At 54.0% G+C, this 69,542-nt stretch overlaps 1 protein-coding gene, 3 long non-coding RNA genes and 1 pseudogene across 7 annotated transcripts; 3 read left to right on the forward strand and 2 right to left on the reverse strand.

Annotated features, from left to right (window-relative positions):
• Positions 1-10,710: 10,710 nt before the first annotated feature.
• On the reverse strand, positions 10,711-11,558 carry LOC140697268 (uncharacterized). Its single transcript, XR_012074120.1, has 2 exons — positions 11,324-11,558; positions 10,711-10,915 (listed from the first exon to the last, which is right to left on the reverse strand). It is a non-coding gene; the product is annotated as an uncharacterized lncRNA (long non-coding RNA).
• Positions 11,559-11,689: 131 nt separating this feature from the next.
• LOC140697267 (uncharacterized) lies at positions 11,690-37,201 on the forward strand. The gene is made up of 2 exons (XR_012074119.1): positions 11,690-11,830; positions 33,491-37,201. It is a non-coding gene; the product is annotated as an uncharacterized lncRNA (long non-coding RNA).
• On the forward strand, positions 14,458-17,362 carry LOC140697506 (uncharacterized). The gene is made up of 2 exons (XR_012074643.1): positions 14,458-16,045; positions 16,168-17,362. It is a non-coding gene; the product is annotated as an uncharacterized lncRNA (long non-coding RNA).
• INSIG1 (insulin induced gene 1) lies at positions 33,247-47,341 on the reverse strand. Of its 4 annotated transcripts, none has more exons than XM_072964098.1 (6): positions 47,185-47,341; positions 46,140-46,551; positions 43,339-43,463; positions 42,086-42,252; positions 41,660-41,759; positions 33,247-33,639 (listed from the first exon to the last, which is right to left on the reverse strand). In XM_072964098.1, exons 2-6 carry the CDS (start codon positions 46,525-46,527, stop codon positions 33,568-33,570), a joined length of 852 nt encoding a protein of 283 aa, XP_072820199.1. In that variant the 5' UTR covers positions 46,528-46,551; positions 47,185-47,341; the 3' UTR covers positions 33,247-33,567. The 4 variants fall into 4 exon arrangements, with proteins under 4 accessions (XP_072820199.1, XP_072820197.1, XP_072820200.1 ...); XM_072964096.1 differs by having other exon boundaries at positions 43,339-43,565; XM_072964099.1 differs by lacking the exon at positions 33,247-33,639 and adding an exon at positions 36,106-37,969.
• Positions 47,342-52,634: 5,293 nt separating this feature from the next.
• On the forward strand, positions 52,635-52,732 carry LOC116278585 (U6 spliceosomal RNA; annotated as a pseudogene).
• Positions 52,733-69,542: the final 16,810 nt, after the last annotated feature.

Below are 69,542 nucleotides of genomic sequence, written 5' to 3' on the forward strand. Positions count from 1 at the left end.
AATGTTCTCGAATAAATCCCATACTAGTCTGATTCCACCCAAGCCCGGGTCTCCACGGTTAACGCCGGAGTAAGGAAGGCCGGGAAGAGGGCGAGAGGCGGGGTGGACACTTGGGGGTGCCCAGTGGGTCCTGCGTGGCGCCGGCACCGCTGTCCCACCAGATCTGACCTTTCTCGCCCTCCTGAACCTGCTCAAAGGTTGGGCAGGCCCCACAGAGAGGGCATTTCCAGCTTAGGGAGGCTGGGACGCAGGGGCCCAGACTTTTCCAGAAGCTCTGCGGTGCCATGAGGCGGCTGGTGTTGTGGCGGACGAGGCCTTGGGGCCTTTGATGGCTCCCCGGAAAGGGTGCGCTAGGCACCCGGGCTTCGCCCCCACCACCTGGCGGAGCGACGCGCCCCGGCCCACAGCCATACCTTCTGGCCGGCCTCGGTGACCCAGAGGAGAGGAGCGCGCGCAGCCCGAACCCCGCGCGGCACCTTTCCTGGACAAAGGAGTGCGGGGCGGAGCGGGAGTTGTTTTCTGTTCCGGCTCGCTCCGTCATCCTCGAACCCGGAGCCAGAAGGCGGAAATGGGAGTTTGTTTAGCTCTCCGCCAACAACCGCTCATCTTTCTTCCCTCCGACTCAGCGCGCCGCGACCCAGTTCCCGGGTGCAGGGAGCGGGAGAAGCCTTTGTCCGGCTGACGAAGACCGGAAAGCTCCCTGGCCGGCTGGGATGGGCCAGGCTGCAGGGGGTCCCCGCGCCCCTCTGCAGGTTCGGGGTTGCTGGGCTGAACCCTTGAGCATGGGTTAGGGCACCTCCTCAGATCCTGACCGTGTTCTTTTGTGGCCCCAAACTGTTCCCTTGCGCCCGCTGGAATCCTTGCAGAATCCTGGCAAAGATACCTAGTCCGTGCAAAACAGGGCCTTCAGCAGGGCTTGAGGCTGAGAATCCTTCCTGTGACCGCGGGAGGAGCCTGCTTCCCAGCGGCCGGGAGCAGGAGGGCAGTGGCTGGGGAATGTGGAACCACCCCGCGTTTACAGCGATCGCCAGGGTTCACCCAGTGCTGGCGCAGGCCGGGTGGCTCTTCTCTCCAGATGATTTATTTTTTTAAATCCTTCCAACCACTCACTGACAGGTACATTACTATTTCCATCGTACCGCTGGGGAACCAGGGCTGCACAGCTAGAAAGTGGCTGAATTTGACCAAGAATTGCCTCTAGAGCTGCTACTCTGGGATCCCCTCTGGGACCCCGCCTGGAGCCTGCTCTGGGCCGTTGGTCTCAGGTTGCTGGCCTGTAAAGTGAGGGTGATCAGCCCAACCTACTGACGTCGTCGTGGAGTGAAGCTCACTCTGGAAAGTAGAACTACCTCAGCACGTGAGGTTTGCGTGCAGTGGGGTGGAACAGACTGCGGTTGCCTCCTTGCTCGGGCAGCCTGGTTGCGGGGTGTGGGCACACTCCTGACCGCAGTTGCTCCCCCTTGGACCAGTGGGGCCCCAGCAGGCAGCACCTGGCACTTTGATGATTTAAACTGTGGAAATGGTCAGAGATCCACAGTCAGCTGGTGAGTCTCGGAGCTGGGACAGCTAGAGGGGGGAGTCCTATGGGAGCAGCAGGCTGGACCCACAGGTTTCTGGTGCCAGCAATCAACCAACTTTATTAAACGTCTGCCATGGGCCCAATATTGCGTTTGGTGCACTGGGGGCCCCGCAGGGTGTTGGCGCCTCAGCCCCCAGCTTGCTTCGGCCTCTGCATCCTCCACCCAGAAGAGGTGCCCTTGAGCGCAGCCACCTAGTCACAGCTGGAACACACAGAGCTTCCGCCGGCCCGTCTGTGCCAGCAGGCTTGCCCGTTGCTCGCTAACCCTGTCAGCTTCACACTGGCAGTTTTTCTCACCTTCACATCTGGTCCAGTGCCTGGCCCGTGAGGAGAGCTCAGTCCTCATGGGCTCGGCTGCGCGGCTTCTCTCAGGCTGCAGTGTTTCAGGGACACACGCGTGAGTGAGGGACAAGTGAGGGGACAGCAGCTCTGGGAGATGTTTATGAAGGATGCGCACAGAACAATCACGCATGGCAGCGGACAGCCCCTTTATACCTCCCTGGGGTCTGAGCACAGCGCTACCTGGTGAAGTCTCCCTGGTTCCGGATGCTGATTTACCTCCACCCCTCCCCCACCCGCCCTGCCTGAGGCCTGGCCTCATCCACATCCGCTGACTGCAGAGGCCTTCTCCGGTCTAGGAGATGGGAACGTCCGTCCTCCCACCACTCCAAGTATGCAGGCGCGTCATCCATGGACGCGCGGAGCTGGCAGGGCAGGTGCCAGGGAGAAGGCGGGAGGGGGCGGTGGAGAAACGGACACCGTGCTCTCCCAGGGCCTGGCTTTGGGCAGAAGCGGCCTGTTCCCCCATCTCCAGGTTATGGATGGGAAATTAGATCCTGCAAGGGCTAAATGATCAACTACTAGGACCCCAGCCAAGGGCCTGGAATTGTGGAGCCCTGTCCACTAATACCAGCAACTCGTGCTTGGACAGCACTCCCTACCTGCCTCACCCTCGTCCTACTTGTGAATGCAGCCCCACAACCAAGCTGGAAGACGGGTCCTATTCTCAGTCTTCCCATTTCGCAGGTGAGGAAACCGAGGCAGCACAGGTTTGGTGACTTGCCTGAGGTCACCCTGCCCGGTAAGTGGTAGAGCCTTGGTGTGTCACCAGTCTGGCCCTGCACAGCATCACCTCACAAAGAGATGCCTGTCCCCAGGAGAAGCCCCACCACCCAGCGTGGACAGATGAGGAGAGACAAGCAAATTCCAGCCACCCACCTGGCTGCTGGGACCCAGCCTTTCACCCTGAGTCTCCAGGCTCCGTCCCGGAGGGCGGGCCTGCTGCAGGATACCTCGAATCTTCTCAGATAAAAGGGCACAGCTGTCCCCACACGCCAGTACCCCCGACCCCTGCTGGGAGAGGTTCCAGATGCTGACTCCGGCTCTAGTGTCCCCCCTCATCCTTTGCTTTGATCTAATGAGTCTTAATCCCTGCTGACGACCTGGCCTCCATCCATCTGTTTCCGTCCACTATCCAGGCAGCAACGCCAGCCTCTTTGGGATTCGTTGGCCTGAACACCTGTTCCCAGCAGCGACTCTTTTTCCCTGAAACCTCCTGCCTTCCCACAGAGTGTCACAGACACAGCTGGAGTGATGCTGTCACTCTCCCCTCCCCCAAGTAAATGTCCCTTCAACCACCAAGAGAAAGTCAAGCATATTTGATACACAGCAGAGAAAAGGCAGAAGGTGTGTTTAACAAGAGATTAGATGATTTCCTCCAAAGTGAGTAAAACGTGCTCAAAGTTGAGAAGCTGTCTTACGAGACATCTAGAAAACTCCCCAAGAAAACAAAGGGTTTTGCTCTAGTTCATTCCAGAGCTTTTCAACCCTTGCGACACCAGTGAAGACTTAGGAGCCTGCCTGGATGGGGGCTTGCAGCGTGGCTCTGGCGCCCAGAAGATCTGGTCTGGAGCCCTGCCTTTGACCTCACTAGCTGTGTGACCTCGCATGAGTCTGCCACCCTCTCTGAGCCTTGTCTCCCACCTTCAAGTGGGGAAGGAACAGTAATGAGGAGGGTGCCTGATACACCAGAGAATATAAGTGACGTGCTTGGGACTCAATATCTGCCACCACTGCTTTCCTCTTTCCAGCAAGACCTGGTTCCTGCGGTGTCCGTGCACCACAGGTCTGGATGCCGGGGCAGGTGCAGGTAGGGGAGGAGAGGAAGGAACAGGAGGCGTGCCTGGCAGAGGACAAGCAAAGACCTCGGTTTGGGAGGAGCCCTGTGCTGCTGGCTTTCCCTGCGCTCCTTCTCAGGTAGACACTCGGGCCTCAGGGTGTGCACTGCTGCCCCCTCCAGGTGTGACAGAATCCATGTGACAATTCACCTGCCCCTGCTTCATTTTCCTTGTGTAGCTGTCCTCTCCCGTGGAGCCGGGGAACTCAGGGTGCGCCACCTCATCCCCGCTAAGAATGCCATCTCATCCATGCAGTTACGTTGCCTGCGTAGAGCAAAGGTCCACACCTTCCCCCAGCGACCCAGCCCCGAGGGGACCCCCCCTTATCTGCTAGTTGGAAACTGCACCTTAGTTGCCTGTAAAACAAAACTGCACTTCAATTCGGGTTCCAGGTTTCAAAGCTTCAGAGACCGGGGATAGGAACAACCTTGATGGGATTTGGGGAGACTGCCTGCTTCAAACGAGATCTCCTTCAGCCAGAACCACGTAGATGGACAAGTACTTCACTCAAAACTGTGTAAATGGATGAGTTCCCCTTTATCCAAAACCAAGTAGATGGACAAGTCCTCCTTTATCCAAAACCACATACATGGATGCAGCTGGTTTTGAATATGGACCATGCGACTGGAGGCGAATCGGGCAGGTTTGGTTTCCCCTTCGTGACCTTCTCTGCAGACCCCCTCAAGGAGGCGCTGGTGAGTGGTGCAGCATCCTGGGATGCAGCCCAGGCGGGGGACTTCTAGTCCCCAGGACCACAACGCCCCCAAGGAATAGCTCCTACTCCCCACTCCCTGCCTTTGGACCCTGTGTCTTCTCACTTACAACAAAAACAAATGAAAATCTGTCGGCGTCTCCCCTGGCCTTCCTGCTTCCAGGGTCACCTTCACCCAGCCTCCCACGACCTTTCCTGGGAAAACACTCTTGATAGTGACTTCATCCAGAGTTGGGAAATTACAGTTTAAATTAAAAAGGGCCGAGCTCTTGCTGTGAAGGGGAAGGCTGTGTGGGGATGGGGAGAGGGGAGCCTTTGAAGTTGGGAGCTGAATGCCTTCTCACCTTGCCGGTGGCAAATGGATTTTCATTCAGAGAAAATCAAATCCCTTGAGAGGGTGGCTGATGTGAGAAGACGGGGCAGAGCACAGAGGGCTGGTGACCACAGGTGAACTAGCTTCCCAGGGCGTGCTGGTCCACGGGGACCCAGTCAGAACAGTGTGGTCAGACCCCCCCCAGCCCGAGTGCCGAGGGGCCCCTCCTTCTGTCCCTCTCCTCCGGGGAGTGTCCCCACCTCCCCTCCATCCCTCTCCTCCAGGGACTCCCCACAGTAGAAGGCCAGGTGGACCACTCTGTGGCAGGAACTTGAAAACCCCACCTTCCCGTCAGCATCCCAGGAGGGTGTTTACATCCAAATGTGCTCTATAAATGCAGAGCGCTTCCTGAGGTCCTGGAGGCGCCCCTCGAGGTCTCTGTGGCACCAGGGGGCCATGTGCCCGCAGGTCTCCCACACACGCCTGCACACATCCAGTGATTCTGAGGAGTGTGTGCTTCCTGAGGGCGGGGCCCCTCTCATCCCGGCGGATGACCAGCCAATGAAGCAAGGAGGCTTCCACAACCTGGAGGAAGCACACCTGACGTCTGTTATCACCTGTGCCACGCGTGAGCTGCTTTGTTTTAATGCCTGTGACAACACAGGTGGACTCAGTCTCGCCTGGAGCCTGGCACCTCCTCCTCACCTGGGCACCTGGAGCTTCGTGGGAGGCCGTCTGCGCAGGGCTGACCGGCATCTGGTTTACACAAGTGTGCCCGGTGCAAACTTTGATGACTGACACTCAGCCCTCGCGAATTTAAGGACTGGATCCATTCCGAGGCGTTTGGAGAAAACAGACGATCAGAACTAACTGGCAAAGACCGGAGGAGGGAGGGTGGGGGACAAACGGGGCGCTAGCTGGCTTCCTCCTTCCTGAAGCTGGGGTCCTCGTTCTTCTGCGATGAAGCTGTGGTGGGGGGTGCAGGCCGTTCCGGATTCCGTGCTGTCGGGTAGTCTCGTGAGTGGACGCCAAGCAGCGTCACCATGGTGTCCATGGACAGTTCTAGTTCAGCAGGGCCCTGACAGCTGGAGCTTGGGAGGGGCTGGGGGAGGACCACCCACCTCCCTGCAATTGCCAGTTACCTGTTTGTGTCTTCATTCGAGGAACACTTGCTGGCAGGAACTGAACTGCCGCCCATGCCCCGAGCCTAGAAATACATCAGAGGTGGATGGTCGGAATGAGAGCTGAGAGCTTGGAGCTGGGGACAGGGCTCTGGGATGGAAGTGCTCCTTCCCTCCACGCTGGCCAACGCCGGCCCAGGACCCTGTGTGCCAGTTTTATCCCTGCCCTGTTGCAGTCGACCGTGTGACTTCAGGCTGGCCAGTAACTTCTTTTGCAACACGGCCCCCTGCCTCCCTTGGGTGATGCAGTGAGAATGTGGGGTCTGGGGAGAAACGGGGAGGTTATGACTTACTGCAGCATTTCATTTTCCAGGGACCAGAGAAGGGAGCCAGCCACGCATGGACCCAGGTTCCTGGGTTTGGGGGACTCCTCTCCCACCCCACCGCCAGCTCTGGTTCAAGAGGACACAGCTTTGCACACGCCCCACTTTGTGGTTTCTAACTGTCCCTCCCACAGATGAGGCAGAGAGGCAGGGTGGGGGTCCTGAACAGAAGATGCCTGTACTGGGGTGAATGTGTCTCCTCCCCCAAATCATGTCCTTCTCAGAGCCTCAGAATGTGACTCATTTGGAAGCAGGGTCGTTGCAGATGCTGTCAGTTAGGTTAAGATGAGGTCATGCTGGAGTGGGGTGAGCCCTCAATACATTGACTGGTGTCCTTATAAGAGGAAAAGAGGACCCGGGGAGACCCTCAGAGGACACCCAGAGGACACGGTCTCCGGACGATGGAGGCAGAGATTGGGGTGACGTCTATAAGCCAAGGGAGCTGAGAGTGGCGGCACCACAGAAGCCGCAAGAGGACTGACAGGCGTCAGAGGGCACGAGGGCCTCCCACTCTTTTGACCTTGGACTCCAGCCTCCAACCATGGGAGGATATATCTCTGCTGTTTCAGGCGCCCAGTCCGTGGGGCTTTGTTACAGCAAACCCCGTGTGGCGCTGAAATGCGCTGCAGGGGAGGGTGCAGTGGGTGAGGCCAGGGGCTCAGAATCCTTCCTGGTGGCTGTGACTTCACTGTGGTCCTGGTGATGCCATCTGTCCCCATGAAGGGTAAGTGCAAGGCCCTTGGGGCACAAGGGTGTGATCTGAGGATGCTGGGAGCTCCCTCTGCCTTTTCCTTCCACCCACCCCGGCCCCCAGCCCCCGCCCCCACCTAACAACTCCTGCCTGGCGGGCCTGTGTCCCAGGAGCATCCGAGGTGGGTGCGGTGTGGCATCGGAGGAGACCAGGATGAGGCCTGGAAGGAAAATGTTTCTCACACTTAGGGGCTATAGAGTACCACGTGGGGCCGCGGGGAGGCAGAGGGGCCGGCCTGAGGGAGAGCGTAGGTGCCCAGGGGAAGGCGGGCAGGGTGAGCGGCCTGGGACTGGCTAGCTCCAACCACCCTGGTGGGCTCCAGGCCAAGGGGAGGTCTTCAGCTGCCTGTCACTTGGGCCTGGGGTGATGAAAGTGGAGGCCTGCTGCCTCCTGGGTACCCCGGGCAGAGAGGGGAAGTGTGGCCCCAGATGGTCCATCTGCAGGTCTGCATGTCAAAGGCGTGATCCCACTGGGCCCTTAGCTGTCTCCCCGGGAGGGGCAGTCTCCCCAGCCAGGAAAGTTTTTAAGATGTCAAATATAATACACAGACAAAATCATATATATATATATATATATATATATACATACATACATATATATATATATATACATCTATTTAGAGAGAGAGAGAGAGAGAGACGGAATGAGAGAGAGAGAGAGGGAATCAGAACAGGCAGGTGTTGAGCGTCCGCCACTGCGCTCACCAGGACCTGTGTTTGACCCGGGCTGCGGTCAGGACACCCAGCCCAGGCAGTGGTGGTGCCCGTGGGCTCGCAGAACTGCCTCCCGCTGGAGGGAGGGTGTGTGGGGCCCGGCAGCACTGGCTCTGAGGGGTATCCAAGGGCAGGGTGAGGGCTCACAGGAAAGAGCCTGGGTGTGTTGGTGGCTTTGGCTTTATCTGCAGAGTTCTGCTGGCTTTGCAGGCAAGTGTCACTGTTTCCCCAGAGCACTCGGTGCCCTCGGTTCAGAGACCACAGGGGTGTGTCAGCCTGGTGCCCGAGGACATGACATTGCTGCCCATCTGCTGTTGCCTGCCGCCCGCCCACTCCCCTGGTGTTCTGTGGGCATTTGGTTAGAGCAGGGAGGAGCGGGGGCCGCATGACCTTGAAAGGGGGGTCGCAGCTCTGGGACGAGGCGGGCTCCCCTCTAGTGGGCAGGCAGGGTCTGGGTGCACTTCTGTTTGGAGGTGTGCGGATAAAGGGAGGTGCTGTCCTGCAGTGCCAGCACAGCAGCAGGCTGGGGGAGAGGGCCTGGGCCCCCCACCTCCTGACGGTTGGGCTGCAGGGGGCAGGAGCCGAGGGCTGCGGGGAGGAGATGGGTCAGTACAGAGAAGCAGGAGAGTGTAGGCCGCCCTGCGCCCTAGCCTTGCCCCTCAGCCTCCTCCCTCCCCTGCCTTCTCCACACTTGCTCTCTGCTCCCTTCCTGTCGGAGTGTGCGCATCTTTGCCGTGTGTCTTGCACCTCCAGCATCTTCATCAAAATGGCTGAAAATGTCACTTGGAGCCACCATCCACTTAGCTCTGCCTGTGCCCAGTCACCCCTGAAGTGAGGCAGCTCCTTGGGATCCCAGGGAGCTTTCTGCTTAATACGATTCTCGGTGTTTCCCAAACGGTGTTCCCTGGGAATAGTCCTTTCTCCTGGTGTTAATGTTGTATGTTCTGCAGAAAAAAAGGGGTGTTTCCATGGAAGAAGTAGTCAGTGCGTACTACCATCTGTGGCCTCCTCCTGTATGCATAGTAAGGGCTCTGAGAAGTCCTGAGGTAAAGAACCTGTGTGGTTTTATTAAGCCAGCATCTTCTCTGGAAACTCTCCCTGGGTAGTATCTCCAGGTGCCTCAGCATCTGGGGTTCTGGAGCACTTTGAGAGAATCCTGTTTTACCAAATTGAAGGCAGATGGTCTGGGAGCAAATCAACAGCGCGTTTTGTTTCCATTTTTATGACCTAATAAACTAGCAGCTTTGCCCACTGAAAGGTTTGAAAAGCTGTTATCCGGGCTAACCCTGAGGGAAATGATAAAGTAGAGACAGTTTGCTCCACTGCCAGTGGGCTTCCCTTTTCATGCACTTCTTCCCTGTCCACATTCCCTCTGTCCGACCGGCTAGGATTCCCCAGTGTTGTGATTCTGCCCATCTTACCTCTCCCTGAAATTATCTTTCATGACCGGAATGGAAGCTTGTTTATACTAATGTGTAAATGACTAGCCTGCTGACATCACTTAAATTCGGTACAGGAAGGAGGCTTTGTGCACACCGCCCCCAGGCCCTGCGTGTTCTTCTCTGCCTTTTGACGATCCTTTAGAGATGGAAGGACCATGCTTGCTTGGCCTGGGTCACTGCCGGCCCAGACCTCTGACTCGATGATGGAGGTTTGCCCATCAGAGGACACTGTTTTTAGAGAATGTTTATGGTTTCCTTCAAAACAACAACAAAAAAGTTAAAAGTATTGGTGTCTATAATGAAAAAGAATATGAAAAAATTATATGTATATACATGTATGACTGAAATATTCTGCTGTACACCAGAAATTGACACATTGTAACTGACTATACTTCAATTTAAAAAAAAGTATTGGTGAACATCTAGGGGACAGAGGAGGGAAGTTCCTGATGGCAGTTGTGATGGTGGGTGTTGTGTGTCCACAAGGCTGGGCTGCCGAGGCTCAGCTATTTGGGCAAACATCAGTCTGGATGTTGCTGTGAAGGTATTTCACAGACATGATTAATATTGACATCTGTGGGATTTGAATGAAGCGGATTACCCTCCACAGTGTGGTGGGCCTCATCCAATCAGTTGAAGGCCTTAAGAGCAAAGACTGAGGCTTCCCAAAGAAGGGATTCGGCCTCAAGATGGTAACACAGAAGCCCTGCCTGAGTTCCTAGCCTGCTGCCCTTCAGAACTTGGGCTCAAGATTGTAACACCAGAGTTTCCAGCTTGCCCTGCAACTTTTAGACTTGCCGGCCCCCACAATCAAGTGAATCAATTACTGACATAAATCTGCCTCTTCCTCCCTGCCCCCACACACACACCCTATTGCTTCTGTTTCTATGGAGAACCCTGACTTGTACAGCAATTTAGAAAACAGTTATTATTCCAAACAACCTATTTGTAAATCACCCTGGGCCACTGAAACTTCCCTAGGATTGCTGTGAACAGTGTGAGCATCTCCCTGGCACCATTCTTCCCAGGAGAGAGGAAAGAGAAGACGCTTCTCTGGAAGGGGAACGGGGCGAGACAGCTGCAGCATCCTGGGTGAGGGTTTCTCCCATGATTCCTGGATCTTTGTTGAAAAATTAGCATCCACATCCTTTCCCCTCTGTCTTCTCTGCCTGCCCCAGTCCCCTGGGCTCACCAAAGGTTGTCCAGCCCAGACCAGCAGCACAGCCTGTGTCTCAGGACCACAAGCCTCAGCTGTCGGAGGAGGGGCAAGGAGGTGGGGCTCCCAGGTGTCCACCTACAAGACCCCCCTCCTTTCCCTGGCTGTCCTTAAGGTCTATGAGGCAGCTCCCTGACCCCACCATCTGGTGTTTGGGAACAGGAAGGGTTTTACTTTCTAAGTCTCAAGTTCAAGTGCATTTGGGCCTTAGTATTCCTTTTCTCAACTGTGTCCCATGGTGTGGTGATCAGCCCAGAAAGCTGGCATAAGGTCTTGTTCAGTGTCGGAGGCAGGAACTGTCACTCTGGACACAGCCTCTCTCCTTTTAATCACAGATGAGCTCTCGTGTGTGTTGGGAGCTTGGCTCCCTACAGGAGCTGCATCTCATCTGCTCTCAGCTGGGGAAGTCAGGAGCAGCTTGGGTCGGTGGGCAGCAAATGCAAAGGGTCCCTCCCTCTTTTCTCGTTCTGTGGCTGGTGGTGTGCCACTTGCACTGGCAACAACAACCCTAGGACACAGCAGAGGGGCACGCTGGAGGCATCTGGGCACCTTGGGGAGCAGAGCCACCAGCCTGGATCATCACCAGCCTGGAGTTTTACTTGGGAGACAAATACATCTTCAGTTCAACCCTCTGCCCTGAATCAGCACCAGTTGACGTCCTAGGTATCCGTCCACACCTCCGTGGGGGCTCAGTGTTGGCCCAGCTGGGGGCAGAATGGGATCTGGAGCAGCAGCATTTGCAGGGGAAGCCCGTCAAGAAAGGTGGGGCAGACAAGGTGCCCACCCCAGGTGTCCCCGCATTGGCCGTGGGTGGTAGGTAAAGGGGCGTCGGAGGCCCCGACTTCCCAGTGGGAGAGGAAGCTCCGCGCCGTCCTGGGTCCCTGCCAGGGCACCTGGCTGGGAGCAAAGGACCCACCTTGGTGACTCTTGTCCTATGTCCTGCTCTTGTTACTGACCCTCTTGAGTTGGACTAATGAGAGTCCTCCTGCCTGGGGTCGCTTGAGTCTACAGAACGGGAAAGAGCTGAGTTCAGAAACAAAGAAAAGCGTCATTCTTCAATGAAAGCGCCTAGCGGGAGCCGGAGCTCTTCCCGACAGGCCCTGGGCGGGCTCCTTTATAAGCAGGGGGAGGGGCGGGGCCTCGCAGGCGCAGGCGCAGGCGCAGGGCAGGGCAGGCGCAGGCGTAGGCGTGCTCCCGCGCCAGTGCGCGGTGCCGGGCGCAGCCTCTCTGCACACGGCCCGCCGCCGCCGCCGCCATCTTGGGTTGAGTGCGGAGCGCAGCGTCCGCAGGCCGCCCGCAGGCTGAGGTGTCGGGAGGCGTTTTCCCGCCGGGAACTCTGGTTTGACGTGACAGGTGTGAGGCCTCTGCCCACGGCGCTCTGTGAGCAAGTGGAACTGGACTCAAGCCCAAAGGAAAAGAAAAGGTTAGACTGATTTTATTGCCCAGATTCTGTGTCTGTTCCCCGGGAGTTAGCAGGCTTTGCTGGTGACGCTCAGTGTCGCAGGCGGTGCGTGGGTGCGGGAGGCCTGTGAGCAGGGCGTGCGCACGCGTGTGTGTGCGTGTGTGTGCGCGTGCTCTGGCCGCGCCTCCCTGCGCCGACAGAGGACCCGTGTTTCAGCAGGAGGACCAGCGGGGCTCGGTGAGGGGCACAGTCAGGCCCGTTTCGCTCTCCGGGCCGGTCGGTGTAAGCGGAGCGGGGACCGGCGTCTGGGCGGGTGGCCCTGGGCCAGGGGGCGGGAGGCCCTGGGCCAGGGGGCGGGAGGGACTGGCGGCAGGAAAGGGGCTGTGACGGGCCCTCCTTGTCGGCGAGCACACAGGCCCGTGGGTTACTCTGGGGGGGGATGAGTTTTAACGTGTGCTTCCCGTTTCTCTTTATCACACGGTCCTTTAAAAGTATCGTCCTCAATAGGCAATCTGAAATATGAACAGGATCATGCTTGATTAAAATGGAGTGAAAGGTGGGGGTCCCCGTGCACAAACCATGCAGGCCTGTAACCCAAGGTGTGGGGAATGCCAGGTGGGTCCGCCTGCTCACCTCCTCCGAGCAGCCCACCCCTGCTTCCATCCCACGGGTCCGGGACGCCTGTGGCAGCTCGCCTCACTTGGGAGGGAAGTCTGTACCTGTTCCCGGGATGGACATCCGGTTTCCTGGGGTTCCAGCCCGTCTGCCCTGTGAGCACTGGTGATTTGGTCATGGTGAGGGGTGCAGCCAGTGGTCCCCGGGGCCCCCTGTGCCCAGCCTGGCTGCAGGTCTGCTGCCTAGACCCTACGCGGAAGCACAGCAGGAGTGCCCCTGGGGGTCCTTCCCAAAGGTGAGCACTCAGTTTTGCACCTGGACATCTGAGCATCTCTGGGCAAAACTGGATGTGCTCTGGAGGAAACCATCTTTGTAGCATCCTTTTGAGACAGAATTTGCATTTGAGCCTCAATAAAGCACTAAGTAATATTCTATGATGTCTTGTCCAGGGAGTTAACTGCGTTGGTGTTTTGGTGGTGGGAGTTTCTGTTATTTCATTGCTTTGAAGTTGTTAAGAGCATTGACATGACTGGTACCTCCCAGGGTCCAGGAGAGCCCTTGCTGCCTGAAAAATGGAATAGAGACTAATTAAGTAATATTGCACCTGCTCTGGTCTGTAATTTGGACTCTCTTAATGGAAAAACAATGACTGGCTTCACCTTTCTGCTGTGCTGGAAGCTCCTCTCATCACGGTTGTTCAGATTAAAGAGAAAAACCCCTGAACCGCCCCCTCTCCACCCCCAGCAGAGCATGTGCCCCCAGGGCTGTGGTGAGCATCACAAGTTTCCGGTGCCCTGACCTCCCGGGCTTTGGCAATATAGCCTCCCTTGGAAGGATCCCCCCGGGTTCAGGGCGCTGACACCCACACCCGCCGGGTCTGCTGTCTCGTGTGTGTCCCCACAGAGGGCAGAGCACACGGGAAGCCGCTTCCTATAAACACTGGCCCAGGAGTTCTGAGTCACCTGCTGGCCCACGGGAGCTCACAGTGTCCACTTGGCTGTGAGGGAGTGAGGCCTTCTGCAGTGTGCACCAGGTGCAACTTGTGTTCTAGAAGGCTCTGAGAGGAAGAGACACCTCTGGGGGCAAGGAGTGGTCTCTGCCACAGCCACCGAGGGGCAGGCAGTTACAATCAACCGAACCACTGCTGTCCCCCAGCCTCCCCTGAGGGGACGTCCCTGTCTCTCGGTCACACCCCAACACCGAGCTTCCCTTGGACCATGGTACCGCATCAGAAAGGGCTGGAGAGAGCCCTTCCTGCCCCGTGGGCAGCAGGATCTTTGCTGGGTGGGACGCTCAGGACCCAGGCCCTCCTGGGAAGGGCTCTGCCTGAGGAGCTCCCGGGCCAGGGGTGGGTGCCCAGCTCAGGGAGGCGTCGGTGGCCCTGGGGCTGCGGAAACCAAGCTCCACAATTGGGCAGCTTGAACAACAGGAATTCAGTGTCTCCCAGTCTGGAGGCCAGAAGTCTGGGGTCAAGGCACACAAGAAAACACGTCATCATGATACACTGAGGGGCTTAGCCGTGAACAGCATTCTCCCGATTACAACACTGTCAACATTCAGTGTCAGTTTAAGAAGTTGCAGGAATGGACCTAGAGATTGTCATTCTGAATGAAGGCAGGCAGAAAGAGAAAGAAAAATGCCATATGATACCACTCATATGTGGAATTTAAAAATAAAAATAAGAACAGGACACTGAACTCATCTACAAAACAGAAACAGACTCGCAGACATAGTAAACAATCTTACGGTTACCGGGGAAAGAGGGGTGGGAGGGGCTAAATTTGGGAGTTTGAGACTTGTAAATGTTAGCCACTATATATAAAAATAGATTTAAAAAAAGTCTCAAAAGTTTCTTTTGTATAGCACAGGGAGCTATGTTCAGTATCTTGTAATAACCTTTAATGGAAAAAAATATGAAAACGAATGTATGTATGTATATGCATGACTGGGACGTTGTGCTGTACACCAGAGATTGACACATTGTAATTGACTGTACTTCAATAAAAAAAAAGTTGCGACGTAACATGGAAGGAAGCAGTAGAGAAACCGAGGAGGAGAGGAGGAGGAGAGACCGTGAGAGAGCCTGCCGTTGGTTCCGGGGCAGAGGGACCAGGTTGGGGAGCAGCTCGGGGCTGCTCGTTTGCATTATAAGTCTGACAAACTGTGACTTTGAAAACGTTTAGTATTTTGATAAAATGAAACAGATAAAATCCTTGGCTCCTTTGACATGATTTAAAAGGAGGATGTATCAACGTGGCACCTGTGGGTGCAGCTGGCGGGGAGCCCCAAGGACTTAGACTCTGAGAGCTGGTACCCCTGGCTACACAGGAGCACTGACCGTGGCTGACTCATCCTTGGGAAAGAGGTGCCAGCAGTGTGTCCCTGGTCGGGACAGTTAAGAATGGCTGCAGACGGAGCCCAAGGTCGCCCAGGCCTCTTGCCTGTGCCGGAGACCTGGCTGGGCCCTGGCTGTGCTAGGGAGGCCCTGCTTGGGGACCCACGTGGGTCCGGAAGGGTGGTGTTTAGGGTGGTAAGAGACCCTGAAGTCACACCTCAGGGTGTCTTCCCTCTTTTGCATCCTTGCTCTGGTCTTGATTTGGCCACAAACCACAGGACACTGGGCCTCTTGGGGCTGTCCCCACGGCCGTGCCTCCGGTCAGAAGCCCACTGTGGACCCCTCGGGATCTATATCTGAAGCGGCAGCCTCTCTGGTACCCAGTTATGCCTGCGGCGAGGACGCAGGGGAAAGTCAGGGCTGCCTGAGGCGACGTGGCTGGCAGGGGTTGGTGTGCAGCATTCAGGGGCTCTGCGCCTTTCCTTGGAGCTCCCTTCCTGTTCTCAGCGCCTCTGTGGGTCCCGGACAGCTCAGAGCCACCCTTTTGTGTTGGGCGCTCCAGGCTCTGTCACTCCTCCAGCCCACAGGTCTGTCCTTGGCTGCAAAGGGCAGAGCTGTGCAGGGACACGGCAGTGATGGGAGAGGAAGGCCAGCCTGGGGTCTGCAGGGATGAGTGGGCACCATCATCTCCCTCCAGCGCTGCGGGGCCCCTCCAGGGGTTGTGCGGGAAAAATTCCAGCCTTTTCTCTGTGTTTTTCCCCTTTCTGTTACGATTTCTGTCTGTTTGCCCTCATGAATGAAAACAAGGTGTCTTTTTCTTCGTTAACGTGCCCTGCTACCTGAGTGACTCATTTAAAATTCATTCTGGCAGAGGCTGCAGCATCTGTCATCACTGTCACCTGGGCCTCAAGGGCGGAGGCTCTTACCTTGTTGGCTTCAGATGATCGCGCATAAGCATCTTCTTTCCCTTCCTGGTCTGGACAGCAGGTGGGAGCAGCTAGGGGTTAGTGGAGGAGGCCCAGTTTCCCTCCCAGGTCAAACAGATGGGTTTGGCAGCCAAAGACACCTGAAGGCAGGTGTGTACACCGGGCTGGAGCCCTGGCACCCCTTCCCTCGGATCTAAATCCTGACAGTGCCTCCCGCGTTGACTCCTCTGGGTCGAGCCCTCACCTGGGGGCTTAGGCGAGAATCCACATTCCTCCTGGAGCACCAGGACCCCTCCAAGGCCCCTGCAGTCCCTGGAGACTCACGAAAGGAAGTCAGTTTACAATGTGGTGTAGCAGCTGGTAAGCAGACCGTCAGGTGGCTGGGGACGGGGTCTGGGGGGCTCTTTCTACTGCATTAGTAACTCAACCTTCCTGTGGTTTATGTCTTTGTCATCCTGTTCTCAAACCTTCATTTTCAGCAGTCTGGAAAACAAACCTCAGCTCCAGTCTCCCATAGCCTCAGTGAATAAATTGCCAGGAACTCCATCCAGCTTACGTGCAGCTTAAGAAATGGAATAGAGCACCTGCAGCAGTTTTTCAGCATCAAATTCCCATGGAGATTTGCCCTTTCAGAAATAATCTGCAGCCCCCAGTGAATCTCCGAGGAGGGGCTGGGCTGGGGGAGGACGCAGGGCCTGAAGCGGCCACCAGGGGGCGTGGGCGCAGCTCAGTGGGAATCTCCAAGCACACCCAGGGATGAAGTCCCTCCCCCTTTTTTAAATTTATTTTTTAGTGAAGTGCAGTCGGTCACAATGTGTCAGTTTCTGGTGCACAGCACAGTGTCCCAGTCATGCATATACACACACATGTTCGTTTCCATATTCTTTTTCATTAAAGGTTATCACAAGGTAGTGAACACAGCTCCCTGTGCTGCACAGAAGAAACCTTGGGGGGCCTTCTTGCCTGCATCCCAGCCCCAGCCGGGACCAGGGGGCCCTGTGTCTGTGGGTGTTGGCCTGATTCTAGATGGGGTGCAGGGGGTGAAGTGATGGGGGTGGTTCTTGGACATTTAACAGTTAACATTTGAACAACTGTTTCTATTATACAGGTAGTTCATGTGTGCTTATGCTGATAAGCATTTGAGTTGTAGAAGGTTCTCTATCAAGTTTAAGAAACTAGCTCAAGTATTTGAACTCGTTTTACAGATTTAAAACACTAGCAAAAAAGTGCTGTAAACACTGATGTGTAACATTAATTTGGATTGAGTGATCATTACTTTTATTAATGATCTTTCTCATGTACTCTCTATTTTAATGGATCTGTTGAAATTAGCACTTTGTGTATTACAAAATTATCTTTTAAAACATTAAACCTTTTGCTGGCCTTTCTTGGCTAATGTGCTAATTAAATATGGTCACTGGAAATTAAGAGCATTTGGCTCAAAAGAGTAGGTCCTTGGGTATTTCCAAAAATTTTTGGTTAAAGGCTTGTCTTGTTCTCTTAGCTCTATCCAGATCTTTGTCTTTTGTTTTAATTTATTAAATGTATTTTCTGTACTGATATCTCTTACTGTCTTTTATTTACTAATCTATATCTTCATCCTTTCACAGTATTGATGTAAAAATAATAGTACTCTAATAGGATGATATAGAATAAACGACAGTTTAGTTACCAGGAGATGTATTATCTTATTTTGTGCTTCATTGATTTAAGTGTTGTCATTAAACTTAGTGAATGTGAAAAAAAAAAAAAAGGCCCCTTCCCCTTGAGCACAGCCACCCGGTGTTACAGGAAACCTTGGCTGCACAGAACACACTGACCAAAAACAACTCAGGGACAACTTCTGAGTTGTCAGTGGGCATGACTGAGAGGCAGAGGCAGGCCGCTCTCTGACGGCCCACAGTGGGGAGAAGGGGTTTTCAGGGAGATGGTGCTGAGGGGGGTCCTGGACGGGTCTCGAGTCACCAAAGATCCATGGATGCGCATTAGGAGGCAAGAGACAGGTTCAGATGCCAGTGGGCAGATCTTTCGGAAACTGGATCTGAGGGACCCCTGGTCAAGCAGGCCCCCCTTCGCTCCCCCAGGTGTCTGATGTGGGGGCAGGTAAGTTAGGGTCAGGACACTGGCTGTGGGGCTGGCTGTGCTGGGCAGAAAGGTGCTTCAGTCCCTGAGACTTTACCCCAGGGGACACTGGGCCCATCTGGGGACACTTCTCATTGGGACAGAGGAGGCAGGGAAAGGCCACAGGTGCTGCCAGGCATCCCGCATGGCCCAGCACCGCCCCACAGCTCATGGTTCTCCTGTCCAAATGTCCAGCACTGAGCCGGGGCCCTGGGTCTGAAGGGAATGCTTTGATAGTGGGTCCCCAGGGCTGGGCAAACACAGGGGTCGCATTCCAGATGCACCCTTGGGCAGCAGGGGAGCATGGCTCCCTCGCCCCTGGACTCTGGGACACTTGATTTGTCCCTTCCCTCATGACACCTGGACTCCACACACTGTCACTCCACGCGCACCTGCGGGGCACCTGTTCTGTGCCAAGCTGCGGCCAAGGGAGTGAGACTGGGTGTTGCCCTCGGCAGTGGAGTCGCAGGGGAGGGACCCTAAAGCTGCCCGCAGCTGTGCTGAGGTTGTGGCCAGTACGGGGCCTGGACAGTTTCCTTGTCCGGAGGCAAGTGAGCGGAAGACATCAGAGTGGCTGTGCTGATGCAGAGGTAGTGACCTGGACTGGGGAACACTTATGCACTGAATGCAGACATTAAAAAGCATCCTGAAGGAGAAGATGTGCGACTTAATTATGAAATCTCTAACATACCAGGAAATTGGGAGTGGGAGTGAGGAAGAAGTAGGGAAGTGAAGATACCAGAAACGTCTTGGTGGGGCCTCAACGAAGACGTCGTTCTTACTGTTGACAGTTAGAGTCCGTGTTGGTCTCGGGGGCTGTAACTAACACCGCAGACGGGCTTCCTCCCCGCCAGGTCCGGAGGCTAGAAGTCCGGCTTCGGGTGCCCACTGAGTCAGGTTCTGGGGAGGGCCTCTCCTGTGATCTTCTAGTGTCAGAGCCCACTCTCATGACCTCATCTAACCCTGAGTACTTCCTGAGAGGCCCTGTCTCCAGATGCATCCACGTCAGGGGGCAGGGCTTTGACGTATGAATTTGGGGACACAGACGTTTGCCCATAACAAACCCTCGGGGCAACCGGCCGGACGCAGAGGAACCTGCGTGAAGCAAGGCAGAGGCAAAGTGGGCAAGGTGGTGGGAAAGCGATGTCCATGCGAACCGTGTGCTCATAGCTCCGTTAGCTCTTGCCCCTCGGAGACAAAGATGTTTAAGAATACGTTACAAATAGACATTAAAAACAAAATTGAACTTCCAGGGAAGGAAGAGAGCTGATTGAGTTGGTGTGGGGGGGTGGTTATGACATGTTAGGGTTGATCTGGTCCCGCCAGATTCACGACAGAGTCCTGACCCCAGCACCTTGGGATGGGACCTGGTTGAGGGGCAGAGTGTGAACAGTGGTGACAAGGATAAAATGGGGTCCCTGGGGTGGGCCTCACCCATGACTGCTGGTGTCCCTCTGTAAAGGGGAGGTCAGACACAGACACGCACATGGGGAGATCCCATGTGAGACCAACACGGTGTGTGAGAGCCACAGAGAGAGCCCTCAGGAGGAACCCCGCCCACACCCGGACCCCAGTTTTCTGGCCCCCAGAACCATGGGAGTGTCCGTTCCTGTTGCTTCAGCTGCCAGGACTGCTGCTGTGTTGCAGCAGCCCTGCTGCATGATTCCCGTGGCAGAGGGGGTCGTCTTGGGCTTTTGTCCTGTTGTTTTGTGGTTTGCGTGTGTGTATGTGTGTATGAATGCAAGCAACCTGAGCACATTCATAGGCTGCAAACAGATAGGGAGAGCCTGGCAATACGGGTGAGAGAAGTGGGATCCATCCGTGCATGGGAGTATCATGCAGCCCTGAAAAGGGCATCCTGACGCCTGCCACAGCACGGGTGACCCTTGAGGACGACACTCAGTGAAATAAGCCAGACATAGGAGGACAAACACTGTGTGCTTATACGTGTATGAGGTTCCTAGTCAAACTCATGACACAGAAGTGAAGTGGTAGGTGCCTGGGGCTGGGGGAGGGTGTTTCATGGGGGCAGAGTCTCAGTTTGGGAAGATGAGAAAGTTCTGGAGACAGGTGGTGGTGATGGCTGCACAAGAGTATGTAAGTACTGAATGCCATGAAATCGTGCACTTAAAGATGGTTAAGATGGTGTATTTTGTGATTCATGTATGTGTGTATATATATATGTATGTATATATTCTACTACATTTAAAAAAAAGAGCAGTCAAAAAGTGCTGGTGAGACAATGCTATTGGCCAGTCTGAAGAAAGACAGGCAGCAAGAAGGGCAGTGGGTCCCCATCCCTGTCTGGAAACTTGGGGGACTCTGTGCAGTTGGGGTGTTGGACACAGACCTCCGAAGTTTCCTCTGTCTCTGAGGCTTGCCGGGCCTGCGCTCCTGGTTCCTGGGACTTCACTCAGGACCTCACGCAAGCCAGTCAAACAAATCAGCCACAGGCCTGATTCTGTCTGTGTGGCCATCGGGCTGGAGGGTGGTGGAGTGTGGTCTGAGGCCCAGGACTGGCATCTTTGCCTCAGAGTCTCCAGGATCCCTGAAAGTGACCAGGGTTCCAAGCTGGACCCCAAGGTGTGGGTTTGGGACAGGATCTGGCTGGGCCTCTGTCCCTATGACCTGGAATCAGGGTCAGAACCTCTTGATCACGGTGCCTGCTCCCCCCTCATTCCATTTTTGTTCCCCCACCCCTCCCACCAGGCGCCATCCTGCCCTCACCCCCAACTGAAAGGGTTGTGGGCAGTCCCCTCTCTGGGGACAAGGACTCCCGGCAGACACATTTTGGGATGACCCTTCTCCTGCCCCCTTGTTTTCCCTAAACTGGCAGGAGCCGTTGGCCTTCCATCGAGAGCTGGCTGGTGCAGCGGCCAGGACTGAGGGCCCACGCGTCAGCTCTGGCGCAGCTGGAGACCCAGGCTTGTGGGTCTCAGCTGTGGGTCTTGAAGGGCAGGCTGGGGGCTCTCTCGAGCTTGGGCAGCCTGGCCCCGAATGTCTGGCCACCTGTGGCACAGGCCAGCCGGCCACACTCCGAGTGAGTTAGAGACTGGCGGCTTCCACCAGAAGTGCGGGCTGAAGAGGGCCTCCCTGGGTCGGTGGGGTGGGGAGGGGTCTCATTCTAGGTCCCCGCCATGGGAAGACCCCGTTTTCTCACATCGCACCTGCTGTGGGAGGGGGCGCTCCTCACCTCCTCTCTACACACGGGGCTCCTCTGCCCCCTGCACGTGGCAGGCTGGGGGTGATGCCAGAGTTCTTGTGCCCTTTGCACGTGGAAATCTCCATAAAGTACGGTCCACCGAGGAGAGGAGAACGACCTGCTTCCAGCTCTGCATCTGAACTTTAAATTTTAAAAACTTAGATGCATGAAACAGCTGTGTGTATCTGACAGAGCACTAGGATTTCCAAAGCGTCATCTCAGAAGGTTCCATTTTAAAGTGAGCCTTTTCTCGACAGCCTCCCAGAAGGTTGGAGGCCGCGTTGATCGCGTGACACCCATCGCATGACTGAGCCAACAAAGCCACAGCTGGCGGTGCTGCACGGCGGGACCACGTGACCCTGCGTGGGGGCCACTGGGCCCAACCTGGACTTTCCCCGGGTGCTGTGATTCAGCACAAATATTATACTTCCTGGAGACAGGATGGGAGAGGGAGGGAGAAGAAAGGAGAGAAGATGTTAAGAAGGAGCAGAAAGAAGGAAGAGTTGGAGGGAGTGGCAGTTTCCCAGGACCGCCCTCACTCATTACCAGCGCCCGTGGGTGGCTTAAAGCAACAGACGTGTATTTTTTCACAGTTCTGGAGGCCAGAAGTCAAAATCCAGCCATCAGCAGGACTGGCTCCTTCGCAGGGGCTCAGAGGGAGGACCTGTCTGCCCCCTCCCCCAGCTCCTGGGGTGGCCCGTGGTGCTTGGTGTCCCACCACCACCGTCGGGGGCCCGCCTTGCTCTGGGCGCCTACGTCGTCCTTTCTGTGCGTCTCTCCTCTCCCTGTGGGTCACTGGCATAATGCGTCAAGGACCCACCAGACTGCATCTTAGCTAAGTACGCCTGCAGCAACCCTGCTTCCATAGTAGGCTTCCTTTCTCAGGACTTCAGCATGTCTTCAGAGGATAATTCAGCCCGTGACGGAAGGAGAAAAGCAAAGAAGGAATGTGAACAAAGGAAAGGAGGACGAGGGGGTGGAGGGTGAAGTCTCAGTGAAGGTCCTCCTGGGGTGAGTTGGGGAGACGTGGTCCAGCTCCAGCTTCCGCCCTCGGGCGCCCAACAGGGTGCTGCGTGAGCAGGACCGACAGCGGGCACGGCCCCCTCACCTCCTCCCCCGGGGATTGGGAGCCATGCACATGTCTGCACACAGCCCAGCACCCTGATTGTCACCTTTGCCACCACAGACAGGAGCCGGATGGGCCCATGGCCACAGCAGTGACCGTCTTGTCCACACATGTCATCGTCTGGCACCCGAGGAGCACCCAGCAGCAGCACCCTCCGCCTCTCCTCCCGAGATGCCCCTCAGGCACAGGACACACTCTGAGGCCCTTGCTGGTCAGATGTCCAGCTCAGTCTAAACCGAGTTGTGCTAGTTTCTAGCAGTGTGACTTTGATCTGGGACAAGACCAAGCCCTCAGGCTGTGCGGAGACCTGGATGGGATGGTGTGACTTGCGCAGGCTCCCCAAAGCCCGGGTGCCCCGTCACTGCCCTCGCCAGGGAGACACCCACCGGTAGCCTTCCTGTTGCTGGTGCCGGGAGCGCAGCAGCCGGGGGCTCGGGGAGGGCGTGACTCTCCCACCAAAGCAGGCTGCTGCCTCTGACGACTCCGGCTCTGGAGATTGACAGGGATGGGGAGGCAGCCCAGGACGGCATCCATCTGTAGGAACCCTGAGACCCCAGCTCCTTTAACTGCACTGTAATTCTTGTTTGCATTACATTCTGTTTTGTTCTTTTGATTCTATAAATGTGTCCAGAACTGTGAAGGGTCTAGATTTTAGTCTGTTTACAAGCTAGCAAGTCACCTGCCCCAGCTTCAGGGCCGCAGACAAAAGACAGGAGACTCATGCTCAGAGACAAAGGACAGTGGATTCCTCGCAGCAGTAGTGGGAACCAGAGTGTCATCCTCTCCTCATCAAAGATCACCAGGTGCGGATTCCCACAGGACAGCACCTGCACTCACACGGGGCTGTGAGCTCACACAGGACGGCACCTGCACGAACACCAGGCTGCGCACTCTCACAGGGATGCACACTCACACAGGGCTATGTGACCGGAGGGGGACCTTGAGCTCAGGATCTTTTCTCCAGAGGGGCCTTTGTGTCTCAACAAAAGATGAAATCGTCTGCTGTTGTCATGACTCATAAGCCAACCACGCGGTGAAGAGCCCTGCCGTTCTGCAACACTCAGAGACCAGTGCAGACCAGTGCAGCCTGCGGTAGACTGGGGTAGACTGGGGTAGGCTGGGGCAGGCTGGGGTAGACTGGGAAGGCTGTAGGGTTGTGGGCCCTGAGAGCCTTGTCTTCTGACTGCAGTCACCTGGAGGGGATCAGAGTCACCATGGCGTCAGTCTTGTGTCTTTTCCTGCTCTAACAACTTGCAAAGTACTTGATGTCCTGAAACAGCAGGAGTTTATTCTCTCACCATTCGGGGTCTCGGTCAGGGTGTCGGCAGGACCACCTCCCCGGTAGGCTGGAAGGAGACCTGCTCCTGGCCTCCGCCCTGTCCCGCGGCTGCCAGTTTTCCTTGGCTGTGGCCGCGTCACTGCGGTCTCCAAATCTCTGCTCCATCTCCACAGGGGCTTCTGCCCTGTGTGTGTCTGTGTCAAATCCCCCTCTGCCTCTTCTGATGAGGATGCACGTGATGGCATTTGAGGCCCACCCAGGACACGGTCTACATCGGAAAGTCCTTAACCGTTCACCTGCAGAGACTTTTTTGCCGTGTTAGGGAACACTGACAAGTCCAGAGATTAGGACGTGGGTTTCTTTTTCTTTCAGCCGACCACGTGTGGTGAATCACTTTTTAAAAAACAAATTATCAGCTTTTAATGATAATAACCCTTAACATATGCTTTGAAAGTTTGGATTATTTCAAAATTCACTTTCCATATTGAGGAGATACTGGAATACTCTGTTACGAGCCAACCAACAGCAAGGACGGCAAGACAGGGCTTCCGGATCCAGCGCTGCTGGGGAGCAGGCTGGGTGCCAGCCGAGCCCATGTGCGTCGCCGTGGCCCTGTGGGCGTCTGTGCTTCTAGCTCTCACCTTCCTCACCTCCAGCCACGGAGGCTGCACGGCGTGTGACCCCCGGGCTACGTGGCTGCGCCCTTGGAAGGTGTGACTCCTGCCCAGGCCCGCCCCTGTCCTCTCCCGCTCCGTCCGAGACGTCTGTGCCTCCTTCACTTCAGATGCTAGACAGAGGGCCTCCTGTGGGGGAGCGCTTTGTGGGCTGGGCACAGCTTCCACGCCTGTGAGAGAGGGCTGAGTCTCCTCACTCTCTGCTCGTGTCTGCTGTGATCTTCTGCCCTCGCCCCACAGAGGGTGGAGAGGTGGGTGGGCTTAGGCAGAAGCAGGGCACAGCTGTCCCTCAGGAAATGCCCCGGGGAGCTTGTGCAGCCTCCTGCGTGTGGCAGGGTGGTCTGAGGAGCTGCTGAGGTCTAAGTGACCAGGAAGACCGTCCTCCTTAAGGCTTGACATTGCGTTGTTCCTGGAAGCTTGAAGGGCTTTGCTTAGATTTGGTCCAGCGGCCTGTGGGCCTGAGCTGAGCGGACTGGCCCCCAGCAGACGTGAAGGCAGGTGCTGGCCGGTTGTGTCACCAGGGCCCCGACCCCGTGTCCTGGCTGCAGCTCCGTCAACACCAGTTCTGGGAACGTGGCCTTCAAGGTTCTCAAGCCAAGAGCAGAGCTCACGTGGTGGTGGTCTGCCTTAGAAACAAAAACAAAGCCCACCCCTGGGTGTACTTACAAGCGAATCAGGGAGTCTGGGGTTGACTTCAGTTCATTGCCTGGAGCCCCAGGGCTGGAAATTCCCTGGCCCTGAGCCCTGGGGGCCCGCGGGCGCTCTCATCCCACATCAAAACACGCCTTTTCTCCATTAATACAAGCGGTTAAGTTGGCCAGGCATTAGATCTTGATAACTGGTCCCTGAGCTCCAGGGCACAGGGATGCCTTTATTTGGGTTGATCTGGGTCCTGAAAGGCAAGGGTTTTGTGTGTGTGTGTGTGTTTTGGTTTTTGTTTTGTTTTTGGGGGGAGGGGTAATTAGACTTCATTTATTCATTTGTTTTTTAATGGAGGGACTGGGGATTGAACCCAGGACCTCGTGCATGCTAAGCACATGCCCTACCACTGAGCTCTACCCTCCCTGCCAAAATGCCATTTTTAAAGTGGATATGACTTAGAAAATGCAGTCTGTAAAGACATTTCTGTGCAATTGGACTGCAAGCCAGTCCTCTGATGCTTTTAAATAGGCACTCCCTTGTCTTCTTTGCTCTATTTGTTCTTGGCCCCCAAGTTTCATCTGTGTTGAAAAATCAGTGGTTGCACTAACTACTCTTTTTTTCTGGCATGTGGTTACTACTTGGACTGCCTGGATTCTAATCCCAGCTCTGCCGTTTGCTGTGTTACCTTGGGCAAGTTACTTGACCTCTCTGTGCCGTTTCCTAATCTGAAAATGGAACTAATCCCTACTAGGTCAGGTTATGATGAGGATTAAATGAGAGAATATAGACCAAGTGCTAACACAGAGGCCGGCTCATGTCGCGTGCCCAGTAAATCCACTGTGGTTGTGATGGTTATCACCACTTTCCGTCTGGTGGCCTCCGCGCCGGCCGCCTCCAGTCACTTGGCGTGATCTGTGGCTTTAGATCAGACCTTCATCATCAGTGTCTCTCGTGCGCCTATCCATCAGGCTCTAGAACAACACCAGCATTTGCCTGGGTGCCCAGGGCAAGGAGGCCCTGCCTCCGCACTCTCCGAACTTCTCATTCGCTCAGCGGTTTCTCCGACTTCTCTGAGACTGTTGATTGCACAGGAGAGCGTGTGGCTGGCTGGTGGCACAGCGCACGGCAGAAGTCCTGTTCTTCGGAACACCTGGGAGAAGGGGCGCTGAGGTGCTGCTTTGCTCTGCTGAGCTCCGAGCTCTTGGTTCACATCCAATTTTTCTTTGGTTCGTTTCCACCAATTTCACCTTAAAGTCAAAACTTAATCCACAGAAACATCCTATTGCTTGCTTCTTCTGCTCGTTTTTTCATTGATTTAGCAAATACTTACTGATGATCTATGCTAAGTAATATAATAACGTATTGTATTTATATGGCCGAGGGGTCTATCCTAGTGACTTTTCTTAAAGCTAAGAGCTTCTCCAAAGGAGAACTGAAATGTTCACCTCCAGAGACAGGCACCTTCATCAACTTACAGGCAGTCTGTTGTGTGTTTTCATACTTGGATTTGTAAGTGAGACTCAGGAACCCAGAGAGAGGCAGACGTAACCAGGGTGCTGCATTAGATACGGTTTATCGCTCCAGCCCAGGCACTTGGAGCGTGACGGGGGAGCTGTTAGTAATTATCCTAAGACAACAAGCCAGAGCGGGAACTGGCCCCGGTGAGCCTGGACGCACAGTCGCCCTGGACGGAAAAGTCAGAGTGAGCTCTCCTGATGCACAAACGGGCCCTTGAGGTGAGCAGATATAACAAGTAAAGAGGAAACAACCTTGTGGAAGAGTGGGCCAGGGCTAATCAGAACATTCGCAGGACAATACAAATGGTTAATAGACATACCATACCAAAAGATTCCATCTCCTAGAGATGAGAGAAGTGCAAGACAAAATGAGGGGCCACTTTCCCCCTTAGACTGGCGGACACTGGAAGGTGAAGTGGTTCCGCGTATTGGCCCAGGTGCGCGACTCCCGGCGTGCGAGCATGAAGAGGCAGCTCCTTGAAGGAGAATTCACAGCGTCTATTAAAGCATCAGGTATGCTTGTCCCATGAACCCAGGAGTTTCACTTCCAGAGCCCTGGTGATGGAAGCAGCCAGGTGGAGTGCCAAGGGTGGACGGCAAGCCTGCCTGCCTGCCTGTCTGCCTGTCGGTGATGGCGGTATGCAATGGAGGTGACCCAGCCGCCGCCTGGACAGGAGGGAGTGTGCAGCTGCTGGACAGAGGGGTCTTGTGGAATCCTTGTGCTGGGCGCCCCTCCTGGGCCTCTCTCAGCCTGGCCTTCTCTCAGGCCTGAGGACACCTGCCTGGCTTCTGCCACCTGGAAACTGACTGTGTGTTTGGGGGCCCATTGCCTGTGACTGGCCAGCCACGCCTACAGGTTCCTCCCAGCCTATCTGGTCTGGTCAAGCACCAAGTTCAAGGCAAAGAACCCGCTTCCTGTGGAAGCTGCTGGAGTGTCCAGTGACACAGCCTGGAGAGGGGGACATAATTCCCATGGAGCTAACTGCAACTCGGGGGGTGGCAGAGGCAGATGGCTGGATTTCTCCTCTCTTGCTGTCTCCAGTGGGCCGATCCCAGTTGTGGCTTTTCCGTATGACCTGCCTGCAGGTGTCCCACGTGCTGGAGCCTGGTGTGCAGCTGCTGGGCCTGTAACGAGATAGACTCAGCCCAGAGCTGGCTTGATTAGCACCCCTGGCCTCTGCGCCTTCCTGGCCTGGCTCCCCGTCCTCGCTGACAGGCCCTGGGGTTGCTCCTCCGGAGGAAGCATCAGCACTGCTCCTCACCCAGGGCTGTGTGTCCAGGGAACAGGGACAAAGCCACCTTCTCAGTAGGTTTTCATTTCAGTCAACCTGCTTAAAATGCAGCCCACCCGTCCACCTCCCCCCAGGTCTCCTTACTCTGCTCTGCTTCTTCCCCCATAGCACTTACTGTCTCCTAAAATTTCGCTTATTTTTTCAGTCTAGTGTTTAGTGTTCTGTGTCTTCTGGCTGGAAAACACACTTCAAGAAGGCGGGGATCTTTGTTTTGTTCACAGGTGTATCTCAAAGTGCCTAGAACTTTCCTGTTCCTGGAACATGGTAGGCACTTAAAAAAAACACCCATTGAATAAATAGAGGAATAAATTTGTATGATTTACGTGAAAAGATATTAATGATACACTGTTGAGTAAAAGCATAGTTTTCAACATACTGTGTTCATAGATTGGAAGACTAAATATTGTTAAGATCTCATTACTACCCAAAGTTGCCTACAGATTCAACCCAATCTCTATCAAAATCCCAATGGCAATTTTTTGCAGAAAAAAAAATCCTAAAATTCAAATGGAGTCTCTAGGAACCCCCACATAGCCAAAACAGTTTTGGAAGACAAGAACAAAGTTGGAGAATTCACACTTTCTGATTTCAGAACATATTGCAAAACATAGAAATCAAAACACTGTGAGACTAGAAGACAAACAGATCAGTGGAATAGAATAGAGATCTCAGAAGTAAACCCTGTGCACATGGCCAGTGATCTCCAGGGAGGGTTCTAAGACCACTCCGTAGGGAGGAACAGTCTCTTTAACAAATGGTGCTGGAGAAACTGGATCTCCAAGTGCAAAAGAATGAAGCCGGGCCGTTATCTTACACTGTGTGCAGAAATAACCTCAAGATGGGTTGGAGACCTAAGCATAAAACCCCAATTATAAGGCTCCTAGCAGAAGACCCAGGGGAAGAGCTGCGTGGCTTTGGCCCTAACAGCAGTTCCTTGGATGTGACATTAAAAACACTGGCAACAAAAGAAAAAGACAAACAGGACTGCAGCAAACTTCAAACTTCTGTGCATGAAAGAACACAATCAAAAAGAGTGAAAAGGCAACCTGAGAGTGGGGAGGATACTTGGAAATAGCATATCAGATAGGGGGATAACACCCAGCATATGTAAAGGATGCCTGCAGTCCAACAACAGAAATTAACTGGATTAAAAAACAGGCAAAGGACTTGAATAGACATTTCTGTAAAGATGGCGCACAGGTGGCCGATAAGCACATGGAAAAATGCTCAGCGTCACTGAAATCAGAGAAATGCAAATCAAGACCACAGGGAGGTAAGGGGGGAGGGTAGAGCTCAGTGCTAGAGCGCATACTCAGCACGCATGAGATCCTGGGTTCAGTCCCCAGTGCCTCCATTAAAAAGTAAATAAACATATCCAGTTACTTCCCCACCAAAGAAACAAACAAAAAATCAACTATACTTCAATTAAAAAGAAAACCACAGCGAGGTATCACCTCACACTTACTAGGGTGGCTCCTGTCAAGAAAAACCAGAAGTCCTCAGAGCCCGGGAGGGTGGGACGGGCATGAGCCACTCTGGAGGGTCAGCGCTTCAGCCCCTGGGGGGACGCAGCTGGGTCAAGGCTTGGGCTCTGTGCTGGGGGGCACGGGCTGCTGGGGGCAGACCCAGGGGTGTGAACTGGGGCACACAGTGCTTGCAGTGGGAGCACAACAGCATAGCCTCCACCCTTTTGTGGCAACAACCCCCTCACCCCCGCCCCGTGCAGGGGAGTGAGACAGGAGGGAAGGGGGAGGGCACAGCCACTCAAGGAATGACAGCAGTTTAACACCAAAATGGTGGAAGATTCACCTCCTACTTGGCCTTAAGGATTAAGAGGTTTAACTTCTAGTAGACCTCGAGCTTCATTATACGCTCAGTGTAACGGAGATAAATAACATGCCCGCAGGCGCCATGGCGGCCCCAAGGATAACCACAAAGGGCCAAAGAATGGGCGGTGGCCCAGTCCCCGGGAACCCCAGCCCCTCCCCCAGGGCAGTTGGCCTGATCCCACCTGCAGGCGTGTGCAGCTACTGAGCCCATAGAAAGTGACAGCACCACTTCTAGCGGCCTTTCTTTGCGCTCTCCCGCGCTCTGTCTATGGAGTGTGCACCTATTTTTACTTATCCTGAGCACCCAACTCCCACACCTCTTTCCTGGCCTTTCTCTTGCCTTACACTATGCAGTAGGTGCCTCTCTAAATAAATCTACCTTTTACTCAACTGTGGCTCGCCCTTGAATTCTTTCCTGCTCGAAGCCAAGGACCCGCACTTGGCGGGGCACGTCCCAGGGGCTCAGGCGAGACCTGGGACATGGCCCTCCTCACGCCCACATCCGTTTTCCTGCATCAGGAGGAGAGAGAGCATACCTGCCGCACGCCTGGCCATCCCAGCTGCCAGGGCCACCAGGAGCAGTGCTGCCCAGAGTGCTGGGTCTCGCTGTCGGGAGGGACGGCTTGGACACCGGCAGCCCCTTGGACCAGAGGCAGAAGATGCAGTTACGGGAGAGGCAGACATGGTGCTACCCTGACCTTGGGCTCAGACACAGGGCTGCTGTGGCCACAGGGCTCTGCACATCCAGTCTCCTTTTGGGAAGTCAGCTCCTCAGCTGTGAAGCTGATACAGGAAAAAGTGGGTGCAAGAGGATGGCCGTGACCCAGACCTCGGCTGAGTCCCTGAGACATGCCCCATCAAGTGAGGGTCCTTGGCTTCGCGCAGGAAAGAATTCAACGGTGAACCACAGTTGAATAAAAGTGTATTTATTTAGAGAGATGTACACAGGCAGAGGGTGGGTGTGGTGGTTAAAGTAAAGGTAGATACACACTCCATAGACCACCTCAGAAGGCGAGAGATGGCCAGGCACAGGCACGGTGTGGCCAGTCTTTATATGCTAACAAGTGGAGGATTATTCCAGTTTGGGGAAGGGGCGGGGATCCCCAGGACTGGGCCACCGCCCTCTCTCTGACCTTTCAGGGCCCAGGAGGGTGGGACATGTTGGCTTTGTAAGTGTCCTGGCGCCTGTCGGTGTCCAGGGGTAGGACACTACCATGTGTATAATGAAGCTCAAGGTCCACTGGAGGACCAGCCCCACCCCCCACCCCCGCCTGTCTTGGCCCCAGGGGCTCCTGGGAGTTGCCTCTTCCGCAGTCTTGGTGCTAATTGCTGTGTTGTTCCATTAATGGTGGTGTCCTGCCCCCTTCCCTCCTGTCTCAAAGCGGAGTTGGGAAAGGGGAGCCGTTCAGCTCCCTAGTGTGATCGAATTCCAGTGATAGAGAAGTCCCGCCGTGCACTCCCATGACTGGAGTGTCTCTGGGCCCTGGAGAGGGAGAGGGAGAGCTGTACGGCAGTAGGACAGGGGATTTGGCCCCAAACCTGGATGGAGCCTGGGGTCAGCCCCACCCCACCCCAGGGGAGAGCTCTGTTTTCTGGAGTCAGGTGCCCCAAGGGCCAGTTGCGGGGAGGAGTTTAACCAACCTCCCCAGCAGAAGAATCTTGACACTGGGCGGTGAAATTCTGCCTGCCTAGGGCTGATTTTAATCCAAACCAGCTATGGTTACGGAAGACCAGCAAGCTTTTCCTAGTAGGGCCTCTCAGTTTCCCTCCTAGTTTGCCACCCCACCCGTTCCTCCCTCCCTCCCTGGGAAAGAAAGCGGGTCCATACAAGAAATACTTCCAAATAATAGAAACCGAGAGTAATAAATTCTGCAGCAGATATTTACTGCCACTTCAGGTGCCTGTAGTGCAGAGTGGGCACCCCACCTTGGGAAGGTGTGGGCAGCTCACATTAGATGTCCATATACCGTGCAGGGAAAGAAAGGGGTGTGTGTGTCGCCTTAGGAAGTTCAGGTGAAGCGGGTGAGTAAGCAGGCAGCCTCCCGCGCGCCTGGAGAAGTGACGGTTGTAGGAGACAAACTGGCAGAGGTGTATGTCTCCCGTTCTAGGGGCCAGAAGTCCCCAGCCGGGGGAGGGGGGCAGGCGCCCCCGGGCCTCTCCTGCTTGGGGCACATTCTGAGGCGCTGGGAGTGGGCCTTCCTTCCCTGTTTTCTGTGGAGGGGACACAGGGTGAAGGACCACACCGTCCTGGGGAACAAGCCCACGAGGAAGAGCCTTTGGATTAAAAACAGGAGGCAACGCTGTTTGGAAAAAGGAAGCTTTCCCCACCTTTTCTTCCCCTTCTCGAGGAGCCCAGGCCCTCAGGGAGCAATCACCTGTGATGCTCTTAACTGACAACCAAAGACCAAGTTCAGCTGCTGGATTTAAAACTCTAGGCTAAGCTAAGAATTGGGTTCGGAGCACCTGAGTATTTGACACCCTCCCTACCCACCCATCCCTCTCCATCCGAAAATCCTTTAGAATCCCTGTCACAAAGGATTGGGGTTACTAAGATGAAACAGAGACAGTGTCCCCAGAGAACTTTGTGTCCCCGGAAGCAAACACTAGATCTCCTTGAGGAGCAGGTGGACTCTAACATCAGGGCTATGGTTTTCAACAACCAACCGAGCAAATGCAGGTACCTGTGTACGGATCTGAGGAAACACAGGTTCCTTATGAGAAGCCCTTGGGCAGAGCTTTCCCATGCGTGCGGACTTCTAAGAGGACTTTGAAGTCTGTTTCTAGTTCTTTAAGGTGTAATGTGCGGATGCTCTCTCCTCGGACACGGGAAACGCTGAGGTGACCTTTCAAGTGACCAGTTGGCATGTTGACTTTTTTCTGGAGGCCAGCTTCCAAGGCCAGGTGACAGAGCCTCAGGACTGGCTGACTGGTCGGTCACATGGGGGGCTCTCAGATGCCCCCGGCCAGGCTCACACACCTCTGGGGCCACAAGAACTGGGAGCCGGGAAGCAACACATTAGGAGCCATGCAGACGTGATTCGAAGGGTTCTGTCAAGCCCACTCTGCCCTCCTCACCTTGGAATGTTTCTCAGGGCTTATCTGTCCACGCGCCCCCGCCCTCCTTGCGTCTTGGCAGCTAACGCGAGTGATGCAAAATCGGGGAGCGATCGAGGCCCACTGTTCAGTTGGCCTGGGTGCCGGGCCCCCGGGCGCGAAGTGGGGAGTAGCAGGGGTCTGGGTGCCGGGCCCCCGGGCGCAAAGCGGGAGTAGCAGGGGCCTGAGTGCCGGGCCCCCGGGCGCGAGGTGGGAGTAGCCGGGGCCTGGGTGCTGGGCCCCTGGGTGTGAAGGGGGAGTAGCAGGGTCTGAAGGCAGTCAGATGGCAGATGCAGCTCCCTCTCACATGTCGGAGCGTCCTGCCTGGAAGAGACAAGTGTAGGGATGTAAATGCACACTGAGAAGGCCGAGCAAGCCAGGGGGCCACCCCAGGCCCTCGGGTCGCCCTGGGTTGGCGGCATTGCTGCCTGGGGATGGCTGGCAGATGCTGGTACCAGGGCAGGGAGGTTGAGGGCGTGAACGATTCTAACCCCGTGCCCGGGAAAGCAGCTCGCCTCACCGGGGACAGGGCCTTGCATCTGTGACACAGTAACCCAAGGGCAGTAAGACCCTCGTCTGGGGGCTGGTGAGGAAAGTAAAGCAGTGTTGTTGTTGGAAACTGCGCCCGCACTAAAACTTTACTATGATTCACTCCTGGATTTCAGCACCAAAAAGAAAAAAGTGGGTGGCGGGGAGGCTATAGCTCACTGGTAGAGCACAGTCTAGGATGCAGGAGGTCCTGGGATTGATCCTCAGAACCTCCGTTAGAAAACAAACAACAACAACAAAAAATCATCAAACTTTACTTGGAGGAGCCCTCCTCCCGGCTATTCTCAGAGCTCTCATTTTATGAGTGACCTTAACAACCTTAGTTTCACAGCAGGTTGGCGATCACGCATTGGGAGAGGCAGCAAATACGACAGTGGGCAGCCAGAGTGCCTGCTGCCTGTCAGGCGACAGGTGCTTGAGAACGTTTGTTGAATGATTGATGGATGGATGAGTGAGTGATTTATCCCACATTCTTCCTCAGGCATTTGTGGACGAGGAGCTGGACCCTGAGGCTCGGGGAAGAGCAGGACGAAGACAGCCAGTCCTCCCCTCGGGGACTCACAGCTGAGGGCGGACCAGAGCACAGCATGGCTGGAACAGCCAGATGGGCCTTAGAGACTGGGTTGAGGTCTGAAGGATGAATGAGAAAAAACTATAATTTTACATGGAAAACCTACCTGAGAGAAGACACAGGAAAAACATGAAGAGCTTGGTTCTCGTGAAGAAATTACTTTAGTGGATGTTTAACTTCATCTTCCTCGACCGTCTCATGTTCCTGAACTGGAGAGTGTGCGTCACTGGAACAGCCAAGACCGTGGAGGACTTGTGAGACAGTGCCAGCGCCCTAGGAATACTCTGTGCATGAAAAGTGCAGTGCAGAGCTGTTTGCCACCCCAGCTCTGTCTGCAGTCACAGACTGGGACTGGAACTCCCACCCCGAGGGCACCATCTAGCCCTTCCACTCCTTCCAGAGCCAGTGGCTTATGCCAGCACTTGGGTGTTACAAACGTTCAGGTAAGACACTCTTCAGGGGTGACTCTTAGGGAGAAAATCCACAGAGCACTAGATTTGGGTCCTAGGACTTGGATGCAGGGTTAACACATCTTTCTTTGAATATTTTGGCTGCTTTAGGGATCAATATGAGGTCCTCCTCAAGGCTAATTTATTGCTTATCAGCCTGCCTCCTCTCTCAGGGCAGGCCTGAAGGTAGAGCAGTGGGTGGTGGGCCAGCTGCTTACTGCATAAGATAATGTGTTGGAGCTGAATTTTAATATCTTTATTAATATTTTACATTAATGCTTTCCAAAAATATATTCCTACTCTAAGACTGTATCTGCCAGTTACCTTGTTACAAAGAGATCATCAGTAAATGAACACTGTTAGCAGAAGTTCTCTTTTAGAACATGAAGTAGCAGAGGCGAATTCAGATTTGTTCCCGCTCCCCTCCCCTCTTTTTACACCAAGGTAAAACGAGTATCTGTAATTCGAGGGTGGTGGCCCCTGGGCACCAGATGATTCAGTTATGTCTAATTCAAGTCTTCAGACTAACTGCCAGAGACACTCCTCAGATGAGATCTCAGGAGCCTCTGAGAACCGGCTAAGCACAGCGCCCTGGTCCATCCCGAGTCCCTGTTCCCTCAGCCTCGCTCACACCGCTGACGAGGCTGGACAGGGAGGTCCAGTGTGAATTACATGCCTTCCCTTTAGTGAAGTGGGGTAATCCAGACCAGGAAAAGTCCAGGGAGCTGTTTCACTCTCCAAACTTACTCTGAAACACAGGCTTGGACTAGTTGGGCGTGGGCATTCCACGTGTTGGAGCCATGTAAATTGGATTAATCTCAGGCAAAATCAAGTCTGTGTGGTGAGGGCAGGGTACCAGCCCTGCATCTTCCGTACATAAGCAGGTTTGCGTCCCACGTAGGAGAAGCGTGTGGGCTTGGACTGTATTATAAAATGTACTAGGCAGAGTATAATCAGGCAGATTTCTCCACGATCAGTGCCATGGGCCCCGGGTGTCCTCCCTTTCCGCGGGCGCAGGGCTGCCTTCTGGGAAGTCTGTGCCAGGCCCAGCAAGTCAGCGGAGCAGGGGCCGCAGCTCAGGCCCAGCCCTGCCTTCTTCCCAGAGGGGTTTCTCTCTTAGGCTTCCCTGCCGAGCGCCTGCAGGAGGGCGGCTCCTGAGTACCTCTTCCCGGGAACCCTTCGCCTTCCCAGGTGCCCAGCCTCTTGGAAAGCCTCCCCAGGCCACTCCAGGTGCCACCCTGTGTGGTCCCTTCTCTAGAGAGAATGAAACAGCATGCACCCTGCCCTTTCTGGGCGGTGCCTTCAGCCTACTCCCTGGCTCGGCCCTGCGGGCCTGTTTCTGCCTGAGCCGTGATGAAAGCCCCACCCAGCGCCGGAGCGCGTCCTGCAGATCTGTGCAGAGACCGTGCAGGGAGGGCACCATGCAGGGTGGGGGGCACGACACCTTCCAGAGTCAGCTGGGAGGGCTCTCCACCCAGCAGGCACCCAGGGACGCGCGCCTCAGCCAAGATGCTGCCCCTCTGACGTGCTGGCTGTTACTCGGGGTCCCCGGAGGTGGTGGCTGTTACTCGGGGTCCCCGGAGGTGGCGGCTGTTACTCGGGGTCCCCGGAGGTGGTGGCTGTTACTCGGGGTCCCCGGAGGTGGCGGCTGTTACTTGGGGTCCCTGGATGTGCCGCTTGTTACCAGGGTTTCTGGTGATGCCGGCTGTTACTTGGTCAGGATGCTCCACCCTCTTCCTGGGCTGTTTGCTGGGAGGCTGGAGGGTCCTGCCCTCTGATGCCCCAACACACACACAGACCCTCCCCCCCAGAACAGGGAGAAGGGGCCCTTTCACTCTAAGACCAAGGAGAGCACTCCTGGGAGAGGGCAGAGCCAGGCCCTGAGGGGACTGGAGGAGGTTACACAGGGCTTCTACCTGTCACTTTAAACTGTAAGAAAAAAATATTTTCCCCAAGAAATGGTTGTACTGAAACAGTAAATTTTGAAGAGCTATAAAATATTCTTCCATTCCAAATTCAAACATCCTACACAGAGAATCCTCAACCCTTTTAAAGAAAAGCCTTTAAATACAATGGTTGGTTTTGAAACTTTAATAAAAGTAAAAAAAAGAATGCAAAAGAACACAATGCTGAAAACTTAGTATGAATGTGAATTTCACTAGATGTTCAAATCTGGTATAGTGCAAATTTTTTGTACTATTTTACATTTTACAAACTCAAATCACTTTGGCTCATATACTTGCTATGAAGTATCAGCAACAAAGTTTCTTCAGATCCGTATCTTTTGGCTACATTGTTTCCAACAGATATAAATTTATTTCCAGTTTAAGAGAAAAAAAATACTCATCCGTGCACGATCAAGTATATTTGATTCAATTACTGCTTTTATCTAATAACTTCTGGTTGTTCATAAAATGCTGACATGTTCACTGAAAAATCTTTTCGCATAGCTGATCATTCATTTTGGTTTTCAGAAAATGTATAAGGGATCACTGCAAAGTTTGGAATGATCCCACTTTCTTTTAAACAAAATTCCTCTAGGACAGATTAGCTACAGCAACCTAAAGTTTACTCCAGGATATTTTCCTCCAAACAAAAACCAAACCACAACCAGGACCACCATCATGTGAGTGGAGCCGCGGCCACCGCTCACAGCCACGGCGCCCGGCCCGCTGACTGCCGACTGCTGCTGTAAAGGAGTCTTTCATCAAGCCACTTTCACAGAATTTGAAACAACCAAAAACATTTGAATTGCAAAATACAAAAAGGTAAATTTGTAAGTAAAAATGACACGTTTACTAAACCCACAGAACTGGAGTATTTCAAAGGACCAGAGCTCAGTGGAGGGCAAACAACAAAGTAACTTCGCGGCCGAGAGAAATTATTGCTGGATTTGCCTCCATGCAGCACTGAAATGGAGAACCCTCCTTACCATCTTATACGTTAAAAAAAAATAAATATTTAAGAGAATACAAGGCTCAGATTGGTTTTCATATACATTGCACTTGAAGTTGAAGACCCAGTACTTGCAAGCTGGGTCTAACATGGTCTATGCCATTAAATGAATACATTGTGCTCACACGTCTTTGCGTATTTAGAAACACCAAATGTTTAATGCAGTGACATATGCACTCTTCTTTCTACAAGGCAATCACAGATTGCAAATCCTATAGGGCTGTGGGAAAAAATCGTCACCTCTGTCCCAAAGCATCAAAGGAACAGACGGTCCTGGCTCCTAAGACTGAGACACACGGCAGACAGTGGTTTCCTCCTGGACGACTGGGGCTTCTGGGTGGACCGCAAACGGAGGTGGAAAGTCCAGGACGTCACAGTGCAGGACGAGGACCCCTCACGGCCCAGCCGCAGTCAGATTGTCTGCACGAAACCCTGGGGGGACCGGGAGGCCCGTCCTGCACCGTGACGTGCACAGCCGCGGGAGCCCAGCCTCCCTACACTGACCCCCTGCCACCTCTTTTTTCACACAACCCTATTTTTAAAAATCTTTTGGATCAGTAATATTCCTATAGTACCACTCTTCGTCTCTGTAAGCACCATCGAGCTACCCCCGGGGCACCGGTACGAAACCAGAGCTGGTAGTTAGGCTTCAGTTCGAGGCCCTGAAGTATGGCAACTTGTTTTAATAACGAATGAAACCGAATCCTGGGGACCCTGTGGCCGGCGGCCCAGCTCTGGCACCTCCGGGGCCGCCGGCATGGCAGTGCCTCACCGCGAGCGGTCCCTCCTCCCGCCCTGCTGTTCCAGAAGAGATGCCACCTTCTCTAGGGTCGCCTGCACAGTCAGCCTAGTCCACATACATCATTGAGGAAAAAAGGGAACCTTTGTCACAATCTAGTCTCACAGGTTTTCTTCCCAAATCTTGCGATTCTTCAGGATCAGTGGCTTTGAAGACTCAATCACTGTGTGGCTTTTCAGGAACACCCTATGTGCGAAAAGAGAAAAACAGCAAGAGAAAATTAACACTAACTGTAAACACATTCTAACTAGCAAGAAAGTGGACCCAAAAAAGTGAACGGTGAAAAATTCCCTTGAATGGGATAAGATGACGTAGACAAGAAATGCAGAACAGCAAACACAATCCGACAACCCCAGTGGGATGTCCTCCCCGGCCCAGGCCGGAGCCACCTGTCCACTGAGAGCAGTGAGGCGGGCGGGGCGCAACCCCCAAGCCGAGTGGCAGCCTGGGGCTACTGAGAGCACAGGCTAGCCCATCTGCTCACTCTGCAGCCAAAGGAGCACCGTCTCTTCTGTAAGTCGGTTTGTCTGGGGAAAGGGAGGTGTTTGCCACAGACCAAATGAACACCTGGTTTCTGCCATAACTCACCCTACCAGCAGTCTAGTGAGACAGACATCTGAAGCAGATCTCGCTCCAGAATGCTTTCACCGACAGAGCTTCACAGCTCAGAATGCGAGTCCACACTCGCTTCTCACCTGACCTGCACCTGTTACTGCCCTCCAGGCCCTGCCCAGTCGATCCCCAGAGGACAGCGGTTCACTGATGGAGGGGCAGGCCCAAGATCAGATGGCTCTCCTGAGGCCACAGAGCAGCGGAGGGCAGATGCACCTCAGGGGGAACCTTTTCTCCTGACGCAGTCTTTCCTCTTGCTTCTCGAGGAGGTGGAGGAGCCCTGGTCTACAGACCAGCCACGCTGCGAGCTGGGGGCTGGTTCCTGCCCTGGGGCGCTCGGACTCTGAGGAACTGACAAGCTGACTCCAGGAGAGCTGCCCGAGAGCAGCACCCACACAGCATCTGCTTCCAGGACGGAGGGCAGAGAAGGCCATGTGGTCCCGAGACCCGAGGTTCCAGTCCCGCTCTGCAACCATGCAGCGGGCGGGGCAGCCTCCCAGACCTGCCATTTCTCCACCTCCAAACTGCTGTTACAGGATGAAATCAGCTGGCAATGAAATGTTTAGCACAACACCTCGGGTGTAGCCAGTGCAGCCCTCAAAACCGATAATGTTACTACTACCTTTAGCTGCTGAATCTCACACAGAAACAGCAAATTCAGCTCCACCTGCCCGGGAAGCAGGGCTGTAACCTGGCGTCCCGGGGCCTGGGCTCCAGGAAGCAGGGCCACACTCCTCGCTGGGGCAGCTGGAAGCCTTACTTTTTCTGACAAAAGGCTTGAAGCTACAAAGTGCAACGAATACAGATTCTGTAAAATGATGTTAAGACTCAGACTGACAGCAAATACTGCACAGGAAAAGCTACTCAAACCACCTAAGGCCAACTTGTAGGTCTGGGGCCTGGCTACCTTGAAGTAATTACATTTCCCTTTGAGGGCAGGAACCATAGTCATGTGACCAGAGGAGCATGAGGGAGCCTGACGCAGCGGCATGTGGCGGGGTGGGGGGCGCGTCACCAGGTAGACCAGGAGCCTCACACCCCACTGGGCTCGGCCAGCTTTGGTCAGTGTTGACCAGTGCCCACCCCGGTCTCCTCACCTTCAGACCTTCATCTCCTCTGGTCTGTCACCTCCCATCACAGAAGCCCTACTTGGTGAAGATGCCAGTTTTAAACCAAGAATTCATTCTTAAACGCTGCCCCTAATACACCAGGCCAGTTGCACTTTCCGTGTGAGGGCCACAGGGAGGGCTACACTGGGAGCAAAGGCCTGCGTGGGCACAGCCCGAGGACACCGAGCCACTGACTGGGTTTTTAGGGTGGAAATAATTTTCAAATTCCGAACAAAGAGTAGAGCTCACTTTATAAGCTGTTAATTTTTTTCATTTCTTTGAAAGATGAAAATAAGGACTTGGCTGAAGCACCCCAACTCCTTTAAAAAGATAATGTTTAACTTGCTCTTTTTAAAGACTTTCTCGGACAAGAAAGATGCTTTGTCATAGCCCAAACTTTCAAGACTCCACAAAACTGTGGTAAGAGGATGAGCATTTCTAAGGTTAAAAGTTCCGGGTCACAAATACAAAAACGTGCAGGGCACACTCCACAATTTGCTAGATTCTCTACAGTGCTTTCAGGAGAGATTCGATCACAGACACTTTGAGGGATGGAAGAAGAAACAAAAAGGCAGACACCAGGCTGGACAGAGGGAGTTTTCCCCAATTTTAAACAATAAAAACGATGAAAAAGCTTAAGGAGAATTACAGCTATACCAACTATCTGTTTGAAGTGATATTTAAAAACTTTCAACCATCTTTTCAAAAAACAAAAATGTCTGCAAGGGATAGAAGGATGGCTGACGAAACTCCCTCCCCGCAGAGTCACCGTCAAAGGAGTGACCACACCGCTCTCCTGAGTCTCCTTCCCCCCTCCAGGTGTGGGGAGCTTGTGCGTGACATGAAGCTTCCACCTCTATCAAAAAGATGTGCATTTACTGAAGCTGGCTCAGAGCCCTGCATCGTAAACGTCTAACAGTGCAGCCCAGCCGTCCTCCCAAAGGTCTAACAACCAACTGGCTGAATGTCGTCTGTTTTAAGTCTGTGAAGAGTCACGTGCTTGGAGACAGTTCACCCCTGAAGCCTGACTAGAAGCCTTCCACTGAGCAGCACTGAAACACAAACCTCAGACCAACACGGTCCCTGCACTGGCTCGTCCTACCCTGAACCAGCGCGGTGGGCGCCAGGAGAGGAGCCGGCGCCTGGAGGGGCCGCTCACGTGCCCCGAGGCCGCGTGACCACAGTGTTTGCGGAAAAAGGGCCAAGTCCTCTGACTCATCGGGGACGCGAGAAACAAGCTTTCTCAGTGGAGTCTTGTTTTGGCGGCAGATCGTCAAGGACTACAGAGGGAGGGAGGGAGGGAAGGACGATCCACACCCACGAGCCCAGGCAAACCACTACGAATTCCGCCCTCTGAACAGTTTCTGTTTCTGTGAACGGCCTAGGAGCCTCAGATTCAGCTCTCACGAGCATCAGCCGGCACAGAGGAGGGACCAAGACAAGTTTCTGAAGAAGCCCAATCGAGAAACCATTCCTCTCAGAGGCAAATGCTTAGTTCCTTTTTCTCGTAAGACTACAGCTTCTTTTTTGGTTCATTTTATTTAAGCCTCTGAGTCAGTCTACTTGAGACAACCGTTAAATAAACGTCCACATTTCCTTCTCTTTTACAGAAGTGCTCACGTGCTGACCTTTAACTCCAGAAAAGAATGACTAAGTGATCTCTGACTCTGTCTGGCTTCCTGGCTCCGGGAAACGGCTCGGTGCCTGTGGGTTCCCCCTTAGTGAGCCAGGCCACCCCCCACCCAGGTCCTACGCCCTTCCCTGGTATCGTCTGCCCCGCGTGAAGGCAGGGAGGGAACTCATTATAAATGGTTCATTCAGCCATTTCAGTTGCCTTTTCCCGACAGTTACCCCGGGAGCAGCAGCTCAGAAGAGCTGCTGAACGTGTCTGAGCCGTGAGGGCGGCGCCAGGACCCTAGTTCCCATCCAGCCCTCCCTGAGTTGACAGATCCCTGAATCCCGGAGTCTGTATAACTTAGCAAAGAAGTTCCTGGGCATTGTCCCTATTAAAAAAAAAAAAAAACAAAAACGCGCTTTTCTGAATAATTGTTGCTACTGAGTCTCAGCTAGGCACCAACCAGTTCTAATGTGCTATGTAAAGCAAGCGTCTCAGGCTAAAAACCAGAGCCAGCGCAAAGGCGACAACCTCACATACCATGGCCAGTTGCCGCCCGATGTTTCCCACTGTCACGCCTCCCGAGAAGAAGATGCAGGGCAGCCAGGAGCGGATGTAGAGGAAGTCTGGGGATGTGTACCTGGAGGGAGAGGGAGACGTGAGCCCGCGCAGCCGGCTCCCCGGCGCCCGCTCCGCCAACAATGCCTCAACGCTGTGTCCACCGTGACTGCCTGGTTTTCCTCCACATCAGGTGTGTTACATCCACACAGGTTTCCTTTATGCTTACAACCTTTACAGACAGTGCATTTTTAACACGTGGATCAATGACAAGCAGTGTTTCTGAGAGTTTCATGCCTAAAGTTATGTCACTGGACACAGATAATACACCCCAGCCTAGTGGGCAGTCCTAATAAAAGTCAGGTAACAGCTTCCAGCTGGCGGTGACGTTTGAGGGCACGTGCTTACTGGTAGACACCGTTGTACACCAGCAGCTGGGTGATCAGAGTGGCGAGGAAAGCGATGGTGATCCCAAGGCCGAGGCCGCTTCTTGAACGGTCGAATGTCCACCAAAGGCCCAAAGACAGGGCCGCTAGCGTCAAGGAGAGCTGAACGTTATTGGCAAAATCCAATTTCTGGTGACACAGAGTTAAGGAAAAGTTTAATACTTTTTAATACAACCAAAACCAAACAACCTCCAGGGCCGACGCGTCTGCACCACACAGCTCTCCATCCACAGAAGCTGCCCGATTAGCCGCAGAAAGGCCTTGCTGGACACAAGGCTGCCTTGCCATGATCAAGATTACAAGGAACTCCTCCGGCACCACTGGGTCAAACTCGACTTTACAAGTAAACTTTCCGAAAGCCACACAGAAAATTCTACAGGGATTTCAGCCACAAATCAACATATTTTACTAGCAAGTCTTCTATAGTTCCACTTTTACTTCTTTTTTTATTAGTAATTTGAACTGAGCAAGCACGGTCTTCGCCCCACATATGCAAGAAGCAGACACCTCATCACAGTGGCCTTCACCACGACACAGCTGGTGGACACACAGCTGGCTTGATCACAACACACTTATCAACTGTGAAAAACAAATCTGTCAGAGCCAAGATATCTTCTAATACTCCTTTTTGACATTTTCATCATTAAAATTGGAGTGGAGCAGATTTAAGAAGCAGTAACTCTAAAAATGCCTTTCTCCAGGATTTAAAAACATAATCTAGCTGTACTAAAGGAAACCGTAAATCTTTTGAGACCTGGTAACCTATGGCCCATTTTCTGAAAGCTGCACTATGTACATTTGTGTAACGCTGTCCACCTAGGTGTGCCCAGCTGCGCCCTCCGTGCTCACAGCCAGGCTTCTCCTCAACCTTCTGGAAGACACAGCTCCTTACTGGGCCAAGGAGCCAGGTCTTCACAATGGAAGTATGTTTAAGGTAGAATTTACAGAACAAAGTCCAAACCAAAAAGGGAGGAGAGTCGGGGCGTCCGCTCTGGTCCTGGTGTTACTGAACTGTTCCCTGAAACGAACTGAAAGGACTCCAAAAACCACTCTTAAAACTCTGCTTAGAGCAAACTGGGCAACACACTCTGAAGTTACACTCGGAAGAAGACTGTCCAAGTCACCAGGAGGGTAACAGACATTTACTATAAGTAACGGAACACCCGATATGTAAGGCAAGACACTGTCCCGGGGGGCACAGCCACGGAAGGATACGGCACTGGCGTGGTTGATGCCGACGAAGACCGCCACGCAGCGCATGACGCTGGCCCACTCCCTCTTGAACTTGTGTGGCTCTCCGAGGTGACTGTCGATGCAGGGGTAGAGGAGGCCGACCACAGCTGTGCGGGAAGGAAGGGGCGGCGTCAGCGCTGCCAGCTTAAAGTGACGTGGTTTCCACGTGGCAGCTACTAAACCACTCCTTTTCCTAGAAGATTTACCAGCTACGGTATAATATTCAAATTTAAACAGATTTTATGTTTTTGTTCTCCTTGAGTACTAACAACAAAAAAACACACTGTTTTGAAACATTTAAAATTAAAACGCAGTTCTTTGGTTTGAACCATGGAAGGGACAGAGCAGGGGGTTCATTACTCACTTACAAAACACTCAAACACCTGTGCAGCTGGCCTTGTGTTTGTGTCAGTGTCGTTCCATTTTACAGTGCAGAGGTGAGCGTCCACCAGTGCCATGAGGCCACAGCACAAGATCTGACATTCCTCAGACTCGCACCAATTCTGGGCACCTTTGTGTTGCTCTGACTTTGCCCTCTGGGTCACAAAAGCCACATTCCCAGAGGGTGGCCCTGCACTTGACGGTTAATGGGTTACAGCATTTTCTGCAGGAGCCCCTGAGTGTGCCCTGGGCATCACCCGTGGGGCACTGGACAACCACGCTCGGCGGTCCCTGAGCCCAGGCACAGGAACAAGGCCTCGCTCCCAGTTCACCTGGTGGAACCTGGCTCTTCGTGTTTGTTTCCTCGTGTGTAAAGTGATGAGGATTATGTAACTAGAAGACAGAGGAGGAAGAGCTTGCCGTGGTCTGGAATAGTGAGCAAGTTTTCCCAGAAACAGGATTCTAAAGCATGAGAGTTCACAGAGAATTCAGTCAGGGCAGACACTGGCATTCCATGAGAGAAAATGGAAAAATAAAAGCAAGAGAGAAGAGGGCGCGTGGTGACTGGTGGGGTGCAGACCGGGGGCCCAACTGTGGACACAAACTCACTACATAAAGTCGCCCAGGTACTGCGGTTTGAGCCAGGCAGGAGCTACACCTGGTGTCCACGAAAGAGGGAACCATTTTAGGTTCCTGAACAGAGAAAGAAACACAGTTTCAGCCAAACATTTGATGAAAGATTCTGTCTCAATTTCATATTACATTTTATCAAGTTCTAATTTTTGGCGTTTCGGAAAATGGAATCAAACAATTCTGTAACTTTAGTCACTACAACTTAATCTTGCCCTTAAGGTTGAAAGCTAAATAGGTGGAAATGTACTAAGGAATTTTTCCCTTATACTCTTAACTGATGGTTAAAAAAAGGAAGTAGGGTATGAGCAATTGTGTTTCAGATATCCCTGGAATTCCTTGAAGCTTCAATTACAAAGATAGCCTAAACTAAAACGGTTCAGTGGTTTTAAGATCAAGTTTCTGATTCAGAGAAAGAAACTACTGTGCCAAATGGGGTGAAAAATAAAATTCTGCACTTAGATCTGCTTCTCAAAAACTATTCTTAATAGTATAACCTTATACTTAGAATTTAGAAAAACAAAGCAGGATGCTGTCTTTCTGAGAACAAAGGTGGAAACATTCTACCCACTGCCTGGTAAGCACAGCACCCCTCCCCTCATGTGTCCTGGCTGGAACACAGTTCTCCAGCTCCAAGTCTGGGGCTTCCCTGCTGTTTGGTGTGAGTCTGCCCAGAAGGCAGCATGTTTCTACAGTGCAGGGGACACACCCAGACTCCATGGGGGCGGCAGGTAGTTATGAACAGCGAGCCACTCTGCTGTGTCCCCTTGGCCATGGTTGCTTAACCTGTCTGTAATTCAGTTTCTACGTCTGTAAAATGGAGCTATAGCAGAGGCCTGCTGTAAGGACTAAAGCAGAGCACATAAAACACAAGGTAAGCCGTCCGTGACCATCAGTCACAGAGCACACAGGAGGGTGCCCCTCCTGCAGTACTGCAGTCACTTAGGTCCGCACCTGTCCTGCCTGCCGACCACGGGATGCCCCACAGGGGCTGGTCTGCTCACTCGGTACTTGAAACAGCAAGCACCAGACAGATCAATGAATGCTGTGCGTGCAGACAAGTTCTAAGTGCTCTTCTGGGCCGAGATCATTTTGGCATTTTATAAAACCGGCCAAAAAACCAAGAAATTCTACTCAAAAAAAAAAAAATCCACCTGTTCAGTTTATAGACTGTTGATCCTGGGTTGTGTTTTGTGGCTGGCCGAGTGTACTAAGATCTAAACTCTGAACAGGGGTTCCTTTTCCCTACCAACGTCATCTACAGGGCCCAGCAGTATTGGGAGGAAAGCCTGGCTTTGGCCACGTTCACTGGGCCATCCCGAAAAAGGAAGTGAGGGAGGCCAGCAGCTCTGCCCACCCAGCCCACGTGACGGTTTGTTTTCAGTCACCCAGAGGTGTAGCGTGTTCTTGGGGGCAGCCAATCGCACTTCAGTCCCGCCGCTCACCAGTTCCGCCTGCGGCCAATCCAGGCGGCGCGCTTAGGATGACAGCTGCGGGGCTCCCCCAACGCTGTCCTCAGGGCCAGGTCAGTAGGAGGGAAGGACCTCGGCCAGCCTGGCACAGACAGTTCTTGCCCCACCTTGTGTCCATCCCTGGGATTCCCCTGGCCTCCAGAGACTAGCTGGGAGGGTCACTGTCCTCTCCTTCCTTCCCTAAACACGGTCACTGGAGATGTACACTTTTCCTTTGTGGATGGTCCCATTTTCAAATAAATGGTCCTCAAAGGCTGAAAAACATTCTTAACCAAACATACGTTTTCCATTTCTACTCACCAGCCGCCGTCCCACAACAGGGAGGAACCCACCAGGCAGAGGAGAAGATGGTGGCGATGACCTCCTCAGGGAACAGGGTGACATTTCTCTGGACCTGCAGCAGGTTCAGCACCAGGGCCAGGACGACCCCCACTGAGAACAGCACCAGGCTCCTCTGCAGCAAGTGGTGGTGCCAGCTGTGGCCCCCCAAGCCAGAGCTCTGAGGCCCGGGGGCAGGGTCAGTGCCCCCGGCACCGTGGGCCACCAGCAGAGAGGGGCCGGACACTGAGGACGTGGTCATTTCTCCCACTTTGGTCTCCAGTCCTCCGGCACCGGCCCTCAGGTGGCTTCTGTGCTTCACGCCCTTAGCACAGGGACAGCTCCAGAGGTGGTCGTCCAGTCTAGGCATCAGCCACCAGTCTGACGGGCTTTCCTACAAGAAAAAGGGGTGGAGAGGTGGAATCCCCATCAAGTTCACTTCCAAAACACACAGCAGGTCCAGGTCCAGGTCCAGGGAGGCCTCTGCCCAGGTTCATTGCCGGCACGTCCAGGAAAGCCCTCAAGTCCCTCAGAGAGCGGGTTCCGCGGCAGCCCACGGGCAGGGACCACGGGGACAGGACTGCAAGGACACTGCCCACACGCCCCACCTTGAGGGGTGCACAGGCTGCTTTCAGCGGCAGCCAGGTGTTAGGTACACCTGAGTGTTAACGTCCTGCGGCGATGCCCTCTCCGTAAGCCCTGAAGTTCTGGCCCGTCCAGTCCAGAAGTTTTCCAGACCTCGTCTGTCTGCAGGAGGCAGAGCCCAAGTTGCTGGGGCCCTCCTGGACGGAGAGAAGCACTAGCCGGGCCAACACGGGCTTGGGGGTGCAGCCCCCATCTCCGAGGCTGGGGCTGGGATCTGGGCATGCGTTCAGGCCCGAGGGTTGGTGCCGAGGGCCCCAACGGAAGGCCGCCTGGAGGGGCGGCTGCTAGGAGTGGAGGCGCCGGGACCCCGACATCCCCGCCCGGCCCGCCCCCGGACCTCCCCACCGCCCCGAGCCCGGTCCCCTTGCCGAGCCCCGCATACCTGGCCGAGGGGCGCCCGCCCGCGGGCTCGCCGACGGAGGAAACCGCAGAGGAGTGGTCGCGGCCCAGACCGCCTGGAGTTGGGCCCGCGGCGTTCGGCGCGCGGCGCAGCTTATAAGGCAGGCGGCGGGGGTCCGGCTCACGTGACCCCGGTCCGGCCCGCCGCCCCGCCCTCGCGCCTGGAGGCGTGGCCTCCGCGCGCCCCGCCCCGCCCGCGCGCCCGTCCGCTCGGGGTCTGGTGAGGCGTCCGCGGCCAATCGGGGGCGGGCGGCCCATATGACGTCATCACACGCCACCGCCGCCCCGCGCCCGGCGCGCTGGCTCGGGAGCGCGGACGGGCGGACGGACGGCGGGCTGGCGGCGCCGGGCGGGACGGCCGGGGCTCGGGGTGGGCGGGGGCCGGACGGAGGCACGGACGGCTGGGGCTGGTCGTGGCTGGCGGGGGCGGGAGGGGACGAGCGGGGCCGGCAGAGAGCGCCCCTGGGTCGGGCGGGAGGCGCCCCGCGCAGGTTCCGCCCGGACGGCGGCGGAGGGCGATTTCCAGCCCTCGGCAGCCGCGGGCCTAGCGTCCGCGCGGGCTGCACACCTTGGGTCCAGATCCTCGCCCAGGCGTGGCCCGTTCGTAAGCTTCCCCTTGGGGAAGGCCGTCCGCTTGGTCACTCTGCACCTGCGTGTCTCCTGATGATACTCCGAGCTCTCCTCCACGTCCCGAGCCTCCGGATGGTCACCACGCCTGCTGATTTCAGGCAGCTTCGTGCAAGCAGTGACCAGAAGATGCTGGCTCGTAGTCAGGACCCGGAGACAGGAGTTGTTTATTACGTGTGCAAGGATGTATGTCAGACACGAAGGATGTTTCATGTCTCCCAGACCAGAGTGGTTCAGAAACCTTTTTTTTCACATAAGACCCTTTGTAAAAATGTAAATGATAGAAGTTTCATTCATAAAGTAATGTCTTCTAGTTTCTAATTGCCTTTCCTCCCATTGGAAAACAAACCATGGAAACCAGTCAGGAAAAATTAAGTTTTACCTTGTTGATGTGGTATATGTGTATCCTGTTTGCTGCGTGGGCCACGCCACCTAACAGGAGGGCAGGCCCCACGCCAACTGAAAACCCACATCTTGTTGAGCAAGAGCACATTGTTTAAGGTGTGTGTGAACGACGATAGAGAAAGTCTGGTCTTTTGTGGTGGTTGCGGGGAAGCAGAGACTGGGGCGATGTTTGTGCTCTCAGTAGCAAACCTCACGGCCAAGAGACCCCGCAGGTTTAGGCAGCCTGAAATACCACGTTGTGTGGCATTTTCAGCATTAGGGTTTGTCGCTTTATGCCCGAAGTTTAAAAAAAAACAAAACCCTGAAACATCTTCTTGAGGTATCTGTATTTCATTCTGGAGGGAGTTGCGGGGGAGGATGGACAGGAATTTGTAATGGTACCCAGGAGTCTTCACGGATGAGTAATGCTTGTAGTGGATGTGTTCTCTTTCCGGAACCGTAATGGTGTTTCATTAGGAAACATGGAAAGCACTATGTAGAGATGTTTGCCTTGTTAGTTTGTTACTGTTCCCCTCCCCCTGCCATCAGTACCAGTTTCTCTTTTCTGTCACCTCCACCTTAAAGACCAGACACAGCCTGGTTGTGTGGATGTCCCATCCCCAGTACATGATGCCAACCTGGCACGAACTTAATCTGATCTGTGAAAGCATAAATTAAAAGTGTCGTCACTATGGATTAGAATAGAAAACTGCTCAGGAACGGTTATGTTCAATCAAGACAGCATTTGCTAGCCATGTGCCTTGTCTTCATTTCTCGAGCATGACCCAGACAAAGCAAGAGTGGATGGAGAGGAGGGGTTCCATCTTCAGCTCTGCCTGCAGGTGGACAGAACCAGGCTTTCCTCTCTGCCCCATTCACTACTCTGTACTTTGTTCCCCAAAATTCAGAGCAGTTTTAACTTCAAGGAATCTGGGTCTTGGCCGTTATCTCCACTCCACCTGGCATGAGTGCGTGAAGAAATGTGTGTGTGTGTGTGTGTGTATACACGTACTATCACAGTAACATTGGAACTTTGCGGTAGCAAAAATATAGAAAGCTGTCCAGCTATCAGCCGATAGGATGCTGGCTAGACAAGAGATGGCACACTGTATGATCATGTAGATAACAGGATGGGTACTGTGTAGCTGAGAGTCAGTCCAGCCACCAGAAGCCTGTGCTGGGTCTCCACTACCACGTCGTCAGCCTCAAGTCCCGGACAGTCTTAACCTGTTATGTATGCTACAAATTGAGCTCTTAACCTCATAGAGATCCGTGTACATCACAGCCTTGACCCTGAAGTGTAGGCATGTCATGGATTCAACTGGGAAACAGCAGAAAATGCAGGAAGCTTCTCTTTAGCATGTCTGCTTTCAAAACCTGGTTTATCCACACAAATGGAGCCCCGTAAGCCAGGGTGACAGCTCTTTGCTTTTGTACTGAGCTGCCATGTACAGGGATTCCTGACAGCACAGAAATCAGTGTATCTGTCTCCTGGGATCTAAGGTGGTTTTCTTCATTTTTGTCCCCTGCCATCCTGCCCAGCTATGCAGACCCAGCATCCTTCGGTTCTAATACCCCTTGTGTCCAAGTGCATACCTTATAAAAGGACTTTGTGGGCTCCTGTGCTGTCTGTCTGCAATGTGGAAGAGAGCTGTCAGTCCGTTCGCTAACTGGCGTGTTGAGGTCTGCTCACTCAATTACCCTTTCCCTCTACCTGAGTCCATGTTGGTACAGGCAGCCTCTGACTCTCCATCCCTCTTGTATCCGCGCTGAGACTTTATGAACCAGGGGCCCCCCGGGCCATGCAGAGGCCCTGTGGACCTGTGGGAAGGTGGGGGGGCTGCCTGTGGGCTGTGTTCTGCCGGGTCCCTGCCGAGGGCTGTCAGCGTGGCCCCAGTCTCAGGCAACGTTTGTCACTGCCTCCCCAGGTGTGTGTGGTTTGCCCAGATGCCTTTGGAGTCTGGTCCCATGAATGAAATCAGTCCAGGGGAACAACGTGGAAGGATTTGAATTTGCTCTCTTGGAGACCGCAGCCTCCGTAACTGAAACCATGTTCAAATGTTTTGAGAGTTTGAAATTCCATTATCTCCAGCGAGGCTTTTATTGATGTAGTTTCCCTAGTCAATGTGGGCTCTCTGTTAAACATAATGAGATCTGTGCTCTGCAGCCCCAGTTGGTTACTCTGAGCTAAGTGTCTGGGGAAGTGTGCTCATGAGGGTACCATTTAGTTCTTAATTGTCCTGCTCTGTATTAATCATTATGGATGTGCTATTGCACAAGGAGTGTTTCCTGTTGTTTAGCAACTAAACCCAGTGCCGTGACTTCTCCCCAGTCACTCACTGACGTAACAGTACTCACTAGCTCGTTTAGACACAGGTGAGTCCTGGGACTGTGGTGTGGGTGGTGCGTGTTCTAAGGACTTTTGAGATGTCATGTGAGCAATCTACTGCCTTAGTCTGTGTTCCTACTATCCTTTTCATTATAACGTTAATGACTTTATAATATTTTTTAAAATAGGGTAGATGGTTATACTATTTGTTAATAGAAAAACATCACATGCTCCTTGTAAAACATTCAGAAAATATGGAAAAATATATTTTAAAAGGTCCCATCCCCCCACCTAGGGACACTTAGTGTAACTTTCTGGGGAGTGTATTTCCAGATACTTTCCATATCATGTATATGCGTGTTTTTAAAAAATGCAAATAGGAGTGTACTTGGTGTGTAGTAGAGCTGGTCCTTTGCAGAGCAGGAATGTCTTTCGAAGCCAATCAGCAAAGACTGTGCCGTCCTTTTTTTTTCTCTTTGCTTTTTTGTTTGTTTGTTTTTTTTAGGGGAGAGGTAATTAGGTTTATTTATTTATTTTTAAGGGAGGTACTGGGGATTGAACCCGGGACCTTGGGCGTTATAGCATGCACTCTACCCCTGAGCTACACCCTCCTCCATATCATCCTACTTTAACAGCTTCATTGAGATAAAATTCACAAGCCGTGAAGTTTACTCATTTAAAGTGTACAGTTCAATAGCCTTTAGTATTATATCCACAAAGTTGTGCAACCAACACCACAGTCAGTTTGAGAACATTTTCATTGATCCAGAAAGACACTGTGTGCCTCAGCCGTCACCCTCCTTGCCCACCCCCAGTTCACCCTCCCGGCCTCCACTCCCCAGCCCTAGGCAACCGTGACCCCTTTCTGGCTGTGCAGTTTCCCTGTGCAGTCTGGTTACGGTTCTGGAGTTCTGCATGAATGGGAGTATATAACCTGTGGTCCTTGTGTCCAGCTTCTGTCCCTTAGCGTCACGTTTTCAGGGCTCGTCTGTATCGCGTGTCAGTCCTTCTTCTTCCTGGTCAAGTGACGCCCCATTATGTGGAGACAGTCACATTCTGTTTACCTGTTCACCAGCTGATGGACCAGTGCGTTGTTTTCCCTGTTCAGCTGTGATGAATAATGCTTCTACGAACGCCTGGTGTGTGAGTGTCTGTGTGGGCACGTGTTTCCACGCCTCTTGGGCAGAGCTGCCGGGAGTGGACCTGCCCGTCACGTGGTAACTCTGTCATCATGGATCTGCTGGGCTCTTTTCCAAAGCAGCTGTTCCACGCCATGTTCCTACCAGCAGCGTGTGAGGGTTCTGGTTCCCCCACATGCTCACCAACCTTGCCGTTGTCTGCCTTTCTGATTCTGGTTATCCCAGTGGGTGTGAAGCGTGCATGTCATCGTTCTGATAGCAGGATGACACTACTTCTGGGGGGGAGTGCCTTAGCTTACTTGCTGAGACTTCACTGGCAAGTGTCATCCCAGCAAGAGTGAGGGGACGAGGAGAAGGAGGAAACAGGCGACGCCTCATCCGCGTGGCTGCAGCTGTCCGCGGAAGCGCATCCAGCTGCCTGCTGCTGTCCTCCAGGCAGGCCTGTGGAGAGCCAACATGTTCTGCAAGAGCAGTCTTTTGGGAAAAGAAAAGGAAAAGTGTCTTTTAGCTTTCTGTCTCCCTTCTCTAGCTGGTCAGATTTGCCCTGGGGCCATTAACCCCCGCTGCTGTCCCCACTCTGGGACTCAGCCCACAGCCAGCAGCGAGCACTTGGTCGGAGTCTCACTTGGTGGGAATAGCCCAGAGCTGTTCCTGTGGGCCCGTTCCTGTATCAGTCACTGGGAAAGGGAGTGGAAGATTCACGATCAGCTGAGAGACCCACCATTTGACGTGGAAGCTTCTTGGTGGTGAGTCAGGCAGGGAGACACTGCCAGCACCGACCCGGGCCGTTGGAGGACGGGCCCAGCAGAGTGCGGGGTGGGGAGTCGTGGTGGGAAATGAGTGTGCCTCGGTGACCCTGGGGGAGCAGGGGGGGAAGGAGGCCACAGAGGGCACTGGGAAGCAAGGTCCGAACACAGGAAGACGGTGTGTGGTTAAGAAACCCAAGGAGGGACCCCGTTTGGCAGCAGAGACACTAAATTTGAATGACACAGAGGTTTGCGTGGCCCCTGAGCAAGGATGACACGCAAATTCGTGATGTATTCCACGTTAAAGGAAAAAATAGAAATCCAGAGAGGTGTGTTCCAGGAAGGAGAGTCAGCGGAGACAAAGACCAGCTCATGTCTGCAGGACACAGTGATGTGGGGCCATGCAGACCTGGGGAGAGGTTCGGTAGGTGCCAAGGAGACCCTGCAAGTGTGGACAAGGAGGGGAGGAAGGGGCTGGAGGAGAACGTGGTCTGGAGGGGTCTTCTTTTGCTTTCTAAGTGAGAGAGACACACATGTAAATGCTGACAGAAGCCTCCAGCAGAAAGAGCGACATAGAAAAAGGAGGACAGCGTGTGGGAGATCACCTGAAGAGTCCTGCGGAGGCTGGACAGGTCATCCCTGGAGGGTGCCCTGCGGAGGAAGGCCAGGGGCCACAGGCGGTGGCGGGCTGGGGCGCTGCCCTCCAGCAGTTTCAGTGTTTCCTGGAGGAGCAGAGGCCACCCGCCCGTGCAGTGAGGGCAGAGCTGGTTAGAAGTAAGCACAGCTCCTTTCAGTGCTGAGAGCCTCCTTGAGGTCTGGACGGATTTCACACGGTCTGCAGGGGGGTGTGATGGTTCCTCTGCTACCACCTGGGGTTTTCCAGGTGGGACAAAAGGACACTGGGACAAGGCAGGTGAGCATATTGGTAGCTGATGGGGTCTCAGAGCCCCAGCAGGGCAGGCAGGCAGCAGAGGGGAGGCCGGCAGGGGACGGGCACCTCCTGTGCTCTCGGGAGGAAGAACCGTGCAGAATGCCATGAGGACCCGGTGTCAGCTCTGCGGTGCGGGGATCTTTACTTGCCCACTGGCGTAACCCAGGCACCTGCTCGTTTGTTCCTGGACACACAGTCTGGAGGAGAAGCGCCCCCGGTCACACAGGAGGCGTTATGAATGTGTGGTTTCAGAGGCCAGCAGCTGCAGATGATGACAAAGTCACAGCGTGGCCCTGGGGTTAGGTGACTGCATTGGTGTCGAGCGAGTCACCAGGGCCCTGCAGGTCAGGGGATGGAGAGGCCAAGGTCCGGACGGGTCATGCTTGTGGAGGACAAAGGCTGATGGCAGGTTTGGGATGTGGAGGCAGACGGGATGTCGGGTCCCCAGGTCCCGGGGAATGAAGGCAGTGACTCAGAGAACAGCAAGTGGCTGTGGCAGCGAGGGTGCGCTGAATTGGATCGTGTCCCCCAGATCGTGTCCTTTTCAGGACCTCAGAGCACAGCCCTATTTGGAAAGTGGGTCATCACAGCTGTGAGTAGTCAAGCGGAGGTCACCCGGAGTCTAGCTGGCCCTGAATCCAGTATGACAGGACGGGGCCTCGGAGCGATGGAGGCAGAGGTCAAGTGCTCAGCTCCAGGCCAGGGGATGTGAGGATGGCCGGAGCCCCCGGGGGCTTCCGGGGGCGGGAAGCCTCCTCCCCTAGGGCCGCCAGAGCGAGCCTGGTGTTCACGGCCCCTGGGTTCCAACTTCTAGCCTGTAGAACTGAGAATAAGCTCTGTTGTTTGAAGCCGCCCAGCTTGGGTGGACGTTACAGACCGTGGACTAAGGTCCGTGGGAGAGCGGGCGTCCCCACCTCGGCCAGCAGCCCAGCGGTGTCCACGGGGGAGGCTGGTTTTGCCAAGGCCTGGAGTGTGGAAGCACCTGGGGAAGAGGCCAGGTCTGTAGGCGAGTTCACTGTCAAGAACGGGGTTTCTGGGGTGAAGGGGGCGTAAGTGGGAGGGAGGATGTGGAGCTGGGAAGCAGAGTGGGCGGGGGACAGCGTCTGAGGTCGTCGTGCTTACGGCCTGTTTTCCTTGGTTATTGCCCAAAATACAGCCTCTGTTGTTTAATCGTCACAGGCACCAGAAAGGAGGTGTCATTTGCGACGTTGCAGGTGCAGCTGCTGAGTCCTGAGCTGAGAAGTGTGCTCAGAGCTGTTGGGTGCATGAAGTAGCGTCAGAGCAGGGGTTCAAATCCTGGTCCTTCTGAGCCGAAAGCTACTGCCCTCCCTGCCCCCCACCCCCATTGTTTGCTTTCCACAAGCGCTCACTGAGCATCTGCTGCATACACTGCGCACAGAGGCTCGGCTCCTGCCTGTGTCCTGCGGGCTTGCGAGCTCCCAGAGAAGGACGTCGCGTGGGTTTCCTGACGCTGGGCTGGCAGATTGTCCTAAACTTGGTGGCTTGAGACAATGCACATTTTCTCAGGAGGTCAGACACCAAGCAGGCTTCTGTGAGTTAAAGTCACGGGGTCGGCAGGCTGTGTTCCTCCTGGAGGCTCGGGGAGACCCCCAACTCCTCGGTTCGCGGCCGCTGCCGTGTATCACTCCCTCCTTCCCATATGAGGACCCTCGTGTGACACAGGACCCGCCTGGGTGACCCAGGAGAATCCCCCCATCTCAAGAGCCTTGACTCGACCACACGTGCAGAGTCCCCTTGGCACGTGGGATACCGCGGTCACAGGCTCACGAGGTCAGACGTCGACAAATGGGAGGAGCCCTGTGTCCTGCTGCCCGAGACACAGGGCCACCGTCCGCCGCATCCCGGCAGGTTTCCTTGTAGAGGTTCATGCAGAGGGCCCCTCGGGGGTGTGGCGCTCCAGCCTGTCCAATCACAGGGAGGAAGAGGAAGGGGGGCTTTGGCGTGAGCACCCCAAATGTCGGAGCATGGCTGGCCAGTCGGTAGGGCATCTAGACAAGTGGGGGAAGTTCGTGTGGCCAAACCCGAGGCCATGCTGTGTGGCTTAGCCCTTATACCCAGGGCTGATGTCTGCAGAAGCCCCTTTTCCCTGGGGAGAAGGAGGGATTTGTCATCACTTGCAGCAGTAAGGGGAGCGCCAGGGACCTGTCCCAAAGCAGCGCCTCCCTCTGCGACCCTTGTGATCACATGTTCCCGTTGGTTACACCCGGCTTGGCTGTCACCCTAAATGTGTGTGTCAGTGTGTCTGTGAATTGCACGTGTATGGCTGTGCTGACATCGCGCATACGTTACAAGATACATAAAAACCAGGTGTTTACAGACAGAACCCCTGGGTTGTCGCTGGACACACGACCTCGTCTCCCAGGCTCCCGTGTGCCCAGGCGTGGTCACAGGGCTGACGCCATGCGAGCAGATGAGCCACTGGCAACTTCTGGGTCCTCTCTTTGAAGACAGAGTGCCTTCCTGAGTCCTGTTTTGGTCTCCCTGTGTTCCTGTAACAGAGACCAGACGACACTGTGGGGACGGAGGAGCCACAGGCCCTGTACAGTGACCCTGAAGCACAGTCCACCCGCGTCCAGACGGCTCCAGGAGAGACATCTCAGCCAGGTGGCTGTTGTCGCCCCTTGCAGCCGCCTGGATTTCAGCCTGGTAAGTACATAGTGTTCAAGGTTGTGTTTAAGCTCGGGTTGCGTTTACTCAGGACTTGGCCGTGAGATGTGCAACAAGCCCTGCCTGGAGGAAGGACGCTCACGGCCCCTTCCTACCTCCTTTTCAGGGAGCCGTGGAGGTTTTATCACCATCATCGTTACTATTATACACAGCAGCGTAAGGACACGGGGTATGAAGCAGCATTTAAGGCGTGATGACCTGTGAGCCTTGCCAGGAGCTGCAGGGCCAGCCTCGGACTGAGGTCCGCCACCGTCTGCACAGTGGTGTGACCCACGTGCGCCACCTGGACACCATGTTGGCCGGTGGCCTGCAGGGGACAGTCTGGCTGAGCGAAGGTGCCGTGGGTGACCTGAATGCTGAAAGTTTACAGGACTGGATTTCTTAGAAGTCTGTGCAGCCCTGGGGTGCCTGCTGCTCCAGGCGTGGGGCACCCCGGGAGCTCGGGAGTCATGCTCTCGTTTGCTTTGGAAGATGGTCAGACCGGCCACGGACCGGAGGTGCCGAGACCAGGTGCAGCACGGACTGTCCTCAGAGACGGGCCCACAACCATGCCCTCAGGTGCGCCCGCTCCACCGGCTCCGGGGCGAAACGGCCCCCTGCTGCTGGTCTCCAGATGTCTCGCGTCCCTCGTTTGTTCCCTTCACCCCGGCCACCCCTCTCAGTAGTATTTTCAGCAAAGCTTCTGTGTTAATGCTGTCCGTCCGGGCGAACTGTGATTCCTGCTGGGACGTGGCGCTACCACCACCACCGCTACCTGCCCCACTCCCGCTCCCGGCAAGAGGCTTCCAGAAATCTCCGAGAGGGCCGCAAGCCAGTGCTCTCAGTCCAGGTTACCCGGGATGACACTGATGTTCTGAGAACTGTCCCCAAGGCCTCATCAAGGCTGCTGTGGTGCTCAGGCCTCGCAGGAGATGGGGTGGCGCGGCCCAGCCGCCGGGCGCCGCAAGTCGAGGGGCGAGGGCCGCAGCAGGCGGCCGCGGTAGCGGCAGGGAAGCCCCAGGTGTGTCCTCCCGCTGCGCTGCGTCAGTGGGCCTGCTCGGGTGACGAGGCGGGGAGCCGTAGGTCAGGGTGTGAGCAGGGCCGCCCTGCCTCCAAGGGTCCCCGTGGAGAACCCCACCTGCGGCTCCCTGCTGCGGGGCCCTGGCCGCACGGCGGCGCCACCCGAGCCCTGCGCCTGCCGCCGCGTGGCGCCGGCCTGCCGTGTGTCCGTGCCCTCGCGCGGGGCCCTTCCCGCCGCTCGCTCTCCTTACGAGCGCGCCAGTCACAACGGCTCAAGGGCCCGCCCTGCTCCGGTGTGGCCTCCTCGCAGCTAGCTCCATCTGCAGCCGCCCCACTTCCACACCAGGCGCCGTCACAGGTGCCGGCGGTCAGGACCTGGCGTGCCCTCTGGAGGACTCAGTCACATCACCCAGGACCCGCGCCATCGACGGCGGGCGCGGCGCCTGGGAGGCCAGGGCGCACGGCCTGCTAATGGAGGCCAGGCGGCTGGCCGCGCTCAGGGTGACCGGGCTGGCGTGCACCGAGTGCAGAGAACACGTTTATCAAGAGCCCTGAAAACACTGTGGGAATTTCACTGGGATAAAACCTTTAATAAAGAACTTACGGAGGGTGAAAGTAGAAAATGCCCGGGCAGGCCGCCTTACCACTGTTCGCGCGTGTTCTCTATTCTGTCAGTACCTCGTGTTCGTGCAGGAAACGCAAGTAAAAACAGGAAAATAAAAGTCGCCCCAAATCCCCAAACCCAGAGGTGGTCACGGACAGCGTTTTGGTGTTTAAACGACCGGACCCTTCTACGTGTATAATTACACATGCAAGTTTGCCGACGAGATTTCACTATTAGGACTAGACTGCTCGTGATGTTCTGTCTTGTGTCTCAGTTTACCCCTCCCCATAACAAACCAGGGCGAACATCGTTCAGGATCAGAAACAGACCTTCTCAACATGTTTCCTGCTGCATTGGTGTGTGTGTGTGTGTGTGTGTGTGTGTGTGTGTGAGTGAGTGATTTCTTAACCTGTCTCATCACTGGACGTTTATAGACAGCCTCGTATTTTTCAGCTTCATAAAGCTTCAGCAAATGTCTTCATAGCTAAATACTTAAACACATCTTCATCCTTTTTCCTTAGGATAAATTCCAACGTGGTCTTCTGATAAAAATAATTCAATTGCACATCCAGCCAAAAGTGTGCAGTTCTTGACCTCATGTCACCAGTCAGTCTGAGTCTGACTGTGGAACTGATACTCCTTATCTGTCCTCGTTTCTGGGGCTGTGCCCCCGGTTCCTCACATGTAAGCATGGTGTCATTAGCGCTCACCTCTCCAGGCTCCTTCATCCTCTGTCCATCAGTCGGGGGACAAATGGCACCTGTTCTTACTGTCATTCACAATGCCTTCCTGTTTGCCTGTCCTGTTTTGTTTTTTTAAATCAGAGCTGAGCTTAAATCACTTACACTGTGGTTTAACCAGAAACACTTCAACTGCTTATGCTTTTCAATGTTCAGTTGCTGTTTTAAAATAAGAGTGTGTAAAGCTCGTGGCTGCTGATGAACAGGATAGGCACACCTCACCGGATTTCGTTTGCTTTTGTTACGTATTTAATTTTGCTGAAAAGTAATTTAATCTGCTAATGGAATCTTCCTTTCTGCAATAAGAAAAAATTGGGGGAATTGTAGTTTAGTAATTATAGTTAGTATTGGACTAATTTCCTCCGCAGAGACGGGGGGTTTTGGGTTAAAAATTTCTGTATTTTAAGAGCTGAGCCTCATCCTTCTTCAAATTCAGGGTCATTGCTATTCTCTGATGAGAGGGTCGCTCCCAAGGGGGAAAGGACCACGAGGAGTTTGGTGTCGGATGCCCTGTGACCTCACCGATGGAGGAGATGACCCCCACCTCTAAGCGAGGGGGACCACCTCTAGAGCACCCACTGCCGTGCGGGGGCAGTAGGTGTCAGCCTACCTGCTTGACCCGCCAGCAGCTGAACCCAGTAAGCCTTTCACAACCAGACTTAGCACCACAAACCCACCTGCAAGTTTCTACTTCCTGTAACAGTAGCGAGGGGTGGGGAGCAGACAGCTTCCTTCTGATTGGCTGGGATCCCTGATCACAAGAGTGGGAAGGGATTTTCTCTTGATCCATGGGCGACGGGTACAGAACATGCCCAGGGGCTGCTGACACGGAGCCCGGTGCCTGTGTGCGGACACGCACCAGTCCGCCTCTCCCTGCTGTCTGCCGAGTCTTGCTGCACATACTTCAGAGCTCTTTTGTTAAGCTCATACACTTTTATGACTGTTAGGACCTCGTGATAAATTGACACTTTCATTATTATGAAATGTCCCTCTTTATTTCCAGTGATACCTTGTCTTCACGTGTCTTAGATCTGATGTTAATATAGTGACAAATGGTGTGCCTTCCCCCATCCTTTTGCTTTCAGCTTATCTGTGTATTTACATTTTTTTAAAAAACAAACTCTGGTCCCAACTTGATTGATCTCCTTTATTTATTTTGTTTATTTAATGGAGATGCTGGGGATTGGACCCAGGACCCCCGTGCATGCTAAGGGCACGTGCTCTACCACTGAGCTCTACCCACACCCCTCTGTGCATCTACATTAAAAGTGCGTCGCTTGTAGACAGCATATCACTGGGTCTCCCTTTTTTACATTCACTCTGAGTATCTCTGCCTTTCTTCGGAGAGTCTTACTCTCTACATTGACTGTAATTATTGATAGGACAGGAAATCTGTCCTTTTGCTATTTGTCTTCTGATTGTCTTATTTTTGAGTTGATTTTTAGAATTCCATTTTAACTTATCTATTGTCTTCTGGAGCTATGTCTGTTTTGCTTTTTTCCCCTGTGGTTGCTTTAGGGGTAACAGTGTACATCCTTCACTTGTCTCTGTCTCTTTAGAGTTAACATTGTATCATTTCACATAAATGTAAAAGCTTTGCAACTGTAAAAAAACAACCTGTTTGCCCCGCCTACTTAAGCTACAGTTGTGTGACGTTTACACCGATATGGTTGTGGTTGTCTGAGCAGCTACATTATAAGGAAGAGGAGGCGCCCACTTCTGGGGTGCACCTGGCTCCTCGCGCCATGGCCTCTCAGCCCTCCTGCTCTTTACCTGGCCACAGCTCTTTGTAATTGGCGCCCTGAGAGCCGTAGGCAGGGCTGGGGATCTCGGACAGACCTGTGACAGCGACACAATCGGGGCACAGAGTGCCTGCAAAGGGGGCTTTTCTGCCCCCACCTGGCGTTTGGGAAGCTTGTCTCTGAAACTCATGTGGTTGATCCAAACTGGTTCTGAAAGGCAGACTGTAAGAAAAGCACCTGAAATGGAACATTATTTATAAGGCCAGAGAATAATATTGTACTCTTGCAGTCAATACATTTTATTCTTAAACCAGGGCTACTCACGCCTTTGATTCACCAGCAAGGTGCTACGGAGACGGCTCGTCTTGGAAGACTTGTGTCAAAAAGCAAACCCAGCAACCTGCAAGCAAGTGAAAAGATGAAACTATTAGAGGCATCAAAATAATAGGGCAGCCCCTAGGACAGCCATCAATAATGCAGCAGATGGCAAGGGCATTTTTCTCACTAAAGAGAATATCACAGATGCGTTTACTCTGAGCAGGGAACAACCCTCCCAGCAGAGGAGGCTGGGCTGCTCAGCAGGGCTGCTTTGAGTCCCTTCTACATAAAACATGGATTTTCATCTTCTGCAAAGCCGTCAGCTTTCCCAGCTCTTATCTCTGGGTAGCAGAGCAGCGCCGGGAGAAGCTCGCGTCCGCGCCGAGGGTCTTCCCCAGATCCCTGCTCTGGGTGGCTCAGCCCCACGGCTGGGCGCCCCCACGCCTACCCCTGTCCCGCGGTGTCTGCGGGGTTAACCGCAGCAGCTGCTTCCGGTATCCTGGGCAAGTGATCTCATCCCCGACTTCACTAGATGGCATGGAGGCCACCTGACACCCAGAGAGCGCCTCCGTTTTCCTCCTCCCCGACTCAGCTTTTGTCAACATCCCCCTGCTCTGCGTGGAGACGGCCCCAGTAACCCGCCTACTTGCTTGCATTTTCAAAACCTCTCTTTCTGCTGGTTTCTACATTTCCGATTTCCCTTAACTTGAAGATAGTTGGTACAGGCTTCTTTCTTCAAGAGACTTTTCAAAATTTCCTTCCCCTTTGTGAAAAGGTGGCCAGTTGTTAGTTTAATTTAAACCAGTCTATTTAGGAAAGATAAAATGAGTTCCCCCTAAAAAAAAAAGTGAAGGCCCACTCCAAGGCCATACTTGGTGAAAGCACGTAAGAATTGTTCAGTTTTGTTGTGGGCAGTGACAGACCTCTTTTAACAGCAGTGGGTTTTTCCTTGCATAAAAAAGGCGAAAGAGTAGGAAATCCAGCATCTCCACCAAGTATTTATCGAGTCTCATTTAATGCACTGCTTCTCAAATTCCGACATGAATGCAGATTCCCAGGGGATCCTGTTAAAGTGCAGATTCGGACGCCTGGGTCTGGGGTGGGGCCCGAGACTCGGCGTTCCTAGCAAGCCCCCAGGTGGTGTGGACCCAGGTCTACAGGGCTCTAAGCTGGGGCCACGTCCAGTGACTGGCACACTAAACCACTGTCCGTCTACTTGGGAGCAGTGAGAATCCCCCAAATGTCTTTTATTATTAGAGCCTTAATTTTCAGCTCTTGTTGTGGAATAAGGCAACATTTCATAACTGTTTTTGTTGAATATGTAACTGGTTTTCAACACAGAACACTGATGCTAGTAAATCATGGTTGAAAATGGTTTCAGCTTGATTTTGTCAGTAACGGTTCAATCACTGACCAGCGTAACCACCATCTTAACCAGAGAGAAGCCTGTGGCTTTCGTGGGGATGAAAATGGTTGATTACAAGTACCAGTGACAAGGATCAAACCACGGGGAGTGTAAACCGATGTTTGACGGGAGCAGTGTTTACCTCAGACCTGCCTTACACAGAAAGCCAGAAACCTCATTTGTATCAGGCCAGAGGTGCTCAAACTTGAGACTGCACTGGTGGGGCAGGGGTGTGTGTGTGTGAAAATGCGGGTCTCTGGGCCTCACCCACCCTCAGCTGGTCTGATCCGGAGGGTGGGGTCCCAGCATTTGCATCTCTGGAAAGTCCCAGAAGATGCTGACTGGCTCCCTGAACCACAGCTTGAGATGCACGGCCTCAGACCGTTCGTTCAGGCTGGCATCTTACAGGGAACCTGGGGGGTGCCCTGCCATCTCCTGCCCAGGGGCTCTGGGCGCTCGTTTGGGTGCTGGACACTGCATTGTGGCTTAAGCTGCTAGTTTACTTAACATATTCCTGTTTCCATAGCTTTTCTCAAAAAGCTCTAAACACTTTATTAATGGTGTCAGACATGAGATCCTTGCCAAGGAACCAGAGAAGCATGTCTAATGTAGAAGAGTCCACACTTCCCCCTCCAGCCGGGAGAACGTAGCAAGAGCGAGACTTCTCTCTCCTTAGTGACCACCCCCCACCCCAAATATGTGCTAGAGTCATCTTTAGTGTGTGTCATCTGACTGACCAGAACCATCTTTGGTCTGTCATTAAGGAAGTGTGTGAGTGTGTTTAATTTTAAAGGCAGTGTGATGTGGGCACAGTCCAGTCTCCGGATCACAAGTTCTGAGTTCTGGTTCTGACTCAGCCGCTCATCATGGGACCTGGAATAAGTTATAATCTTCTCTGAACTTCAGTTTCCTCAAACAGGGGGAGACAACCCAGAAAGCATCAGATGATGCTGAAGATCATCTCCAGCTCTGAGAGTCTGACTTGCCCACTCCTCCCATTCTTGCCTTTGGATGTTTTAAGCATTTTTGCATAAACTCACAGAAAGAAGACATAAGAATATATGTGTGTGTATAATTAAAATACTGAAAAATTTTAAGTAAGGCTAGAAATATTTTTATGATCTTGTGCTTGAGCAGTAAACGCACTGTGTCCCACATGTTGGATTTGAACTCTGTGGTAGCGCGAGTCCCTCACTGCCTTGTCTGCTCCCCGCTCTTTTGATGGAATTGTCTCAACCATATTAAATAGATGCAGGCGCACAGACTGGCTCCTGCACTCGCCAGTGTGTACCATCAGGCAGGCCTCAGAGCTCTCCTAGGACTTCATCTCTGTCTGGTCCTGCACCCCACCTGGGGGCGGACACCTGGGGAGGTACCGCCAAACCCCTGCCGGCCTGCTGCAGCCCCCAGCCCTGCTCTGCTGTCTCTCAAAAATGTAGCTGCAGAAATAAAAGCTCCTCTAATGCCGCAGAGCAGGTTTGCTGGATCAAACATGACTGCTCCGTAGGCACTTGATGGTTTGAGCCAAGCTGGAGGACGGGCGTCTGCCTGTACGTGTCCGGCAGGTGGTCACGCTTGCTGTCGTCTCTCTGGTCATGACCTGCGGCTGCTGCGTCAGAGCGTTCGTTTGGCTCAGCATTACTGATTGATTGACCCTGTGGTGTCCCTTTCCTGAGCTGGGAAAGCATCCACACAGCAAATTCAAGAAAGGATGCCTTCCAGGAGCTGACCACAGAGGCCCTCTTCCTGGGGAGCCCAGCACGCTGCTGGGAGGTGCGCTGCGCGTGCCCCTGTGGATGATGGCGGGGCGGGGGCTCTGCCCTGGGGGTGCGCGGGTCTGCTCTTCCCACTGCTGCTTTCTCCTTTCTGTGAAGGCAAGCTAGTGACTCTGTAATTGGAAGGTTTGAAAACAGTGCCGTTCGGACTTACGTGTTCCTCCACATCCCCCAGGGATCTGTTAGCCTGCAGGTTCTCATCAGGCAGGTCTCTGGGGACCCCAGTCTGCGTTCTAGCGAGCTCCAGGCGCCGTGCCTGCCGCTGGTCCCTGGACCACTCTTCGAGCAGCAAGGCTTTGGGAGAGACTGCATTGTAACCCCTTGCATTTCTTCTGACTCGTCTTCTGGTGCGTGGAAGTCGGCACTATTTTGGTGAGCACAGACTCTTGAATAAAAACGTTCGCCCAAAAGTATGCATAATGCTGTGCCCCCTCAGCCTGTCTCTTCTGATTTCTTTCCCTCAGGTCCTGGCAAACCAAGCTGGGAGGGACTAAAGTCTCCTTCCCTGTAATTTATTTCCTTGTGAATTAGGAAGTCAGGAAGAGTGCCCTGGAATCACCAGCGTGGGGTATATACCAAATGCAATCGAGCAACCAGTCAGCCGGTTACGGGGAGCCCTCTGTGGGCTGGATTCCGTGCTGGGTGTTGGGAGGGCAGAAACCACACAGTCATGAGCTCCCTCGGTGGAACTGCATTAGGAAACACATAATTATCAGCAGACGTGGACTATTATGACAGAGGTCAGCCCAGTTTGCCGTGTGCTGTAACATCTTACGCAGCAAAAACCAAGAGTTAACATGTATTTATTGAAGGTGTGCTCCTGGAACAGAGGCTGGGGGAGCGGTGCCACGTTTCACGTCCGGCTCGGCTCAGCCGTCCCACCAGGATCCTCCCCGGAGGAGACGGTTTCCCCTTCCTTGCTCTCCTACACGCTCTCTGCTCCCTGAGCACTTAGTAATCAGTGCCAGGGCTGTGAGATTAGACCATGAACCCTGCGGGAGCGGGTGTGTGTCTTAGTCCCCTGTGGTTCCCCGCAGCACGGCCACAAAGAGGTGCTCGGAAGAGGCGGGACAGTGTCCACTGGACCCTGGAGCGTGGCGTGAACCGGCTGGACCACAAGGAGGGGGAGCGTTTCCCTCCTGCCCTTTCCCTGTGGTCTGAGGCCCAGTGACGCGTTCATAGAAGGACACCTCAGAACAAAGTGCCTTCAGGTGGAGAGGCCTTTGGCGTTGGGGTGGGGGTGTCGCGGGCAGGGAAGTGTTGGCTGCTTCTCGGGACGGAAATGTGTGGGGCCGCTGGGGTGAGTTGGATGTCAGTGACTGAGTTGCAACACAGATGTTACTGACATTTGAAGGACGAGTGCTCTTTTCCTAGCCTCAATTGAGAAAAACAAGATATTGATTGATTTCCCAAAGCTTTGGCTGGGCTGAATCTGTTTATTGGTACAGGATGAACTTGTGCAGCCTCGATTCTGTATCGACATTCACAGATTTAAAATCCTGTTTTCACTTAGAAGAGAGGAGAGGAAACCAGCGGGAAAACACTCACCGTTCAACCTGAGTGAAGTTGTCCATTTGGGAGGAACAATTGAAGTTTTCTCACACTTCATAGAGCTTTTCCCCCTCCTTCTTCTTCCAGCCAACTCAAGGCTCTTCCCATGGCCGAATCCATTCATTTTCTTTGAGGAATGTCTTAGCCAAGGGTTTTGATTGTTTGAAAATATTTGTTTATTTTTTTAAACTTTATGTTCATTTTACAATACCATATTTTAAAAATTGAAGTACAGTTGATGTACAATGTTACATGCTACAGGTGTGTAGGATAGTGATTCACAGTTTCGAGGGTTAAAGCACTGGCCACGTTCCCCCTGCTGCGCAGCACGTCCGTGCAGCTTATTTTCCCCTGAGACTTTGCACCTCTTACCCCCCCGCCTTGCCCCTCCCCCTCCCCGCTGGTACCACGAGTTCCTTCTCTGCCTCTGTGAGCTGGTTTCTTTTCTGCTATATTCGCTAGTTCGTTGTATTTTTCAGATTCCACACGTAAGTGGTATCTTACAGTATCTGTCTTTCTCTGTCTGCCTTACTTCACTCGGCATGATGCCCTCCGAGTCCATCCATGCTGCACCCCAGAAACTAACACAACATTTTATATCAACTGTACTTCAATTTAAAAGCAAACAACCCATTAAAAACAGGGCAGAAGAACTGAACATTTTTCCGAAAGAGGAAATGCAGATGCCCACAGGAACATGAGAAGTTGCTCAACATCAAGAGGTTTTGACTTTTTTTTTAACATACGTTTGGGAGACCTTTTTTCAATAAAATAGCCCACCACGCCTGTTACCTAAGGGACCCGAATACCCCCAGGTTGTCCAGCCCGGGCCGTTATTTCCTTCGCTTGGCAAATAACTGGTCGGTGCAGACCCCTCGTGAACACAGGGGTGCGGCCTTTGGTCTGACTCCCTCCACACATGTCTCTGCTCCCAAAGAAGACACGCCTGTTCTAAGAACTCTCTGGGCTGGGGCTTGTCACCCTAGGAGGGCTTCTCACTGCAGCCCGTGCCACCCCGCTGCTGCCCCAGCACACTTGCCAGCCTCCCCTAATGCTCCCCAGAGCCACCGACTCAGGCTTAAAGGGACGAGACTTTACTGAAGGCTGAGGGGGAGGTCGCCCGCGTCTCAGCTCCGTCTCCACACGTGCTCACGTGCACTGCCGACCTGCAGCGCCCCTCCGTTGGGACACTCTCCTCTGGGCAGTCCTCTCGCTGGCATCAGCCCCTGCTGTCCAGCTCTCTAGTGAGGCTATTATAAAAACAGCTGTATTTCTGACAAGTATATCTACACGTCTTCTCTCCCTGTTGGGCCGTCCCCCTGGACACAGAAACTCCGTCTTACTCACCTGTTGGTAAATCAGCTGGGAATGAATTCAGTGGCAGTTGTGAGCAAACCACCCTCCAGTGATAGAGCTCCTTCCGGTTTGCTTATTCACCCCGTGATGTGAGGTCCGCAGGCAGGTGGTCCAGGATTGGTCCAGCGGCTCAACAACGCTGCAGGGGCCCAGCTCTTTCCTTCTAAGCTGCTCTCAGGGTCCCGCCAAAAAAAAAGGACGGTGTCCTCAGCTGGGTGGGCGAGGAGAGAAACACAGGGTGATCTACTGTACAAAGGACAGGAAAGGTTCAGGGAGGCCAACACGGGCTGGAGAAGCATCCCAGGCAGCCGTTCCCACCCCCAGCCTGATGGGGCAGAGGGAGGGGCAGGCAGCAGAATGCGGAGGGAGCCGTGGCCACGGCTGCAGCGGGCGGAGGCAGTCGGAAAGCAGCTGTGGCCTTCAGAAGACCAGGGAGGAGCAAGAAATGAGCCCAGTCTTCCTCCCTCCCCCCACTCCCACTGGTGCCTCCCAGCTTCCTCTTCTAATGAACCCAGCTGGAAGGCAGAGCATAAGAAAGCACTGATGCTGCCCATACAGGCCAGCGCCTGGCCGAGCGGAGGTGAGTGGACGGCGAATCTGGAGGAGCGATGGCCTGCGCCCAGTCCTCTGCCACCCTTAGAGTGCGAGCTTTTCACCTGCTACCTGTCCATCACTTCATGGTTTCAGTAGGGCGGCAGAACTCCGGGCATCATGCATGTGTCCCAGCCAGTGACAACTGGGGAAAGCAAGGAGACAGAGGCTTCTGTGAACTGCTTTGGCCCTTTGTATCAGGAAAGCACAGATCTCCCGGAAGCCCCACCAGCAGACCTCCACTCACACCTCATGGGCAGAACTGGGTCCCTAGTTCCCGCTCTTAAGGTTGAAACACAAGAGGCCATCAGCTCCCAGAGACGCTCCCCAGTGTCAGGCCGTCCATCAAGGGCCTCAGAACCAGGAAACCTGGAGGGCCTGCCCGGAGGAAGCGAGTAATAAACAAACTATGAACCAACGAACAGCACAAAGGACAGCGTTGCTGGTCACCGTGTCAGACACCAGGAAACTCTGCAAAACACAGACAGAAGTAAGTCACGGTCTTCAACTGACAGCCTAAGCCTAAGGAGGTTGTCGCGTGCCATTCTTCTTACTCCTTGTAACCCGCAGGAGAGACCGCCTGCCTTCAGAATCTATCAGAAAGATGTTTCTGTTGAGGTGCAGTCCATTCACAACGTTGTGTCAAGTTCTGGGGTGCAGCACAGTGCTTCAGCCATACCAGACATGCGTCTACTCATTTTCATACTCTTTTTCACCATGAAGGATCGTGTTTTTAAAGCAGAACTTCAAGTGGCACCACAAGGTTTTACCCTGAAACGGAAGGACCTGGAGCGGAAACCCGTGCGCGGCCTCCTGCTCGCCTTGGCTGATCCGTTGGCGTGGTTTGCCGGGAGCCCCTGTGCTGGTGCCGCGAGGGAGATGCAGGGAGCTAGGTCCTGTTCCACAACGGCTGAGTGTGCGGAGCAGGAGGGGTGAGGGGCTGTCACCGGATGAGGGGCGGCGAGCTGTGCCCGGAGGTCCCCGAGCAGGACGCGGGGCCAGCAGAGGTGAGAGGGTGAGGGTGTCGACGAGGCCAGGCCTTGGGGACATGGGAGCGCTGGGATCCCGGGCCGGGTGAACTGGGGGTAGAGGACACCCCACCCCGGTCACCATCAGTTCTCTGTTGCTGATCTTGAGCGATCATTTCCTGGCCAAACACAGCCTCCGGTCACCGAGGAACTGGTGGGGCGGGGACGGGGTTAGCAGGTGGTCCTTGATTCTCTTTCTCTGCCTCATTTACATGCACAGCGTTGCTCCCTGTTGAGTCCTTGGAGTGTGTGTGCGTGCAAGTGAGTGTATGTACGGACGTGCACTGTGCATGTGTGCACGCGCACATGTAAGTATGCATATGTGTGTCCACGTATATGTGAGTGGATTTGCATACATGCATGTGCAGGGTGTGTTGTGTGTGTGCATTGTGTACACGTATGTGCATACACGTGTGCATGCATGTATGCCACACACGTTTTGTGCATACATGTCATGTGCATGTGTGCGCACATACATGCATATACACGTATGTTTCCACGTGCGCGTGTGTGTACACGCGTGTAGTATGTCCATGCATGTAGATGTATATTGCAGACACACACGTGAAACACATTGCACACACGTGTATGAATGTTTATATGCATGTGTGCGTGCACAACATGTGTGTGAGTGTCTGTGTCCCTGGACTGAGACCCTTCGGGTTGGGAGTTGCACCTGCGCATGAAGCGACTAGAATGGGGTGAATTCTAGGATCGCCGCGGCACCCTGACTTTCTTGTGACCCTGACATGAACCAACTCAGTCCAAGGGAACGGGCAGCCCCAGTCGGATGGCGGGCAGCCTCCCTCCTAGGACACCCCAGCACCACTCGTCTGCCTGGCCTCACCATGACCTGCCACCTCCCTCCCTGGACAGTGCCCAGCCCGGTGCCGACAGGTCTCCTGCATTAGGTCAGGCACGGCCAGTGCATTTCTTGACTGACTCAAGCACCAAGCACGGGCCAGCCTTTAGCACACTTCCTCATGTAAACCCCACTCACCCTCAGAAACAGGCAGACAGTGCGAGGACACAGATTCAGAAAGGTTAAGTGACTTTCCCAAGGGCACACAACAGGGCTTTGAGTGGAGGTTTTGACTCCGAATTTGGAGCTCATTCCGTTACACTCCCCTGGTTTTGCTGATCACGGTCCTGAGCAGGATGAGGGCTTGGTTGCCTTCCATGAGGTCAGCTTGGGAAGACTGGGGGTGACCGGTAGGCAGGCCAGGGCCGTTTGGACACCTGCAAGTGCAGGTGAGCCCTCTTTGCCGTCGTGACGTTCTGACGCTCTGCTTCTTGGAAGACGTATTCTGTACGTAAAGGAGACATTTAAATCTGTGTGACTCACACATGTCATGATTTTATAAGCTTTGCGTCTTTCGAGCCTCGTA

This window comes from Vicugna pacos, chromosome 7 (assembly GCF_048564905.1).
Source record: "Vicugna pacos chromosome 7, VicPac4, whole genome shotgun sequence".
Classification (NCBI taxonomy): domain Eukaryota; kingdom Metazoa; phylum Chordata; class Mammalia; order Artiodactyla; family Camelidae; genus Vicugna; species Vicugna pacos.

Coding starts and splice junctions, on each gene's coding strand:
- INSIG1 (XM_072964096.1), bottom strand. CDS start 46,527: ATGCCTAGACTGGACGACCACCTCTGGAGCTGTCCCTGTGCTAAGGGC. Junction 42,253..43,338: donor GCATCAACCACGCCAGTGCC/GTATCCTTCCGT, acceptor CTGTGTCACCAG/AAATTGGATTTTGCCAATAA. Junction 33,640..41,659: donor TCGGGCGGCAACTGGCCATG/GTATGTGAGGTT, acceptor TTCATCCTTCAG/ACCTCAACCCAGTCTCTAAG.